We start from the raw sequence: 72,089 nt of genomic DNA, 5'->3' as shown, positions 1-72,089 counted from the left end.
GCAAAACACTTCAAATTTATGGAAGATAATACAGACAATGGTGTATATGGCCAGATCAAATCCAGAGGAGTAAATACGATACCACACAAAATAATTAGAAATAAGAATATACGTGTGTGTATATATATAATGTAACAATAAAATTTATGAAATGAAGCACTATCAGAGCCGGACTAGTAATATTCAGTAAGGGCGGAACAAGCCCAAGGCAAGGGTAGAGGCAGTCCCAATCTTATTTTTTGTTTAGTATATGTATATGGCCTGCAGAGCCCAATTCTCCCTCCCGCAACACGCATAGTCTACAGCAGCAGGGCATCACGTACTGACCACTTGGGCATTTAACCGGGTAGTCGGGGTTCGGGCATCTAACCAGTCTGCAATCTACTGGGCACGGTTTCTGATCCACCTCGAGTATCATCCCTGATTGATTTTCAATTTGATAATTAGACATACGAACAGAAATTGCAAAATTGTACTAACTTTAAAAATCAGTAAACATATACAAGTAATAATAATAAGTATAATGGAATAAGTGCAAGGTGATTGGGAAGTCATATTTTGGCGTAAATCATTAGTATAATAAAGTCATATTTGTCTTTTGATGGAATAATAATAAGTAATAAGTATAGGAAAGTAGACTTACTGCTGGAAGAAGAGATTGGCATGGCAATCAAGACAAATAAGAAGAAGAAGCAAAAGAACATACTGATCTTGGCCATGATTTCAGTTGGTAGAACTTCTTCTTGTTTGATACTATGGCGGACCTTTACTTTTTGGTATGATGAATTAAGATAATGATGATCAACTACTAAAACTAACCTTTACTTATAGGCCTGATAAAACAAATACTGTAGGAAACACGAATACTAAATTGATTAAATAAGAAGAGAATCAAGATTATACTAGTTAGCATTACGTGTAATATGATATTTATGCTGTATAATATCACGACCTCCCTCCCTTCCTCAGCGAGGTAAGAGGAAACAAAATCTTGAAGAGATCCGCCAGGACCGCCACAGTTAAGCCTGTCATGTGCTTATGATCCTATTATTTATTTATTTTTATTTTTGGAAGGTCCTTCCATCTAATCTAATTATATGGTATATGGTATTTTCATTACACTAAAGCCAAATTGTTTTTTTTTTCCTACAAAAGCACTTTATAACATACTTTTTAGGAAAACAGTATTTAGTAAAAAATATTTAAAGTGCTTTTTCTCCAAACGCACTTCTATTAGATTTTAAAAGCAGTAAAAGCAGAAGCTGTGGAGCCACTTAATTTTAATTAATTAATTGATTCTATATTTTAACCTTATTATTATATTAAAAAGACAAAATCTATCCTTAAATATTTATTTATGTACAATTATTTCACTAATCAAATTTTATTAATTTTTGTCATAAAATAATAATTACAACAACAATAATAATAATAGTGCTTAAAGGTAAAAATTAAAATAAAATTAAAATAGTATTATTTTTATATATAAAGATAGAGTCTTTTATGTAGAAGGCAAGCGAGCAACAAGCTGCGTAGCAAGCCCTTTTTGGATAGCAAAACCTATCCTTTTAAAAACAAACTCCCTCGAGCCGGGAGTCATGACATTACTGTGCATGACTTTCTGAATTCTCTTGAGAAGTCCAACCGCCTCTGGAGCCAAATAACCGAAAGTGTCAAAAGCAAAGGGGATAAAAGCATGTTCATTATCAATACACGCTTTCTCATGCTTTGCTATCTTACCTGAGGCATCTCTTAGCGCTGCCTGTCCAACTGTAAAAGCGCCATGCCCAATACCCACTAGTGGAGAAACACCCGTGAGGTCAACACATGCATGTTTGCCATTATCCCATCCAAAAATAAGAACGTCAGCCGGCCTAAGTGTAGATCTCCCTTCAAGTGGGTTAGTCAAGAAGTTGACTTGCGCCTCTTTCTTTGTCGAAATACTAGCTCTCCACAATACGTCATACAACGTATCCCTCACATGATCATGTATATATTTAAAACCAGGATATACCTTGCAGTGGACTGCATGTTCCCGAACGAGTCCAAACATCCTGTAATGCAAGCAGGACACTGTGTATCATAGGGGTACAGAGGAATCATTAACCTGTATTTAAGGATGGACCGGTATTCTACAGGTGACATCTTCTTCCCAAGGCCCTCAATCAGAATAGCAAGAAGAAAATCCCGATCATGCGCTGCTTGAAGGCAACCAAAGACCACTTTCTGTCTATTCGAAAGCTCGTAAACTCTATCATGGTCTTTAACTACTTTACCAAAAAGAGCACTCGCCAGATTGCTTTGTGCTTTTGGGGGGAGGGGGGGCGATCTAATACTGGCAAAGCTGCTAAAGTCATAGTCAGGAAGAGTTACTTGTAATGCCTGCAAATCCTTATAAAAGTTGTCATCCATGCATTCAACCCCACTGTCCCTTAAAATGTGATCTTGTAGGCCCCAGGATTGCACACGTGATGCTATAAAAGCACATTGCGACGCCTCCTTAGCAGTGTTAACCCAAGGCCTCCATATCTAATAGGCAGGGTAGATAACCTCAATTGGAGCTCCCCAAAAAAAGAACCTCCACTCACCACAATACCCTCCACCACCTCTCTCAATCCTCTATCAAAGATATCTACCGCAGCTGTAGTATATTCTGGGTAGCAAATACGAAGTCCAAAGAGCAGCTTGGAGATGTCCATACAAGCACATAATAGTAACAATTCACACTGAGGATCACGAAGCTTGGATAAAACTTGCATTAAATCCATTGTCTTTTCTGCCCTGCGGATAGTAAGTTCTTGCACAAACCCAATATCGAGGCTGATCGTACCACCCAATAACTTGATCCCCTTATCCGGCCTTGAAATTCCAGTAGGAAACATCCCATCTCTCCGGTCATCACCAGAGGGCCAGAAAATTTCTGTTTTCCGAGATATAAGTCCCAACTCAGGCCCATCTGTCTGAACTACTGCAAGTGCCTTAGTCACTTCTGCAGTGTCACCAATAATAGTGCCATCATCAAGATACCAAGCCTGCAAGGATAGCGTACACTGTTTATTTATCTTTGTAATAAGATGATGAATCACCAAAGCAAAAAACAAAGGCTCTAGAGGGTCACCCTGTTGCACTCCTGTAGACGAATAAATATAATCATCCCCCACATACAGTCTCGCAGGTTGGACATACAAGTATTCGACCCATGGCGATATAGATGGACATAAATTACGCACCTCAAAAAGCATGGTTGTTCGGTCAACTAGATTAAAGGCATTTGTGAAGTCAACTGTCAACATAGTCAAGCTAGCATCTGCATGATTTTTACTAACATACATGTTTACAACGTGTAGGATTGCCTCATCACCCACCCCAAACTGAAAATCTTGTAAATAAGATGCCATGTCCTGACCTACCCCCTTCATGGCTACTTTGGACACCAGAAGACGCAAAATTGTACTAACGGCAATAGGACGAATACTATTGTCAGGTTTAAGGAGAGGTGTTAAGGGCGCTGAAGCAATAAACTCTGCCATATTAAGTGGGCATCTGCCACTCAACCACAAATTTACTACCCGTGTTATCTCCATAATCAAATCAACAGCGACCGTGGAACCATCTTCACAAAAGGCATCCAATAAATGTTTTGCCCGAAGACCATCCTTTCCGTATGAAGTCCCCTTAGGGAACGACTTAATACAACTTAAAATTGTCCCTCCGCCAGCTAGTAAAGGTGTCTCACGCAGTGGGAAAGTTGGTTTCTGTGGAGGAGGCATGAGCGGGGGTTTATCTTCAAGCGCCTTCCTTGTCTCTTCGTTATATGGCGCTACCCCCGAAGAGCTGATGGCTTTGATCGCGGCAGTGTAATGCCCATCCGCAACCTTGCGCAAACAGGTAGAGACATTGGAGCTTAGCCTGTTATCTTCCTCCGTGTCGTCCACACCCTTAAACCCCACAATTCGCTTTACCTGCAAAACCTCCCTGACCAGTTGTTGTGCTCCTCCAGGTTCACTCCAGATTGCTAGTGTGCGAAGAATCTGTTTCTGTTTCAGCGCCTTACGATTCCCAGACTTGATCTCTTTCCTCTCCTTAGGAATGAACACTTGCAGCGTACAGCGGGGCAACAACAACAACCAAACCCAATTTCTAGTCAAATTAGGTTCTGCAACAACATTCAAAAGAGATGCCTTCAGGGCATGAGAAAACGTCAGCTTACACCCTCTTGGTATGCTCTTCACAGTGCGAATTGGAGCTCGAAAAACTGCGTCAACGGTCACAACATCAAGCTCGACATCACTGTCCAGCTGAACTGGAATTGAAACAGGCCGAGGTACCCCCACAATCTTAAAAAGAAGAAGATTTTATTTAAAAAAGAAAAGAAAAGTTTTTATCTTTATTTAAATAATATTCAAAATAAAAAATATTTTATTATTAATACATGTAATTTAAAAAGAATTTTTAAACCATGTCTATTTTTGTCATTAGGCACATCATAAACACTTCAACATGATAATTTACCAAACAGAATCTACAGTTTGTTGATTCCACAACACTTAACATATTATAGTTTACCAAACGTCTGACTACTTTATTTTTAAAACACAGCACGGCAACGCAAAGCACAGCGCGGCAACGCAAAGCACAACAAAACACAACAGAAAAGCACTTTTGTGAAACTCACAACAATACCAAACTACGCTTAAAATGAGTGTATTTTCAACAAAGTGTACCAAGATGGGGATAACCCTACCTATTCCCATCCTCCAAATGGCAGCAGCTACTTGTTGATGCCAGGAACCAGCTCACACATGGCTGCCACTAGTCTCAAATACGGAACCCAACAATTTAATGGTGGGTTTGGATGCAGAATTTTAAAAATGGAATTTATGGGTTCAGTGGATTTGGTGGAATTACGTTTACCTCGCTACATTTGGTTGCCCAAAATCCCTGGAATTACATTTCCAACTGGATTCACTTATCCAGCAAATCCTCCATATGGAATCCGACCCCTCCCCCCTAAGATTTGCTGGGAAACTTATCAGGGGATATATGGACCCACTTTTTTTTACTCCAAAACCCATATATATACAATTTTAAGATTCTTAGGGAAATGCCAAACAATACATGGACTTCAACACAAGAAAATTTGAATCCTAACAATCTCAACTGAGTTACCAAACATATGAGGTATTTACATGAATCCCATAATTTGTAATCTCGTGGGATTACAAATTCCTGGAAATTGTGAATTTTGCGACCAAACCCACCATAAGCCCATTCCCGCGGGTAATCATCCTTCAGGGTTTGGAAATTTTGCAAATCCAGGCGGATATGCTATTAATGCCCAGGGCCCAATTGCGGTTGGTAGTGGACTTGAGGATTCAGCAGGCACAAGTACAAAGATGGAAGCCTTGGAAGCATTTATATTCCAAATCCCCAGGTATTTTTTCTGTTCTTTCAATGCTATTAGTTCTTGTTATGACCTTCACTACTCAGCTTGCATTAGCTTAGTTATCTGTTGGACTGAACACGGATCAGCTATTTTGGGGAGTGGCATTGTAGTTTAACCTAGAATGGGACACGAGAGTCATAGAATTCACGTGTCCCTACTGTCAATTGTCCTTGTTTTTTTTTTTGTGGAAGTCGATCAAACCAATGGTATATTTGGAAAAGGGATTATAAGTCCTGGGGTTCATAAGTTTTCAGAGATCTTTTTCTGGTAAGCTCATTCAGGAAGGAGGGGTTGTGTGCGAGCCTGTTTTTATCATAGCCTTGCTTGAAATTATTGGAGTTAGAGTTTTTAACTCACTAGCATTATTGGTTGACATAAAGATGGTGGAACCACTGTGCATGCTTATATATTAAGAGAAAGGAAACTTGTATGAATCCTTTCCTAATCCTATTGTGCTAAATATTATAGGCGGAGACTTCTGAAATTTGGATTCAGACTCCAAGGGAGATTCCAGGAATGCAGTCAAATCCCTACTTTAACATGCAAGGGCAAGCACCACATGGATACATGCAGTTACACACAGGACATGCTTCTTACAAAGGCGCAACACCACAAGCTGCACATGTGCAATTTCCTGGATTGTATCATCCGGCACAACAACCTACCCCGATGGGAAACACCCATCACATGGTTTCTGGGATGCGGAGTAATGTTGGTGTGCCTGAAGCTGCTCCTGGAGGTCAAGTTGGTACATACCAACAGTCTCAAATGAGCCATCTCAATTGGGCAGGTAACTTCTAGGGTGAACAAAATGGCAACCTCTTATCCTCCCCTCCGTATTAGTAAAGGAAAAAAAAAGTTAGCATATAAAAAGATGTAGCTATGGGTTTTTATTAGTTCTTTGTGAAATGAAAAACAACTCTGGTAATGTTTTTTCTTTTTATTCAAAGCAGCAATGAAAAATCTTTTACTAATCCATTTTCAGTTGCATTACTCTTACAAACCATTCACAACCGGCAGAGAAAATTGTAAATGTCATGACATATGAACTGCCAATGTGCAAATTCATGTTGTTGCTAACTATGACGTCGTCCTGATTCGATTATTTAGTCCTCGACCTCCTCGTTTTTCCTTTGCAGCCGGAAAGATGTTGTCCCTTTGCGGCCGGCAAGCATAAATGTCTGCAAGCTTTTTGTTAGGAAATAAGTGGATTTTCTGTTTTGTCCTTTTCCACATTGAGTGGCACCACACCACTTCCAGGATTCTGTCACAGGCTGTTTCTGTTATTTATTACATTTGTAACGGTTATCCTGTTGTAAATAGGCCGTTATTAATAATTGTGATTGTTGTTTGTAACGGTTTTATCTGTTAGAATATCCAGATACAGACGCATCATTACAATAATTAATAGCCACAATTGAGCTAATTTTTATGATCTCGACACGTGTCATATTTGTCACATTTATCTTAAAGGTTTATCTGTTATCTATATATACAACAATTCATAATGTGACACGTGTTTTAATAACCATATATAGAGCAACGGTTATAACTGTTACCAATCCTTGCAACGATTTTTCGTCGACACGTGTCATCCTGTTGTCACGGCTTTTGTACTCTCATTTGTAAGATGACACACGTTGTTTTTACCTTAACAATTGTTGTCACAGTATCCCAGTGACAATTCTTTCAGTTACGATAAAAGAAATGGGTAGCCCAGATCATTCTCATGGACCTGGACTTCCGGTTTACAGGCCTATAATACAACTAAAACTAAACCTGGAACCCAGGCCTGCAATTTCTTATTTTTCAATCTGCAGTTCATGCATTCTCAAAAGAAGATTCATAAATTCATGCATTCTACAAAGAAGGTTCATACATTCATTACGAACACATACAACAGAATCATTCTATTCATTATGAAATTAAACCCAAAAAAATTCAAACCTAACACTCTGAGCTGCGACAAAGCTCCTCAAAGTAATGCATCTCCTTGATGACGCGTAATCTGTTCAGCATGTGCCTTACCATCAAGCCTTTTTCCTTCTTATGTAAACCCAATCTGAAGAAAAATTGGTATTCAACAATCAATGACTGACAGGATGACCGATTCAATCATTCAAGAAACTAAGGAGTTGAAAAAAGAGAGCAAGGTAGGAGTTGAAAAAATAATTGGATTAAGAAAGATAGAGAACACTACAAGAAAATGAAGGGAAAAGGTCAAGTAGACATACCTAAAGAGCACAACCAAAATCAAGAGCAAGAACAGAGGAACCTAGTTTTGTGTTTGGCTGCACCAAAAGAGAGTGAGAAGTTAAAAAAATCTGAACCAGACCACCACACCCTAATTTTTTTCAAGTTAGAATGAGTTTTCTGATCTCTTCATACCTTTTCGGCTCCAATAAATAATTACTTCCAAGTACATCATACACAAATTCCATTAGCAAATGCCGCACTTAAATTGAAAAAAACGAAATGAGAATCACCTGAAATGTGGAAGGCTTTGCATTTTTGTAGCAAATGCAGCAATTAGTTGACCTTCATCACCATGTTATGGTACTAAGTCAAATGGTAGGAGAAAGCAGAGTACTTGCCTGCATCTGCAGGTGCCATAACCATCAACAATTTTGTAATCAGACATCAAGGCCTAAAATACTTCAGCAGACATAACTCATGAGTTATCAAACACAAAACTGTACGAACAAAACTAAGTTGATTACACATAACTACTGTGTGCCTAACATGCTGAATACATTTCAGATACTAAAGGGGGTACACAACATTTCAGATTCTGAATACATGACTAAAACTCTGGAATGTAGTAGAAGACCATAATCATAATAGTATCAAAATAAAACTGATTACTAACATTAAATGTTTCACAAGCCGTGACCAAACACCAGCTTAAATTGTGGAAAGCCATACACTAATGCCGCCACCGAGGTTTTGAATTTGTAGCATCTAATGCCGCCACCAAGGTGGTGAATCTGTACCAGACGAATACCAGATATTAGCACCAAATATATGAATCAAGCTATACTGGCTGCATAAGCCTCTTTCCTCGGAAGGCATAAATAAGAGAACTGAGTTTCCAATTACACGAGGAAGGCATAAATAAGAGAACTGAGTTTTCAATTACACAAACATTAAGCATAAATAAGAATTTATGAACATCAAATCAATGGCCCAACCAACCCTAGATTGTTTCTTCCCAACTAGTGGTACTTTTGTCAAGAAAATTTAAGCCAATTTGAAAAAAAAATCCACAGGAGTACCAAAGCTAGTAATCTTTGTTGCTGGAACGTGTAGGTGTAAGCTAACGGATATAGAACATAAAATAGGGATGCTAGAAAAGAGAGAAGATGATAGAAATTTCCTAACAGGTATCCTACTAAACAACCTCTACCTTTTATCTAGATATAACATCAAAAGGTAACAACTAAAACATTCAATAGGGTGTCAAGCCACCCTTTGCAAGGGTGGGGTACGATATATATGTGAGATGGAACCTAACCTTCCCCTAAAAAAATGATTAAAAAAAAAAGTCAGCGACCTGTTGTTCACTATTTTATTGATTGTTGAACTTAACAAAACTAGTTAGGGTAATTTATACTTACAGCCACATGCACCCTTTGTTCTAGCATCAATATTTGCTCCATTCTCAAGCAATTCATCAATGACCTTATGATACCCTCCCTTTGCAGCAAGGTGTAGCAGAGTCATACCTTGTGATCTTAACCCCAGGAAAGAATATTGACATCCATCACCTCACTCAAAAGTCGCTTCACCTATTAAAAGAGACAACAAAAGAATAAGTAGAGCTAATAAGAGAAAATAGTGCATAAGAGGAAGCTGGTTACTTAGTTAAGAATATTAGTACAAATAAGTAAGTGAAGATTAGAAGCAATGAAACATCAAGGCCTAAATGTTTAGTTTATGACAACTCTCATCCACCCTACTTGGGGTACTCTCATGATGTTCTATAATAGCATCAAAAAAAATCATGACACCACTCCACACATAAATTCACAAGCTGTAACTGTGGAAACACACTACTTTCCAGATTTCTAACATCACTATTTAACAAATAACATGCCGCAAAGTATAACAGCACCGCAGAGGTCACACAAACCACAAGTTAAATATTAACAAGAGCAAATATGTTTCTTCAATATCAATTTCTATTGCCCTTTTATCATAATGGCAATAAAAATTCAGAACAAAAAAAATAAGACTTGAAACCAAAGTTTTAAGTCAGGAACACTATCATGGTTGAACTCTCAACTGAGTATACCTGTAAATTTATGCAAAGCTTTTTCTATCATAGAAACATAAGTTACAGAGGGAGTAAGACCATATGCTTTGACCAAGCAAGTATTGAACAAAAGCACCAATAAGTAGGGGGGGAAATTGCTGGTGCAAAATAGAGAAACAAAGGCAAAAGCGAACAAGAACATGACTTCCATTTATAAGAACAACACAAGAATTATAGTAAACCCTATGCTACCAAAGTTGAAAATCTGAACCTAAATCAAAACCCCATGCTATCACAGTAAACCTTAACTATCACTGTCATAAATAAATAAGATTTAAACCCAAAATTTGACTGTGAAAACTTCATCAAAATTAAGACAAAAACAAAAAATTGCAACTCAGGAATCACCATCACAGTTGCAGAGCCCAAAATCAACATACTAATTCTCAGACCCTAATTTGAATAAGAAAAACAAACCCCTAATTCCAAACTATTAAAAACTATGAAAGAAAAATTGAAAACCCTAAATTTGACACAACAAATTAGCAAGAAATGAAGAATAAACCCTAATTCGAAAGCATCAACTCATAATACAACAAAATCGAAATCCCAATATACAGATCTGAGATTAGTATTACTTTGTGGTGAAAGAACAAAGGATAGTTGGACCTAGGCTAATTTTCGCCTGTGTGAATAGAGAGATAAAAGTCAGAAAGCTGATAAACTACTTCCATTAATAAACCTTATGCTACAAAAGCGAAATCTGAATCAAAATCGAAATCCCATGCTTTTACAGTAAACTCTAAACTTACCAAAAGACTTCAATCGAAATCCCATGCTTTTACAGTAAACTCTAAATATCATACAAACCCCCAATTCCCAACCATTTGAAAGGAAAACTGTTAACCCTAAATTTGACAGAACTGGCAATAAACCCTAATCTTAACTCATGAAATCTATAACCTTCCATTCACAAAATAAGAGTCAAACAAAATCAATAAAAGATAAAAAAAATCAGTGATGAAAAATCTGAAAATAAAGACTAAGAAAAATTAGAGAAATGGGTTTTGTTATCGGTCTTGATTTCGAGACTAACAATACTCATGGATTTAAACTTTGAAAGCAGATTTAGGTAACAATCAGATCATAGATAAACTCTCTCAGCAGATGCACAACATGGATAAAACAGAAATAGAAGAAGATGTAAGATAGAAATATGACAGAATGACATGAATTAGGGTTTCACGTTCTTGCAGCGAGTGTGAGAGGCGCAGGAGAAAGAGAAAAAAAGATGGGGATTAGGTTAAGTGATTTTCTCTCTCTTCTAGAGTTATATAGGAAAACCTAATAGTTACCTCGACTAACTATTCAACGAGATATAGGGACACGATTTTTCGTGTGTGTGCTTCCCACGTTTACTTTTACTAGGTTATAGTGTGGTAGAGCCAGAAAACCATTACTTATGGATTTTTGTTAAACGGGGACAAAATGTGATCCGAGGAGAGCAGAATTTATAGTCGACTCATTAACAAGGTATGGTTTTGTATATTTTTTCAACTCGGTCTAAGTTTCCCTTATTTTTTATCTTCTTCGTTGATATTCATAAATCAATTAATTTCTTAATTAACTAATTATAAAATCCTAGAAGTTGGTTTCACTAGTCCTAAATTAATTAATTTCTTAGATATATATCTGAAATTAAAGTAGAAAAAATAAAAAATATATTTAAAGAATAAATTGATTGGTTAACTTGGCCTTTGTGTTCGAAATTTTTTTTCTCGTGAAATCCTCTGTGAGTTATCCAAAAATTATGTGAAATTAAAACACAAACATTAGTAGCGTAATATTATGGCAAAAATTGGAATCAAAACAATTTATGGGGATCGTTAATTAAACCTCTCCAGCTTAGTTGGATGTTTCAGTTACAACCGAAAGGAATTGATAAGTGAGTATACAAAAACAAAGCTAGAGCAAGAGTATCATGAGGTTCAGTGCAACACTAATTAATCGTAATCTGAATTTACAGTTACAGTTACAAGATTGAGTGGGGTGATGAGTATCGATTCTTTCCATTTCCTATCAAGAGAGTTCAGACTTCAGATTGCTACGGATGAGGCAAGGTAGATGATCATTCACGAAACAAGGAGCATTATAGACCGAGTAACAAAAGTATATAAAGTCGGACCTAGTTAGTGAGTCGCCTACGAGTTTTTCTCTCCTCGGATCACATATTGCTCCCTCTCTAACAAAAATCTTACTTATGACACCAATTTAATTAGTTTATAGATATCTGATAGTTAATCAGCTTCTTGCCATGTGTCAAAAACAAAATTTCAACATCTGAGGTTCAAAGATTTATAGAGTTAAACCTGAGTGTCTGGTTCGGATGAACTGAAGATGAAATATATTAGTTTCCAACCAAGCAAAAATTAACCATAAATAAGAATTTACGAAAATCAAATCAATGACTCAACCAAACCCTAGATTGTTTCTTCCCAACAAGCAGTACTTGTGTCCAGACAGTATAAGCCAATTTGAAAACAAATCTTACAACATATAAGATTTATACAAAATCTCGTGTTGCTTCTGGATTTGTAAAAACGCCTATTGAAGGTCCTTGTATATATGATATAGCGAACTGAAAGAAATACCCTCCACTGTGGTGTAAATTGGAGGGATGCCAATCTAAAACTGATTTTATCCTAGCTCTCTTCAGTAGATCACTTGGGTACCTTAGATGCCAATGAGATGATAAGACAAGGTAGCGAAAAATAGCTTTAGTTGGGAATATATACAACATGATTAAAAAAATATATCATAATTGAACATCCCAGGTTCGAAGATCACTAGACTTAGACCTGAGCCTCTAATTCGAATGAACTGGAGACGATATATATCATATTTGAATATCCCAAGTTCAAAGATCACTAGAGTTAGACCTGAGTGTCTCATTCGGATGAACTGCAGACGAAATATATCATATTTGAACATCATAGGTTCGAAGGTTACTAGAGTTAGACTTGAGTCTCTAATTCGGATGAACTGGAGACGAAATATATCATATTTGAACATCCTAGGTTCGAAGATCACTAGAGTTAGACCTGAGTCTCTAATTAGGATGAACTGGAGACGAAATATATCATATTTGAACATCCCAGATTCGAAGATCACTAGAGTTAGACCTGATTTTCTGATTTGGATGAACTGAAGAGGAAATATATCAGAATTGAACATTCCGAGTTCAAAAATTACTAGAGTTAGACCTGAGTTTCTGATTCGGATGAACTGAAGATGAAATATATCAGAATTGAACATGCCAGGTTCGAAGATTACTAGAGTTAGACCTGAGTTTCTGATTCAGATGAACTGAAGACGAAATATATTAGGATTGAACATCCCGAGTTCAAAGATTACCAGAGTTAGACCTGAGTTTCTGATTCGGATGAACTGAAGATGAAATATATCAGAATTGAACATCCCAGGTTCGAAGATTACTAGAGTTAGACCTGAGTGTCTGGTTCGGATGAACTGAAGACGAAATATATCAGAATTGACCAACACAGGTTCAAAAACTACTAGAGTTAGACTTGAATTTCTCGTTTGGATGAACTGAAGACGAAATATATCAGAATTGATCAACATAGGTTCAAATACTACTAGAGTTAGACTTGAGTTTCTCGTTCGGATGAACTGAAGACGAAATATATCAGAATTGATCAACACATGTTCAAAAACTACTATATAGTTAGACTTGAGTTTCTCGTTCGGATGAACTGAAGACGAGATATATCAGAATTGATCAACACAAGGTCAAAAACTACTAGAGTTAGACTTGAGTTTCTCGTTCAGATAAACTGAAGAGGAAATATATCAGAATTGATCAACACAGGTTCAAAAACTACTAGAGTTAGACTTGAGTTTGTCGTTCGGATGAACTGAAGACGAAATATATCAGAATTGATCAACACATGTTCAAATACTACTAGAGTTAGACTTGAGTTTCTCGTTCGAATGAACTGAAGACAAAGTATATCAGAATTGATCAAAATAGGTTCAAAAACTACTAGAGTTAGACTTGAGTTTCTCGTTCGGATGAACTGAAGATGAAATATATTAGAATTGAACATCTCAGGTTCGAAGATTACTTGAGTTAGACATGAGTTTCTGATTTGGATGAACTGAAGATGAAATATATCAGATTTGAACATCACAGGTTCAAAGATTACTAGAGTTAGACATGAGTTTCTCGTTTGGATGAACCGAAGACGAAATATATCAGATTCAAACATCACAGGTTCAAAGATTGCTAGAGTTAAGCCTGAGTTTCTCGTTCGGATGAACTAAAGATGAAATATATCAGATTCGAACATCACAAGTTCAAAGATTGCTAGAGTTAGACCCGAGTTTCTTGTTCGGATAAACTGAAGACGAAATATATCAGATTCGTTAGTGCAATAAATATCATGGAGATAGTGAAAACGACCATACTACCCTTATCGGAAATAAGTGAAATAAATATTACAGATTGTGAAAATGACCATATTACCGTTACTAGAAATAAGTGCAATAAATGTCGCACAAACAATGAAAATGACCATATTACCCTTACTAGGAATTAGTGCAATAAATATCATGGGGATAGTGAAAATGACCATACTACCCTTATCAGAAATAAGTGAAATAAATATTACAGATTATGAAAATGACCATATTACCCTTACTAGAAATAAGTGCAATAAATATCACACAGACAGTGAAAATGACCATATTACCCTTTACTAGGAATTAGTGCAATAAATATCATGGAGACAGTTAAAATGACCATACTACCGTTATCGGAAATAAGTAAAGTAAATATTAAAGATTGTGAAAATGACCATATTACCCTTACTAGAAATAAGTCAATAAATATTACAGAGACAGTGAAAATGACCAAAATACCCTTATCAAAAATAAGTAAAGTAAATATTATAGACTGTGAAAATGACTATTTTACCCTTACTGGAAGTAAGTACAATAAATATTATAGAGACTGTCAAATTGACCAAACTACCCTTATTGGAAATAAGTGCAATAAATATCACATAGACGGTTAAAATGACTATACTACCCTTACAGGAAATTAGTGAAATAAATATTATGGAGACTGTGAAAATGACCAGACTACCCTTATCAAAAATAAATAAAGTAAATATTACAGACTGTGAAAATGACTATTTTACCCTTATTGGAAGTAAGTGCAATAAATATTATGGAGACTGTCAAAATGACCAGACTATCCTTATCGGAAATAAGTAAAGTGAATATTACAGACAGTGAAAATGACCATATTACCCTTACTGGAAATAAGTGCAATAAATATTATGGAGACTATCAAAATGATCAGACCACCCTTTTCGGATATGAGTAAAGTAAATATTACAGTCTGCTAAAATGACCATTTTACCCTTAGGGGAAATAAGAGCAATAAATGTTATGGAGACTGTCATAATGACCAAATTACCCTTATTGGAAATAAGTACAACAAATATCACACAGACGGTGAAAATCACCATACTATCCTTACTAGAAATTAGTGCAATAAATATTATGGAGACTGAGAACCTTGGTCCCGATTCAGAAAATAATTGACAGTGAACTAAGCATCAAGGCTTCAGTGTGTTGTGGTTTTATTGTCCTGTTTGTTCGAGTGGCTGAGATACCCTTGACGGTGGTGATGTATTCTCAAAATTATTTTAGAGCAGTCTACCTGTTCTCTAACTTCTCTTAGATTCGCATCAGAAAACTCAATAAATCCACCAACAAATATTCACTCCTCCAAATGGATCGAGAAATCCCACTCAAAATCTCTTTATAGCGAAGGCATTCGTGGATTTTTTATTTCTTCAATTTGTGGCGGCCAGGTGGTGACGGCGATATAAGTAGATTTTATGTCCCGAGGGGGTGTAGTGGTGGGGACGATATATTCTTAAGATCATAAGATGAGAAATGAAGTATTTGGGTGTAGATATCCATGTAATTTTTTTAACAAATAGGGATATAATTGTAAATGGCTAAATGTTTAAATGGTTAATTTTATTAATATTTAACTTAACAGAGTCAAAGACAGTCAACGTTATTTTCAGGTACCAAAGCTTAAGTTGGACAAATATTAGACCAAACACTAATTTTGGACAAAATGTAAGTACCAAAATCAATTAACCCAAGTAAATATTACAGTCTGTGAAAATGATCATTTTACCCATAGGGAAAAATAAGTGCAATAAATGTTATGGAGAGTGTGAAAATGACCAGACTACACTTATCGGAATTAAGTAAAGTAAATATCACTGACAGTGAAAATGACCAAATTACCCTTACTAAAAATTAATGCAATAAATACATGGTGACAAATAAAATGACCAGACTACCCTTATCGGAAATAAGTTAAGTAAATATTATAGAATGTGAAAATGACCATATTACCCTTATCACAGTCTCCATCACATTTATTAACCTTATTTCCAGTAAGGGTAAAATGGTCATTTTCACAGACTATAATATTTACTTGACTTATTTTTAATAACGGTAGTCTGGTAATTTTCACACCATCAATAATATTTATTGCACTAATTCCAGTAAGGGTAATATGATCATTTTCACAGTCTGTAATATTTACTTTACTTATTTCCAATAAGGGTAGTCTGGTCATTTTCACAGTCTCCATAATATTTATTGCATATGTTTCCAAAAAGGGTAAAGTGGTCAATATTTACTTTACTTATTTTTGGTAAGAGTAGTTTGGTAATTTTCATAGTATCCATGATATTTATTGCACTTACTTCCAGTAAGGGTAATATGGTCATTTTCAGGTTTGTAATTTTACTTTATTTATTTTTTATAAGGGTAGTTTGGTCATTTTCATAGTCTCCATGACATTTATTGCATTTAGTTCCAGTAAGGGTAATATGATCATTTTCACAGTCTGTAATATTTACTTTACTTATTTCTGATAAGGATAGTCTGGTCATTTTCATAGTCTCCAAAATAATTATTCCACTTACTTCCAGTAAGGGTAAAATAGTTATTTTCATAGTATTTAATATTTACTTACTTATTCTGATAAGGGTAGTTTGGTCATTTTCATAGTCTCCATGATATTCGTTGAACTTATTTCCAGTAAGGGTAATATGGTCATTTTCAGTATGTAATATTTACTTTACTTATTTTTGATAAGGGTAGTTTGGTCATTTTCATACTCTCCATGATATTTATTGCATTTATTCCCAGTAAGGGTAATATGGTCATTTTCATAGTCTGTAATATTTACTTTACTTATTTCTGATAACGGTAGTCTGGTCACTTTCATAGTCTTCAGCATATTTATTACACTTATTTCCAGTAAGGGTAAAATAGTCATTTTCATAGTATGTAATAGTTACTTTACTTATTTCTGATAAGGGTAGTTTGGTCATTTTCATAGTCTCCATGATATTTATTGCACTTATTTCTTGTAAGGATAACATAGTCATTTTCATAGTCTCCATGATATTTATTGCACTTATTTCTAGTAAGTGTAAGATGGTCATTTTCACAGTAAGGGTAATATGGTCGTTTTCAAAATGTGTAATATTTCCTTTATTTATTTTCCGATAAGGGTAGTTTAGTCATTTTCACAGTCTCCATAATATTTATTGCCCTTATTTCTAGTAAGGGTAAAATGGTCATTTTCACAGTTTATAATATTTTCTTTACTCATTTCTTATAAGGGTTGTATGGTTATTTTCACAATCTGTAATATATACTTTATTTATTTCCGATAAGGGTAGTCTGGTCATTTTCACAGTTTCCGTAATATTTATTGCACTAATTTCCATTAAGGGTAATATGGTCATTTTCAGAGTCTGTAATATTTACTTCACTTATTTCTGATAAGGGTAGTCTGGTCATTTTCACAGTTTGCATAATATTTTGTTGCACTTTTTTCCATTGAGGGTAATACGGTCATTTTAACAGTTTGTAATATTTACTTTACTTATTTCTGATAAGAGTAGTCTGGTCAGATTCACAATCTTCGGAATTTTTATTGCACTTATTCCGATAAGGGTAGTCTGGTAATTTTCACCGTCTTCTGAAGAAGCATATATGTCAAAGTCAAATTTTTATAAAGTCATGAATTGTTGACTTGGTATTGATCTGTTTTCTAATATTAAGAAAATTAAAAAGAAAAAGAAAAAGAAAAATGTATTTTGATTTATAGAAATGAAATATAATTGTTGGTTTGTACAAATGTGGGAAAATTTGTGACAAGTAAAATTCAAAGTGTTATAATTTTGGGATTGTTTTAGATGTGGTGAAATATTTGGGTGGAATCATCACTTTGGATTATAATTGTGATTGTCTATAAAATTGTCAACAAATATTATTGTGACTTTCTCAAAGCTGTTCCTATTGACGGACTAAACCAGCATATTGGGCCTCGCCAATTTAATGTTGTTCTTTGCTACAAGTTGGGTATACTCCTTTTCGCAGAAGGTAGCATTTGCCCCTTTTGTTATAAGAAAATGGACCGCTTTGGTGACCATGCTCTACATTGTGCACATGAAATCGGCCTCAAGTACCGACATGATCTTGTCCTAGCTTGGATACCTGCTAGGAAGGAAGTTTCTTTGAGCTTTATTTCTCCTACAGGGAAGACTTTGCGACCGACAGATTTATTAATATATGGTTGGGATATAACGGTCGCGACGTGCTTCGATGTCACCGGTGTTTCCCCTTTTATTAGTGATGAGACTCGTACTCTTTGCCCAATGCAGTGGACAATGCCGTGACCCGTAAATGCAACAAATATTTAGACGTTGTGTCTCACATGGCTATGGCTTTGGAGCTCTCGCTTTTTCTACTTTTGGGAATTAAGTGAAGATTTTGTTAATCTTTTTAAAAGGCTTCATAATTACTTTTCTAGGCATGAAGCTAACGCCAAAAAAGGAAACTTCTTCTTCCATAGATTAGGTATTGTGATTCAAAAGGGTATTGGAGCGCAGCCTGTAGCGAGGCTCCCCGCCAATTTCTTATAAAACTCTTTTCTTCAATTATTTTTACTATTATTAACTAAATGAAGAAAGGCGACAATTTGGATCAATTTTTTTTTTTAATATTCCTAATTATTATCAAGAATACAAAATTTAATATCAGTTATAACTGTTGCAGGACTTATCACAAGTGTATCTGTGACTGAAAAATAAACTGTGACAGGCTGCACTGTCACAAAATCCTGGTTTTGGTGTAGTGTGGATTTCCTAATCTAGGCGGTATAGAGTTTAGGAAAGAGTTTAGTTTCCTAATAGGAGACTAATACTTCGTGGTTAAGTTTGTGTTTTCTATATATAGGACTAGAATTGTAGGTTTCTAGACATCCAATCTAGAAGAGTGGTAAATCCTTATGCTTAGGATTTTAGTCTCTTTGTTAGGGAGGATCGAATGCTACGGTGAAGGTCAATATCGGTGTTGGAGAAAAACTTGTAGAGAGAGGTTTTTGGTGTTGTAGTGTGTCGGGTTTTGGGCTTTGCCCTAAACCAAGTTTCTAGTGTTTTTATGCTTCTCCTCTGTTACAAGCAACTGTGAAGATTGTGTAGAAGAGAAGACATGAGGCTGGTTTGAGGAATGGTTAGAGAGTTGATTTCTATGGTTTCTTAGATGGTGCTCTCGTGTATGTCCGGTTAACTCTTTGGTCTTTTCTTGGGTTGCGGAAAGAGCATGTAGTGGTCTTTGATTCAATGGAAGTTTTTCTAGTGGTGTTGGCCGTGCATGTAGCCTGTAAAGGTGAACCACATATATCTTGTGTTGTGATTGTGTGTGTGCTTTATTATCTTCTGTCTCTCTTGTTATTTCTCCATATTTGGTTCAAATCACCAATTTCCCTTTATGATCCTGATTTCCATTGCGTTCGGTATTGAAATATTGTGTTGATGTATCAACCACCAAGATTATCGTGCAGTTCACATACGAGAAGACTAAGTATCGTTCAGATCAAGATAGACTAAGTCGAGTAATACGTGTAATCTAACTACCGTAGACTCCAGTTAAGATAAGTAAAGAAGAGTCAAAGCTTCCAAGATTTGTGGATATGTTGTAGTTGGTCATAGTTTATCTCTTACCACTCACTCTATAAATAAGAGTACCTTATGTAACTGTAATCCATCCCAGAATAATCAAACATCTGGAGATCAATAATAATTTTTTTTTCGGGAGTTGTCCGTGGACGTAGGCGTTAGTGCCGTACCACGTTAAGATCTTGTATTCTTATTGTCTTTGATTTCGTCTCCTCTAATCGATGATCCGTCTCAATACCCATAATTTATTATTCGAGTGGCAATTTTCCCAACACTTTTATTCTTAAATTCTCAATCTCGCTGCTTGCATTTGGTTTATTGGTTCCCTCTTTTATACTTTTTTCTAACATTGATATTTTATTATTGTATCTCTCTACCTGTGTATCCTAAAAATACAGGTTAAGACAATTTAGAAGAGGAAGGAGAAAATGTTATACTAAACTAAAAGAGATTTTATTTTCATTCTGACCGTTCGATGTGGCCATCGTTCCACCCCAAATTGCCGGCATTTATTCTTGATTACCGTACTGGATATTGCTGCTTGGACCATCGTAATGTGGAACCATCTGGTCAGGTCGTTTAGCGTTAATGCCTTAACCTTTCGCTTCTGCAACATTACAAGATCAGTAAATTTAGAACACCCAAAGCAGTTGGCAATGTTACGTGCATGTGTGAGTTCATACACCCAAAACTGCTACCTGTGTCGCGCGATCAGGCTTAGGCCTAGGAGTTGTAGCGTCATTGTCATTCGTATCAGCTGGAGTTCGATTTTCCTCCTCTTCTCGAGGATGATGTGCCTCTGTATTATCTATCAACAAAAAAAATATCACATCCTGTAAAATGCATTATATATTTCAGAAGTACAAATAAATTCAAGTTACTAAACATTTCACAATGTACCTGGGGGAGGGTTGGGTTCATCTGGTTGGACGTTATTGAACGAGTTGAGTCCATAGCATAATGCATCATAGTAAACCCATTATGGATCTTGCACTAAAACATATCCTTCTTGAGTACGGTTCTGACAGTACTGAACTATGAACTGATTCACACTGTTCATGCTTTGCATTGTGAAACTGCAGAACCAAATGTAATAAAATCAATGTCAGGACGCCGTGGGAGACTATCCATCACACACAAATGCCTGGTATTCAGGTGAAAACTTACTCGACCATTTGATAGTTCACAATAGGAGGTTCATTGATAGTATTAGTCTGTATCTCATGAATAACATGGCATATAACACCAATTCTTCCATGAATCTCAAGCTTCATACTATTCGCGCCTACAGGATACAGTCAAACAACCAAATCAGAAACGTTATACACTTGGAAGTAAAAAAATATATTCATGGAATCACACAACATTCAAAGATATTTCACTGAGCATACCATTTTGGTGGATGATTTCTCGTAGAACTTGACAGTAACTACAATTGAACGGAGTCTGGGCAGGACGCCAAACCGTAAATGGAGCAACAAAATTCGTCTCAACTTCATCACCCATATCACCAATGTACCCAGAAGTTCCATCCTCAACCCGGCATTGACACATCCCCCATTGTTGTTAATCAAAATTCAAGTCTACCAAAGAACCCTTCTCCATCTCTCTTTTTATGCGATTATCGATTTTGCGAGACGATTGGTGGCAAAAATTTGTGCACACACCAATGGCCGCCGGTACAGTCGAGAGAGAGGAAGAAGCCACAAAAACCCTGTAATCCTCAATCACCAAAGTTTGGTACTTGAGATGGGAATTCAACAATTTAAGAAGAAAATCAAATGCAAAATGTAGGAGTCAAATATCGCACATTTACTATGTATGCGAGATAAAGGTCAACCAATATAAGCGAGGACCATCGCACATAACAAAATTGAGATGACGTATTTGATGATGTCAGCATAATCACGAGTAAAGTGTGATGAATTGTGCGAAGTTAAGAAAACGTACATGAGCGATTGTAACACACAGTGATTCCGAAAATAGGGGATCTATTAGCTGTCATCCACTTTGTAATATCCTATATAAAGGGAAGGGTTATCATGTAATGAGGGGATCTTTAGAGTTTGTTAGACAAGAAATTAGGAGAGAAAAAGTTTATTTGGAGAGCAAGTTAAGTCTTTGTATTATCTTGTATCCAACTTGAGATCTTAATGAATAAACGAATGATTTTCACCATGATTTCTTAGAGTATTGTTTAGATTCTTGTATGGATGTGGTTGTAGGATTTCCTGCAACTACATTTTGGCGCTAGAAACAGCTTGGAGTGATATGCCCTGTTAGTGAATTCGTTTAGAAATCAAGTTTCCAGAATTTTAGATCTAACATTTTTCTTTAAACAATTGAGATCTTCATCATTAGAACCTTTCAATTCTCTTTAAAGTAGTATTTAATTTGTTATTACAAAAAAGTGGTGATGGTACGAATCAGATCTACTGTTGAACAAGCGGCGACAGCCAGAAGGAGTACAAGAATTGCTGAGAGAATAAGAGGTGAAATTCCTGAACAACCAAAGGAAGGAGAAACAGAAAATTAAAGAAATGTAATTCCAATTGGAACTCAGCGTGCACAACAGCAGAACAATAATATTGATTACGATAGAGTGAGTATTCATACTGCACGTACGAATTCTACCGAAGAAGAGGTACAAAGAACTGGAGATGCAGGAAGGATTGAAGGAAATGAAGAGAATATGACAATTGCAGAACTTAAGACAAATATTGATTGTAGAACGGAGGAGAGAGGAGGAAGAGCGTGCGAACTTGATACGTCAGAAGAGAAGAGAATCTCAGATTTCAAGAACATAGATCAAGAAGTGCTACGCGATCAAGGTCAAGGACAAGTAGAAGTTCATCAAGACAAAGTCAATCTATTCGAAGAGATGTTAGGCGGGAGCAACCTTTGGGTAATATCGATGAGAACTTACAAGTAAATGATAATCTACAAGATCAACACGATGAAAGACGCATAAAATATGACCGATACGAGCAACCGCAATAATATCATCGCCGACAAGAAGGTCAAGGGAACAAAAGACGTCAAAATACAGGCGAACGTCATCCCACACACTATGAATCAGATAATGATGAAGAAAATGATCCAGAACAAGGGAGAATTATATTGCATGGTAGAGAAATATTGAGAGATCAATATGCTCGCGAAGAAGAGGAAGAAAGAAATAATACCATTCGTGAACGTACGAGAGATGAAAGAGAAAGGCGTAGGAGAAGAAGAGAAGAAGCTGAAGAAAGAGAGATACAAGAGGCCATGCGTCAGAATAATCATGGGAATAGATTGAGGAAAACGAGATTAGAAATACCTATGCAACATGATTTAGATCAAACTATGAGTGAAGAAATTATTCAAGAAATGGCAAAGCTAAGAGAAATGATGACTACGCCAAGAAATGGTGGAAGAAGACAGTTAGAGGAAGCAGTAGAGGAGGCTGGACAAATGCCCTTTGCAAGGCAAATTCAAATTGCAATAATACCGCCAAAGTGCAATTTACCAGTTTTCACTAGTATATTTGATGGAAGCACATGTGCAGTACAACACATAAAAGCTTACCGTCGGCCTCTATTGCAATGGGAAAAAAATGATGCAGTGTTGTGTAAATATTTTCCTACCAGCTTGACAGGGGAGGCTCTGCAATGGTTTGAAGGGTTGAAAGTTGGGACCATAAGATCATTTCATCATCTACAGAACGTCTTTTTGGGAAAAAATATCAGCAATAATATGTCAAGACCGGGAATTGAGACAACATTTGGGATTCGCAGAAGGATCAATGAAAGTTTGCGTCATCTAACCACGCGCTGGAGAACCATGTGTAGTGAAATGGAAAGACTAGTAGATGAACGAAATCTTATACTAGCCTTTGTGAATGCTCTTTTTCCTACGGACTTATTATATACACAGATCTTCAAGATAAAAGACACTTTAACAATGTCAGAGTTGCGCGAATTTCAAGAAGAATATATAGCGCTTGAGGAAAAGCAGAGAGATATGGAGTCTTACCCAGTTGCGATACCTAATACGAATAAAGGGAATGCAAGTTTACTCCCAAGGATGACAAATGCTGTTGTGAGCACCTCTCAGGGAAATCAAGGAAAGAACATTATAGAGGTGGAACAAAAGATGGTAGCCATGAGTAGTGCAGATCAAGAAGAATTCGAAAGGGAGTACAGAGAACGACAATTCCAAAATCGCGGAGGAAATAATAAGATTCAAAGAATGGACAATCCTCCAGAAGGCTATGGAAATCAATAACCATATTATAATACTCCCTCCGTTCCACTTTAGATGATGTTCTTGGAGTTTTCACGCAGATTAAGAAATGGAGAGAGATATGAAAAGTTTCCATCTATACCCTTGAGAAAAGTCTTCAAACATTAATTGCTATTAGTTACATTTAACAAATAATAGTTCCAAGACAAAATATAAGGGTGTTATTGGTAGTTTTGTGGAAAAGTATGAAAACTTTCAAGTATTGTGGAACAAAGAAAAAACCCTAAAACATTATCTAAAATGGAATGGAGGGAGTAGAAGACAAGGAACTGGAAAGGTGGTATGGGAACAGATAAACTTGCCAAAGTTAAATACTACAGTAGACAAAATCTAGGAAGTTGTTATATTAATGGAAGAAATTCTTGAACCACATAATGTAGGAGATGAGCCACCACCGGAGAAAAAGAGCAAAGAATTCTGTGTATATCATCGCTTTCATGGTCACTCAACAAGTAATTGTAGAAATGTGAGTAAAATCATACTGTGAATGATTGAACAAGGAAAGATGGACCACTTCTTAGTACAACAGCCACAGAATTTACCACCACCACCACCAGGACGAAATACATATGGTGTGGAGAAAGGAAAGAATATATATGTAATCGAAGTAGGTGCGAAGGCGAAGAACTTATATTGTAATTCGATTATATATTCATTCAAAAATATAGAAGACTTCCATGACAATATCCTAAGTTGAGTGCATGCGAGAGATAACGATGGAAGAGAAATATTAAACCTTGCGAAGATATCACCATTAAAGGATTGGCAAAAATAGACCATTTCGTTTAATGCGGAAGAAACACCAGGAGGAGGAGAATCACACGAACTTCCACTAGTGGTGAAGTTAGGGATTAATCCGAAAGCAAAAGTAGAGGATGATGAAGAAGATGAAGCGAATACTTGGGCTATACATAAAATACTTATAGATCCTGAGAGTTCTGTCGATATCCTCTTTTATCATACATATAAGACTATGGGTGGAAGAGATGACGAATTAATTCCTTCGACTTATAAAATTTATGGCTTCAACAACACTGTGAATAAGCCAAAAGGGGAAGTGAGAATGCGAATTCCTCTACAGAGTCTTCCAACAGAAATCGTATTCTGTGTTGTTGACGTTGAGTCACCTTATAATGCTTTAATTGGGAGGCCATGGCTACATAGTATCTTGGATGTGGCTTCTACATTCCACCAATGCATAAAGTTTCATTTAACTCAAGGTCTTGGCATAATAAGAGGAGATACAAATGAAGGTAGAAACTGTCAGGAAATTGATATTAACAAGTGCGAAGAGCGAGAATGCAAACAAAGAAATTGGAAAAAGCATGTTAAATATGGTCAAAAAGTTGAAAGACTAATGGTGGATATAGTGTCTAAAATTGGAAAAACAGATAAGCAGGATACTGGAGCAGAATCTTCTACGAATAATAATACCAAACGAGCTAGAAAGATTACTTCTAAAGAAGAAGAACAAATGCAGAGGAAGAAGTTGTGTTCTCAGGAAAAAAGTGAATTATGTGATGATTCTCGCGCAGAGGAGATCGAAAAAATCATGCGAAATAATGTTCTGAAGAGCATCTGCGAACTTAAAGAGATGCAAAAGATGAAGGAAGCAAGCGAGTAGTATGAAAGGCGCAAATGTTTTTCTTCATGAGTAAGAAATTAATAAGAATTCTATGTACTAGAGTTATATAACTCAAGAATAAGAATGGAATGAAAAATTCTATTTTCATATGATGATATCATATCAAGAAAAGGAAAATGTAAGTCCTTATAATAAGACCTTAATAGAAGGCAACAAAAATAAAAACTCTAACTAGGGAGGCTAGGCATCCGAATGTGGCGTGCAACCTAGTTCTCATACATGCAAGAGGAAAAAAGTAAGACCTATCGTACATCACAGTCGGGGGAAACCTGGTAAGCATGACTCAAGGGAAAGCTACATCGACCCTGGAACTTGAGTCATGGAAATTTGGGGTGAGAAAAAAAAAAGCCCATCCAGGAGAGACACCTAAATCGAAAGATTGGGGTAATAAGATCATTCCTGAGGAGTGCAGAAACTCGATCAGGGAGCCGAGGTACACGATTGAGTCAAGAGTGCCCAGGGCGTCTGGAGCGTACCTTGCCACTCTTGACAAGTCCTGACTATGATGCACTCGGTTCGAAGAAACCCCACTTAGGGTGCAGTCTCGTAACCATAAACCTTATCGGTGGAGGGATAAGAGGCTGCGAAATCAACTGGTTATTGTATTAACGAATGGGAGGAGCCAACCTTAACCCGGTAGAGGTAAGCTTCCTTGAAGGGGCAACCAGGGGGAATATAAGAACGACACCCTCCATTAGGGAGATGAATTGTGTCAAAGACGTAAATGTCATGAGGCTTTTTACTCATGGGAGTATTAAGGCTTGTCATATTTACGCACATAAGAAACCTGAAGAGGTAATAATACAAGAAAAAGATAAGGCGAGATCAATGGGTCGATACACTACAGTGTAAAGACTTCCTGCGATTTCGTGGCACAAGAGCAAAGAAAATTTTGAGCAAAATAAGACCTTTAGTTAGGAAGGAAAAATAAAACCTCATGAGAAAAATAAGATAAAAGTTAACTTTGTTTTGCAGGAGTTGACAGAAAAATAAGTGTATTGCGAATTTGTTCGCATGATTGAGGCAGAGAGCGACATTATGTTCATCAGCCTATCAATATGTGTCAACTAACAAAGGCAAGAATGGGAATGCAAACATAAAAAGAGTGTTATTTTTCCCATTTGATGGTCTCATGCATATGCGAGAAAGAATGACATTTTTCTATTTGCGAATACAAATGTAAATCAAAGGGAACTTATATTAAAGGAGAAAAACTAATATAGCAAAAATTAATACTTAAGAGATGTACTTTGAAGAAGAAATTCCAAAAGACATGAAGATATACAAGAAGCAGATAAAGAATTTACAACAAGAGAAAAATGATTAATTTTTGCCTGAATGATCTTTTTCATTTCGCTCGGTCTCAGAATCACTTACTTCTTTTTCATATTCTTCTTCACTATCAGAAATATCAGGAATAAATTCGTTGGGAGGAACGTCTGCGAATGTATACTTTGAGAGAGGAATATCATTATCAACACATACTTTCTTAACAGCTGCATCACGAGAACGGGTGGCATCCTTGCCATTATTCGAAACAGTAAGGATGTAATTCTTCTTTAACTTCTGATACTTGGAGTTGCGAGAAGATAACTCCATTGAAGATTTTTCGGCTTCCTCAAGACGTTTCTTCTCTTCAGCAACTAATTGTGTCTTTAATTCTTCAATTTTTTCAAGATAATTTTTCTCTTTCTCTGCGAAATATAAATAAGAAGGTTAGAGTTAAAAAAGATATCATCCTCAAGAAATGACAAGTATGAAAGAGCAATAAATGACCTTCATGATTGGAAATAATGTCTTTAACCAGTGCAGAATGTTCAGATTGAAGGCTCGCGTGTACGGCTAAACCCTTCCTAGCATCATTCAGAGTTCTAGCAACCCAACTAAATTCAGCTTCACTTTCTATGAGAAGTTGAGAACGGATTAAATTTCTTTCCTCAACAAGTTCGTTTTTTTCTCTCAAAGAAAAGTCACGTTCAACTTGAATTTTAAGGACAGTTTCTTGGAATTTCTCTAATGCTTTCGCACCCTTAAAAGCAATCTCATCTTTTTCACTAATGAGTTTGTTCTTCTTTGCTTCCAAAACCTGAATTGTTTCTTTATTCTCATGAAGACGACGTCTGAAGTTATTAAGTGTAGTCAAATAGGGGTCTATGATCCATTATAAGAGAAGTATACTTTAATCTTAATTCCTCCATATTAATATTCTCAAATCCTCTGGTAGGATAATTTTTTAAAGAAGAATTTAGGTGTTCTAAAAGGATTTCCTCGTCAGGAAAGTTAAATGCCTCATCAGAAAGATTATAAATGTCTGCGAATATAAAAAAGTAAGAAGTGCGAATTATCACATAAAGCAAGGAGAGTGGGAGTGTTAAAAATCGCATACCAATAATTTCATCATTCCTTTCTTGGACCTTGAGAATCAATTCGGAGTTAGTAGAGTTTTCAGCTTTAAGTTTGATATTTTCTTCCCTTAGCTTGAGAAGTTTCCTTTGGTAATCTGAGGAAACCGCATAGGATAAGCGAGATACCTGCAAGAATATAAGGAAAGCATTGTGTAATGAAATGAAAGAATAGAAATAAAATTAAAGAAAATGCGAAGATGTGAATATTACCAAGGAACCAATTGCATATAGGAAACTTGGATCTATTACAGAAGCAGCTCCGTGAAGAGATGGATCATCTAAAATGGGAGCATCGCAGACTTTTGAGACCATTCCAAAAGTGCGTTGTAGATCATCATTATTAAGAGCCGACATTGTATCATAGAAAAGGGCGGATAAATCTTTCAATGAAGAGGAGATTGATGGATCTTCAGAAACAAGAATATCATCATCACTGGATTCAGGACTTGAAGAAGGGTAGAATTCTTTACGCTTCTTGGAAAGATCCGAGGAAGACGTTTTAGACGAAGATTTAGACACGGGTTTTTTGGGTAGATTCTTAACCTTACCCATATTCTTAACACCCGAAGTTCCAACCTGCGCGAATAATCAAGATAAGAAACAGATGCAACAATATTGTTGGAATTAGAGAAATAATGTATCTTACTTCATTATTCTGCGAAGATGAGACATCGTGTGATGTTTTGACTCTCTTAGCCACCTGGAAATGAAAGAGAAGGGAAATAAGAAACAAAGAAAATAAAGTTGTGCGAAATGAAGAATACTTATGCGAAGATGTCATACCACCTTTTTGTTCTCATCTTCGGACAGAGAAAACCTCCAAGGTTGGTAAGTAGAAAGTTTCTCAGGAAGGGTAAGAATAGAATCGTCAGCATCTTTGCCGGACACATAAGGGCCTTCTAAAATAACAGGACAATTAAGCCAGCATGTATCATCAGACCTGCGAGCAGTGCTGTTGGATTTGTCGTTCCAATCAACATCTCGCATAATCTTCTGGTCCTCAGAAATACCATCTTTCCTTCTTAAGAGAATGGCTCATTTAGTTGATTCTTTTTTCATAATCGCAAAATAGTAGTGTTTGAAGAAATTATCAAGAGTATAATCAGCAGGGTCGATGGCTTTATCACGAAAAAATTCATTTCGCACCTCATAGGAATAAGAAGTTCCTAATCCTGCTGCGCGACGAGCATATTCCAAAGCTATTCTAATAGAATCACCGCTTAGTTTTCCTAATGAAACAATGATTTTTTTATCAGTCCATTGTTCGGAATTAATCAACTCAAGGTTGAGTTTGGATGAATAATCAGATTCAGGAGCCTCTTGCGCTGAATTCTCCTTTTTAATCTGATGAATTTTGTTTCCATCTTTTTACCAGCTGGATCCATTATAAGAATGGGAATGACAGGTATATAAGTAATTTTTTTTTATATTTTGATCAAGACCAAATCAATAAAATTAAGATTAAGCTACAAGAAAAAAAAGGGAAAACGCGGAGAATGATAAAGGAAATAGGGAAGAGGTAATGGGCTGTGAGAAAGATAGTGATACGAAAAGAGAAAATTGCTCTAATAGATGAAAAGAAAGAAAAAGTAAAAAGGAGAAAGAAGAAGATGAATGAAGATATATAGGAAAAATTTACTCTCGTTTTCCAAGATTTATCTCATCTAATGCGAAGAATGAACAGATAGAAAGAAGAGGTTATAAGGACGTGTCAGATAACGAGTGGTCAAGAAGACACGCGTAAATTAGGAAAGATCAAATTCTGGAGGTGTGTCGGCAAGACAGAATATGAAAAGATGAGCATGTGCGATATCATAGAACGGAGATTTCTCATATCGCTCACTTTATGAAGAGAACGACATGAGAAGAGGCAAAATGTAGGAGTGAAATATCACACATCCATTATGTATGCGAGATAAAGGTAATCTAATATAAGCGAGGACCATCGCACATAACAAAATTGAGATGACGTATTTGATGATGTCAGCACAGTCACGAGTAAAGTGTGATGAATTGTGCGAAGTGTAAAGTATGCGAAGTTAATCAAACGTACATGAGCGACTGTAAGACACAGTGATTTCGAAAATAGGGAATCTATTAACTGTCATCCACTTTGTAATATCCTATATAAAGGGAAGTTATCATGTAATGAGGGGATCTTTAGAGTTTGTTAGACAATAAATTAAGAGAGAAAGAGTTTATTTGGAGAGCAAGTTAAGTCTTTGTATTATCTTGTATCCAATTTGAGATCTTAATGAATAAACAAATGATTTTCACCATGATTTTTTAGAGTATTGTTTAGATTCTTGTATGGACGTGGTAGTAGGATTTCCTGCAACTACACAAATAGAATATTTTGTGCAGAAAAATATGTAAATTAAGATTTGTGCAAGAACAATAACAAAAAGAGAAGTGCGGGAATTGGCAGTTAATTACGGTTGGATCAATTGCGGTTATTTTCCAACTAGGAATTACTGGTTAATCCTGTTTACTAGAACCCGCTTAATGTGTAGTCCATCATTAGATATCTTTTAAGCGGTAGTCCGATTTTATGTTTTTGGACCAAAAGAATTAACCCCCAGTCCAAACACGTGTGAGAGTTACGAAGCGTTTTTTCCTAAATGCCTAAAGTGCCCTTGTACGATGATAACATTCTGGATCTAGTTCCTTCTTTCAGTTTCTTCTCCGACGAAGAGCTTTTCCATGGCGATTGATGGAGAAAAGCCAAGGAAATCTAATTCTATGGAAACCAAAATCAGTGACGATGATAATTGTTAATGTTTGTTTTCCTCATCTTTAATTTTATATTTTTAGGGTTTAATTGGCGGCTCCTCGTCGATTTCTTATTGATTGATTTTCCTGATTTTTCTTTTCATGACGCGAGAACTAGGTTTTTCATCATTTTTATAATCTGATAGTAACAAACATATGAAATGTGAAGAATATGAGTCCGTAGACAACTAATTAGCCATGGATTAGTAAGGGATTTAGAATTGGGTAAAATTGTTCAGGTACTATTATTAATTGTTGATTTGATTGAATATTCGGAATTTAGTTCGTTATAAATTGGGTTGAACTGATTTTGGTTTAAGATCTTTAAGTTTTATAGATGTTTATGTTGTTTTTGTAACATTTTTAGTGTCAATACGTGTGAAATCAAGTTGTTACACCATGCATGTGTAAAATGCAGAAGTTTCTCAAGGTATATACTATATGATGTTACTGAATTATTTTTTTCTTTATTTGTATGTTGAACCTACTCTGTGTATGAAGTGATTTTTTGCTAATTATGCGAGTTGAGACCAATGGTTAAGTAAGATATATCGTTATGTACTAGGCTTTGATTCAGTACATATTAATATGTCCTAGGTTTTGTACTTCATTTATCATTCAATGGTTGTTGTGGTTATAAGATTTAACTGTTTGTCGAGCAAGTAACATGGATACATACATTGTCCTAACTTTGCAACCTCGGGAAAGGAAAAGCATTGTTACTGCAGGTACCTTCGAAGCGATCTATTATTATGTGGTGTTTTTTTTTATTTGACGTAATTCTGGATTCTGTGTGAGAAAGTAAAACATCTAAATGAAGTTGCACTATGTACTTTGAGGCAGTAATATGACGCGTATATAAATATGAATAGGAATTCAACACATTTTTCTTTCATGATTTATCTTATATAAAACACTCCATAGTAAATTTATAATTCACCAATCTGATGAAAAATGGTATTCAGGTTGGATTCACTTTTCCTATTTGGAGGCCATGAGTAACATTTACATTTGACGATGCAGGGAAATGATCTAACTCGGTACATATTAATATGTCCTAGGGTTTCACTCAGTACATATTTATATGTACTAGCTCTAACATGTAGACTTGTGCTAGAGTTTGCAATTCTTTTTACTTCATTTATCATTCAATGGTTGTTGTGATTATACATATGCTGAGCAGGTAACAGGGATATGTGATTGTTGTTTCCCTGAATTTGCAAACTCGGGAAAAGAAAAACAGTGTTACTGCTGGTACCTTCTCAGCATTCAATTATTTTGTGCTCTTTTTTTCATGTGACATAATTCTGGATTCTGTGTGAGAATGTAAAACATCTAAACGAAGATGAACTATGTACTTTGATGCAGTAATATTAAGGGAATATAGATAAATATGGATAGGAAATTTATATGCCCCTTGCAGTGTTCCCCTGGAACCGGTGTTTGACTGAGAAATTGTGCCAGAAGTTGTTTACAATGTGATGAAGGACCAGGAACATTGTGGGGAGATTACATATTAACATGTACTAATTCATTCGTGTCTGTCTATGTGAATTCTTAATGCATTTTTTCGGATCCTGATGTTTATTTGCTAGATTAATAAGCAAACATTTGTTTACATGATGAGATGTATATCACTTTGGATTTTAATTTGTAATTTTTTTGAGTCGGCTTGGATTTTAATTTGTTACTTTTTGTGTCTGTTTTAATAATTGGCAGCTATGTTGGATGAATTGCAAGAGCATGTTGAATTCATTGACATGGAAAATGGTAAGTTGATACCTTATTAATTTGGGATTTTTTTTATTATATAATGTAATTAGTTTGTATGTGTGTCACACATTTGCATACAATTGGTGGTTTAGTCCCCCTTTTTGAATACCTGAAGAATTCGAGTGCAGGCATCCGAGCAAAGGCTGCCAAGGTTGTAAGTATTATAGTTCAAAATAATCCTAAGAGTCAGCAACTTCCAATTGCCGCAAACAGTCTAGAACATCTCAATATGTACTAGGTTTTCACTTAATACATATCAATATGTACTAGGTTTTTACTCAGTACATATCAAAATGTACTAATTCATTTATGTCTATTTCTTAATGTGTTTTTATTCTAATCTTGATGTTGTTTGCAGGCGTGTGCTAGATTCTTTGGGTGTTCTTTATTTTTAGCGTTCTCTAGTCCTTAATGGTTAAGTCATTGACTCTTGATAGTTTTTATTACGTCTTTGACAGATGACAGTTTTGCGGAAGGGGATGTATGAAATATAACAAGCTATGTTGATGTTTGAGAAGAAGCTTAAATTCAAAAAACAAACAACAACAACAGTTATGGCCGCTGGAGATGCAGCTACAAGTCATTGAGGTTGTAGACATCAAGGATGAGAGAGAGATTGGAGGAAATATCTCATCAACTTGATGATTTGTTGAGCTATGTTTTTTTGGCAGAATTTTCTTTGCCGCCAGGTTTTACATTACAACAAGATATGTAATGCCACTATTTAAGGCTTCATACTTTTTAAAGCCACTTTACTTTTCAATGCCACCATACATTACAAAAAAAAAAATTGAGTTTGTGCATCAGGTTTTACAGTAGATGATGTACTGCCTATATTCAAGGTTTCCAATATTTTTTTGTTAACCTTTTCCTAGCCCTGCCTTTGTAGTAGGATTTATGAGTCCTGTACTTTGGAAGATTATTGTATATACTTTGTTTATCAAAATAAAAAGATTTTATTGGGAAATATGAGTTGAACTCACAGTATACAAATGATATGCTATGGAAAAACTACAGTATATAAATGATGTATCCGGAGAAACCACAATATATAAAACAATGTACTCAGGAGGGGAACTTGCATTAAGTAAACTTTGTACACTGAAACAAAAGGAGAAGTTGAAACAAGCAGAGTTATGCCTTGCTGTAATACAATAAGTGACGATCAACGCCTACAATTCCGAACTTTACAGTCTTTTTAGCACCCGTTTTCTATGCAACACATTCATAATCTCAAGCTTCTGCTTACTTGATAAATTCTAGATATTTATACACCGCAACATGTGCACATCGCTGCAATTAATAAGTTTTTCCATAAAAGCTTAATGTTAAAACCAATTTTTGCAACAAATATTTATTGAAAGGGAAATAAAATCACATAGTTTTTCACGATATAAGAAAATATGTACTGGCAGTTGACACTGTCAAAAACCACCAAGTTTATCACAGTACAACCAGATATGTACTGCATTTTTTACCAGTATAATCGAATATGTACTGCGACAATTGACATTGTCAAAAACTACCCCGTTTTTCAAGCATTACACATCAATATTTCTTATCAGAAACATGCTGGTTTTACATGTTATTTTCCTCTTGCAAGGTAGAACATGTTGATATGACCTAATACAAGTGCAAGTTTTCTACAATACTAGTCAAGATAAGGAGAAAAGAAATAAGGCTAGTTCTGCAGTACAAAAGAAATAAGGTTCACTGGTTTCACATGATACATATCAGTAACTAATGCTTTTACACAGTACATATCCGTATCTATTACAGTACATATTAATATGGTATATCAATTAATAACCTAATACATGTCAATATGTACTGTAGTATCATATTCAAGCATAAACTAGGGTTAAGGGTCTATGCGATATATAATTATATGTACTGCATCAACGAATCGCTTTTGGATAAAGTACATATTGATATATAATGATGCTTGTGGGGAGCATAAAAGAGATTTTAATACAACAAAGCATATTGATATGCACTGATGCTTACGGATAACTAAAAAAGAGTTTTACATAGTACAATAGAACGTATTGATATGTACAGATGCATACACACAACAACAAGGAAAACAATACATATTCATATGTACAAAGTAACACAGTACAACATTACATATTTATATGTATTAATGCTTATAGAGAGCATAAAGAGGGTTTCACATAATACAACAACACATATTCATATGTACAAAGTAACACAGTACAACAATACATATTGATATGTATTGATGCTTATAGAGAGCGTAAAGAGGGTTTACATAATACAAAAATATATGTTCATATGTACTGCATCGTACACGCAACAATAATCCAATTATTCAACATTACATATAAATAAGTACTACCAATATGTAATATGTACTATTAGATCATGCACATAACACTAATCTAACTATCGAACATTACATCTTGATATGTATTGTTCCTTTTAGAAGCGAAATTAGAAGTGAATTTTAGATTTGTACCTTCTTTTGGTAAAAATGCTTTCTTCCATTTTGTTGATGAAGGAGTAACAATGTTTTCTCTGTATTTGTTGTTGATGGTGGAGGAGTAACAATGTTTCTCTTCCTTTTTGTTGTTGGTGAAGGAGTAACAAGAAAACGAATAACAAAATCAGATCCAAAACGAATTTCCATCAAAAAAATAGGAAAATCTTGTTTGATTTCACCGAATCTAGGGTTTTCCCATTGATTTTCTTCTGCTTTGATGATGAATTATTTGGGTTTTGTGACCTAGATTTTCAGATAAAACTCAAAATCGTGCCCTAGATTTTAAGTTTTTACTAAAATAAAGAAGATGAAATTGAAATCAGGAAAAATAAAGAAACTGGAACTCAAAATCGTACTATAGATCTTCAGATTTGAGTGAATACAAAAGAAGATAAAACTGATTTCTGCCGCTGGACTGTAGAAGATGATTAAAGTTTTACACGGACTCTTCTCATGGGTAGCTTTGTAATTTTACGTTTTTTGAAACTTTATTGGACCAGCCAGCAAATGTTTTATCCCGCTGGACTACAGATTAACCCGGATCGGGTTTTCTGGACTAAACAGGAAATTCCTCATTTTCCAAACGTTGCAATCAAACTTTCGGTCATTACTTGGGTCGGGTCCCGCTAACAGAGTAAAACCCGTTTCAGAACCCGAAACATTAAATATTCTTGGATTCTCAGAATCATAATTCAGTTCCTTTAGTTGACTCATTTTAAATTTCAGTTCTTCTCTTCTAAAAAAAGTTCCACTGATTCTTTCAGAACCCCTTTGTTCACAGCAATTCAAAGTATTGATTTCATCAGTAATTTTACTCAAAGAATCAAATTTCATTAATGGGTTATATGCTGAACAATCCCGGGTTCCTCCAAGTCTTCAATTGCCTATCTCCCCTGTAACCAAGGTAATCTTATTTGCTTTCATAATTTATTTATATGGGTTGTTTATATGGGGCAGTTGAATTTAACAAAAAGATGTAATCTTTGTTAAAGTTCTGTCAAATTACCCTGATTTCGATTCATTTGTATTATCAAATTACTTGTAAATGTTTTTCAGTTCAAGATTGCTCTTTGTCAATTATCAGTCACCGCTGATAGGAAGCGAAGCATTGCGCATGCTTGTAAAGCGATCGAGGAAGCTGTGGAGAAAGGGGCTCAATTTGTTGTCTTGCCTGTAAGTTGTCAATTCCATATGTCCTCTGAAATGGATGAATTTGATGAGTACTACTAATGTGTGTAAGCTGATTGAATTATGTCTCGACTGAATAAACACGAGTCTAATTGTTGGGGTGTATGCTTGGGTTGTAGGAAATATGGAATAGTCCATATGCAAATGATAGCTTTCCGGTGTATGCTGAGGATATTGATGCTGGTAGTGATGCGTCTCCTTCAACGGCGATGTTGTCTGAAGTTGCTCGCAATCTCAAGGTCACAATAGTTGGTGGTTCTATACCAGAACGATGTGGCGATAAGTTGTATAGTACGTGTTTTGTGTTTGGGAAAGACGGAAAGTTGCTGGCTAAGCACAGAAAGGTATGTACGCTTAAAAAGTTTTGACTGCTAATGGGAAAAGATAGCCTTTTGAAGGTGTAACTGTTTAGGAAGAACTTACTTTCCCCGATGTTTGATCATATGCTATATGATTCAGGTACATCTATTTGATATTGATATTCCTGGGAAGATTACTTTCATGGAATCTAAAACTCTGACTGCTGGGGAGAATCCTACTATTGTCGATACAGGTAGGTCATATGGCCCTTGCTTGGGATGTTATTGGTTGCTCTCTGGATGCCCATAGTCTTGAATTTACGTTTTTTAAAGTTGAATCTGTAGTTACAGACAAAACACATATTTTGCGTAACCTAACTACTGAGAATTTGCTTGCTACCACTTCATCGCTTCCATGCCTTTAACGTTGGTTGGGAATGAACAGGAATCTACCGGTCCATTCATCTCTTCCACGTCGAGCGCTTATTCATTTGTCAGAATATGACTATCAATTGTTTTTTTTGCAGATGTTGGACGTATTGGTATAGGTATTTGCTATGATATTAGGTTCCAAGAACTAACAATGCTGTATGCAGCAAGAGGTTTGTTCGTTTTCGCTCTTTAACTTTTTGAATTAACTGATTATGCTTCTACAAGTTACTTTTGTTGTGCTTACTTTTTATGTTCAGTTTTATATATTTTGCTTGGTTTATTAGTATTGGCATACTAATCATCGGATATAACACTATGAGATCAGGTGCACATTTGATATGCTATCCTGGGGCATTCAATATGACAACAGGGCCCTTACAATGGGAGTTATTGCAAAGGGCAAGGTAATGACATATTTTTAGTACTCTTTACAATCATCATCGTTAAATTTAATGTTCACTGAATGAAAAAGATGATAGATAACGAAACAGTTGGAGGAATATCAAGTGCTTAAGCCTAATTGCCTATTGAATTGAGCACATGCTTAATACAGACCTGTATATGCAATAAATCATAGGATTTGTTTCAAGTGTTTGATAAAACAATATCTCGGCCTTTAAGTCTTGCAATCTGGGGTTAAGTAATGGCGCGTTCTTCACTGCTTTCTCTGTGACCCAATTTGGGTTGTGGAGAACCAATAGACAAATTTAGCCACATCATTGCTGCATATTATCGCTTTTCTCTGATATTACTTGAATATGTCCTCACTGGGAATGATCTACTGTGTCCATCTTTCACAGAGCTGTAGATAATCAGTTATATGTAGCGACTTGTTCTCCTGCCCGAGATGCTGGTGCAGGTTACGTTGCTTGGGGTCATTCTACCCTTGTTGGTCCTGTAAGTGCAAAGCCCATATGAAGCATATTTTTCTCCAAGCTATATTTTTGTTTTGTAAATGAAAAGACGATTGAAAGTGTTGAAATCAATGAACTTTGCAGTTTGGAGAAGTCCTTGCTACGACTGAACATGATGAAGCTATAATCATAGGAGAGATCGACTATTCACTGATTGAGCTCAGAAGGTAACGATCCTATGGTCAGTTTTTATTTTCTTTCTTAAGATTTCTCAAATTACTGATGTATTGATGTGGCGAAAAATTGCAGAACGAACCTTCCATTAGAGAAGCAAAGGAGGGGGGATTTGTACCAATTGGTTGATGTACAGAGGCAGAATCATCAGTAAACTCTAAGAATTTCTTGAAACCAATGTGAATGTGTTAAGATGAATTGGGCATGGTAACAACACCATCTCTGGACTGTTCAACACTAGCCTCTTCCTACAAACATTCAAAAACAATTTTTTCACAAATAATTGGTTTTCCTGAACCTTGTGTTGTCGCATAATTATAAAAGTATTCTGAGGTTTTGAATAAACTGTCTGAGCCGGTTGCCTTTTTTCTTTTTTTTGATCGGTAAAGAATTTGATGCTAACGAGTTTCGAACTCAGGTCATGTACATTAGTTATCGATCACAAAAGTAGAATTTGCACACGCTCGTGATATCGCAAAATTTTATTATGATTTGGATGCATTAGTTACATGATCCAAGCAACATAAACAGAAAAGAAAACACAAGCACATTTACTCAAAACATACATAGCGCCTTATATTCCCGAAGAAAAGGAATATTCAGTTATGTATTTGTCAAGCACAACAGCAAGAGCATACGATGCTGCCGCATATTATTGCGCCATGAGCAAAAGGACACAGGAAGTCCTTCAGTAGAGTTGGACATGAATCCTCCAAGGCAAGATATTGCATGTTTTGCCAACAAAGTTCCGTTGAGGCATTTCTTTTTTACATAGTGTTGCACATTCGTGGCAAATTCCGGTAGTTTTTGCATCCTCAATTCTTCCCGGAAACTTGTGTCCAATGATTGATCGAGCATACGCGTATAACAGGACGATTCTCCTTATTTAAAGTACTTCCAAGTAACAAGGATATCAAAAGAAGTCCACTTCATAGAATGATTCTTACAGCGAATAATCATATTAAAATGCAAATTTTCCATAAATATGCATACATTTTTAAGAGATTATCACGAGTACTTAGTCCGTTATGGATTTGTCAAACACAGTAGGATGCCGCGGCATACATATGGCAATGGCAGTACAACCAGTACTGAGTATACAAAAGCCATTTATCTCAGCACAGGATTTGGCTGTGGTCCCATGTGGTGTAAAATTGTTGCTCTAACAGAAAATTTCCTTCAAGACATTCCTACACACATTCCGCTGGATCTATAGTATCGCAAGCTTTAGGGTGCCACGGGTGCTCTTAACAATTCCCCCCATTTTGGTGGCAAGTTTTAACCAAGGTTGGCTAATGTGGTGTCTGCATCTTTTCATTGTGTCCTATATTTAAGGATATACACTAAATTTTGGTGACAGTGCAGGAACAACCAGAAAATACTGAATAATGTCGATTTAATATTATGAATGGCACCTCAACGATTAGGTTTCTTAATGGTCAAAACGAGATGGTCACGATTATGAACAAACCACCACGATTATCTATAATCATAAATAGAAAAGTGTTCGGAGAAATTTATTTTAAAAATGATTTTATCAAAATCATTTATCAATTTACAATTATCTATAATCATAAATAGATAATCCTACATTTTACCAAACAAAGCCAATATTTTGTCCAACTGGGGACATTTTTTTGTTAGTTAAAATGCTTGCACTGTGCTCAATTTATTTGGGTCTTAGGGATTTGTTTTTGGTATTGTATAACGTTTGTCATTGCTTTCCTTTTTAGTTTTGGGGTTTTTGTATTCTGTTTGCTTCGTGTATGCTTTTTCAATATAAATCTTATCTTTGTCAAGGAAAAAAAAATGAAAACATAATTATTATTTCACGAGGATGCTTAAAAAATATGCACTTGCATGTTACTCGTTTTGATTGTAAAAATGGTTACAAGATTGTACTGCACGTTGGATTCCTAGATGGGAGGCCAAGATGCACCGTGTAATACGATTTGGTCTATAATCTATTCTATTATATAAAACCAACTCCCCTTAACAACAGTAAATGAAGGTGCAAATTATTGTTTCCAACTTTACCTCTGCTTCTATGAAAATATGTCAACATTTAGATAATTAAGTGAGAGTATAATGGTAATTGAAACTACAAAAAGAAAATCTGGAAATTAATCTGATCTGCCATTTTGTTCGATACAACGAAACTGAATTCAACCCCTAGTTAGTAAGTTCGCGAATGATTCGCGAATGATTCGCGAATTTTTCCGTATCACGAATTTTACCGTCTTATTCGCGTACGTTTGCAACTCCGAACCCAAGTCGCGTATTATGTGGCATTCCCGGATTATTCGCGAACCGTTCACGAATTTTACGTATTCCGAATGATACGTCCGTTTAATTCGCCATAAATTCTTTAGCTTTTACTTTTCAAAGACTCCACTTTTTGGGCTTTACTGCCTTCCGAGCATACACGACCGAATATTAGACGTGTTATAATTTTTATGAAACAAAAACGACTGAAGAGATTTGAAGGTGAAGGTGAGAGAGATCTCAAACTCACTAACCAAGCATCTAAACCACCATACGACGTCCTCTTGGATAACTAATGTTGTATATATTATTGATATCATCATATTAAGTTTATTTTTTCTTTAAATAACTCAAACATATGCATAAAAATTGGTCTATGACCTTATAAATACAAATTATTTGTTATATATAGATACCGAATTTTCAGAGCCGAACTCACATTTATAAATCGAATTATACACGTACGTATGCCGTTCCGAATTACTGACGAATCACGTCCTGTTGACCGAATTTTGGACCGAATCTGGATTTTACAAAACCGTATAATACTCGTACGTTTGCCGTTCCGTACGTTTGCCGAATCCCGAATTGCTAACTAGGATTCAACCATTCCATGAGTGATTTAGTCCTCTCTCTCCTAAAAAAAAGGGGAAACAAACTCTAGAACTTCTTCCTCTTCTTGTTCAGGTATTTGGTGTCTATGGACACATTTCTTGGCTGTTAGGACGATTTTCTCTTCGCTCTAATAGCGATTCTCTCAGATCTCCATGGTGTTTCTTGACTTGTTATTCTCAATTCATCAAGAACATCAATGATTCTGCTCGGATTCGCTTTGGATTCGTCTTCAATGAGAGGGATCTAGGACATCCGGATTCGTTTGGATCTACAAGATTTTGGGAAAATTACTCCGTTTTAATTGGAGCAGCTCTTATCGAAGAAGATAATTATTTCAAATGGTCGGAGTTGATTCCGGTTCACACCATTGGCACAAAAATTGGATATCTTTGCGGTGCGTGACTCTTTCTCTTCGCGATGTATTTGCAATTGGTGTCATCATTTGTATTTGGGTTTTGATTATCTTGTATTTTGGTGTTTTTGATAATCTTGTAAGCAATCATATAATCACTATTTTGGTTTGAATGAATTGAATTGTGATTTTCAAAAAAAAAAAAAAAAAAACCATTCCATGATAAAGATAGATATCAACATTTGGTAACATGCAAACGAATTCCCCCATTCCATAATAAATATTCAGGTTCTAACAAATGTTAAAAGAAATCAATATCAATCCACCATACAGCAATTTCATTTTTACAATCATTTTTCTTCTTTGTTTCTGCAGTACCCCCTCCTCTTAATTACTCCTTCAATTGTTTCTTTAATTCAAAGCTTCAATTGGTTTAACCATACATCAAACCAAGAAATAGTGGAACCATAAGTATAAAATAAAAAAGATAACGATGATGGCCCTAGATTTTGCTTTTCACACCAAAGTTCAAGAGTGAGAGAGAGAACAAGCAAAGATTTTGGGGAACGCATGACCGCAAAGAGAAGATTAGGAGAAGTAAAACTTGATAGTGTGATTCGGTATATTATAGTATGACTTAATGAAGCTACTCCCACTTGCTAGATCATTTCCTAGCCATTGATCTAAGCACGTGCGTTTGCACGTGCCCATCATTCTTGTTTTAAAATAATTAAGAGATTCTATTCGAAATTTTTCTGAATTGTTAGAGAGTTTTTGAATTTACAGTATATAGTTATATAGAATTTTAAAAGATTTCTTTTTGAAATGTAAAAACAAGTAAAAATATTTTCTTGAACTTTTAAAAATGTTTAAAAAGATTTTTTCTGAATTCTCAAAAAACTAAAAAGATTCTTTGGGCAAAAGAAACTCTAAATTTTTCTGCAACATAGCTTTGGAATCTAAATCTGTTCCAAATTTCCAATTACTGTTGAACCTTGTGCAGTCTAACTTTAGTGATGGAGGATTACAAATGCACCTTAGGGTCTCATTGTGATCAACAACTAGAACTTTTACCACCAGTAACCTATTTTTATTTTCTTTTCGTCGAATTTAAATCTGACTTGCTAATACTCTCAGGATACATCATAAAACAAAACATCTGTATTGCTATTTGCAACGTTGAGACCGATCGGTTAGACTCATTAATTTATGTAAGAAACAAAGAATACGAAACACTAAGAGGCCAGGAGCCTGACATGCGCAACATGCCAAAGCCTAAAAAGAAAATGTGACACTACTTTTTCATGTTGGAAGAGGCTTGAGCTTCTTTGCGATACCCGCAAGGTACTGACCGTGGTGAAATGCCTGTTGCATCTCTAGTTCCGTTGTTAGACGAGTACCATCTCCTGCGTAAGTTCCAGATCCATATGGAGATCCACCCTTTACTTCATTCATTTCATACATACCATCTCCGAACGTGTACCCTAGTGGGACAAACAACATGCCGTGATGTGCCAATACTGTCATGGCTGTAAATCTGCAATAATTGTATAGTGCTTGAGAAAAGACTACTCGTAATCTTTTAGAATGGCATCTATTTTCTCTGATAGCAAGCAAAAAACGGCCTCCTGCTGACATTCAGACAAGATATGCTTGGACAACATCCCACGCCCATTGCAAGAAATAAGTCTGACGGAGCAAATGAATTGAAACAATTAATGCAGAGGGAAAGAGATCTCACGCAGTATTCTCCTGGCCTCCTCCGTGAAAACCTGTGCTCCAAAACATACCAGCAGGTTTTCCGGCGAGTGATTGAGTTTCCCAAAGTTCATACGTTGAGTCAAAGAAAGCCTTGCATTGGGCTGGCATCATACCGAAACGTGAAGGGAATCCAAATAAAAATCCATCAGCCTCTTTAAGTTGTTCAGGACTAATCACAGGAACGTCGTCCTCTTTACAAGGTGCTTTCATTTTCTCCAGTATCTTCTCAGAAAGTGTCTCAGGTACCTATTTTACCCCATCCATTCATACCCAAATTGGGTCAATACATTCAACAGAATTACTCATGATCAATAAATAGAGATTGCTATAATCTTTCACTAGCATCTTTCTATAAGAACAGAATAATGTTTTAGTGCAAGCTAGTTACCTGCCAAAGGGTTGCTTCCACACCTTCAACACTATTGGCTCCCCGATGCACTTCCCGTGCCATCGTAACAACGTGCCCGTACAAGGAGTAGTAGCTAAACAGAAAGGAAGATTAATTAGCAACAAATAACTAAACTTAATCCAAGAAAGGAAAAACTACTGTTACAAACTTCAGTTGGAGAAATAATAACTTACACTATGTAGATCTTGGTGGTGAACATTATTACAATCTGGATATGTACAGTGAGGGTGGGGGACTGCCTTTATACTTAAGGAGTGGAAGAATCGGAATCAACCCATTCACCGGTTCCGATTCTCCCACTCACTATTTTTGTAAAGTCCCCAAATATGTCGATCGTTTTTTTTCTTTAAAAGGATGGCAAGATTGAAATTGCACTTTGCCCCATGGAATCAGCAGGTGCAATTTTTTGAAGTGAACGAAAAGATTTTTGTCGAAAAACTAAAAAGATTTCTTTTGGATTGTAGAGTTTCTCAACGTGATTAAAACTAAAACTAAAAATCAGAATAGTGATTGTCAAGTATATTAATAGTCTGGTTAGTGGTGCAAACTATAATATAATGCAATCCTTGTATTATAATCCTATGAATGACGATAACTCAATGGTGACAAAGGATGATCTTGGTGATGATAAGAAATTCATGTCAATTACTATAGACATTGCAATTTCAATGATGATGGCGAGCCCTACTATTATTTCTAGTGTAGGTTTAACTCTTCATAACTTTTCAGGTACCTCAAGAGAATCTTGGAGAGTACATGCTAAATGTAGAACTAGAGAAGAGCTTGAACTAAAGGCACCAGAAACTGCTTTTCAGTGGGCATCACAATGGAACGGTCGCAACATCATTTTCCAAACTGATTCCGAGCCTATACTCAAGTTGTTGGTGGGAATGTATGCGAAAGCTAGAGAATATAGATTTAAGATTAGTGAAGATTTTGGCTATAATGTTAACAATTGCATAAACTTTAAAGTTCAAGGATTCGTAATGACAAATAGATTTGATATATCTGAAGCAGCCCACATTTCTGCTTATTGTAATAGATTTGGTATCACCAAATATTTGACAGGGGAAAATCTTAGAACCCTTTTAAACAATTTAGTCTTCCAATTCTGGAATGCAAATGTAATCAACCCCCTCCTCTACTACAACGAGGCAGGTGAGGCCTTATGGAATGAATGAGGTTTAACCCTCCTTTTCGCAAAAAAAAATTACACCTTCTATTTCAATCTGAATGAAAATTTAGGTGTATTCAAGGAAAACAAACACTTTTCAAAAAAAAGAAAAGGAAAAGAAATGAGACTATGTAATTTCAAAATCTGTTTTTATAGATACCTTCTAAATTGTTTAAGTCTTTAGTTTTTAATCCTCCTTAGTCTGAGGCCTATAAATTTCTTCACCCACCTGGATTAAGTGGATAAGGGGTAAAAGTACTAAGTTATCCATATTGTTTTTCTTTTTTTTTGAAAAATAAGGTTATTAAAATGAAAAATAAGTTATCCTTATTGTTATTTTATCCATCTAGATTTCTATTTCAAAAAATAAAATAAAATCTAGATTTCAAACTCACTCAAATTTTTTCCAAACTAAAAGCCATTCAAATCATTTTCCTCGCAAACTAAAATTAAAACCTAACTTCATCTAACTATATTGGTCGATTTTAAAAAAAATTCCATCGTCCTTTTCTTTTTTTAGAAAAAATTGAAACTAAACATCGTACATGGAAACACATTGCTTCTTAATTATACTTGCAATTGGTCTACCCATTTAAAATTGAAAAAACAAACAATTTTGGGTTTTTGTATTTTACGATAATCAATTGATGTCCATGACCACGTCAACCGGTTGTCCTGGATGTGTTTTCTGGGCGAAGAGATTGAAGTTAATACCCATATAAAGCGATTATGGTATGGAAGAGATAACCGTTTTTCTGTGTGTTTTTTGTTGTTGCTAGAATCAGATTATGAATGTTCACATAAACTGACCATATAGCCTTTGTGAAAAACCCGGGGTACAACAACCACACCCCATATTTCTCTTAGCAATTTGTATGGACTAACTCCAATATACTTTCAAGAGAATCAACTAGACAGTCATACTCAATCTTAAGAAAAGTATATCAAAGAGTTATATTTCAATTTGTCTATTCAATCAACAATCAAACAAGTAGGAATTTGCGAGCCCGATTGAATATGAGAAATAACTTGGACGGTATCAAAAACAAATATCCAAGTGTCAATCAATTTAATCAACAACCAAAGGTTGGATTCACAATTGATTGAACTTACGCACAACCTGTGATATTTCTATTATATAACAAAATATAATGCGGAAAAGAAATAACACACACACGAGAAATTTTGTTAACGACGAAACCGCAAACGCAGAAAAACCTCTGGACCTAGTCTAGATTTGAACACCACACTGTATTAAGCAGCTACAGACACTAGCATACTCCGAGTTAACTTCGGACTTGAATGTAGTTAAGCCCTAACCAATCTCATACTGATAAAGGTACAGTTGCGCTCCTTACGTCTCTGAATCCCAGTAGGACTCTACGCACTTGATTCCCTTAGCTGATCTCACCCACAATAAGAGTTTCTACGACCCAAAGCGAAGACTTGATAAACCAATCTGTCTCACACAGAAAAGTCTATTGTATAAATAAATATATCTCCCACAGATAAACCTATGAGTTTTGTTCCGTCTTTTGATAAATCAAGGTGAACATGAACTAATTGATATACCAGACTTATATTACCGAAGATAGTACTCAATCACGATAGAAAACAACAAAATCAGAACACACAACTACAGATAAAATAGTTGGGTATGGCTTCACAATCCCAATGAAGTCTTCAAGTTGTTAACCTATAGGGTTTCGTGAAAAACCTAAGGTTAAAGGAGAATCAACTCTAGCCGCAACTAGTATCACATAGGAGGTGTGGGGATTAGGTTTCCCAGTTGCTAGAGTTCTCCTTTATATAGTCTCCAAATCAGGGTTTGCAATCAATGTTACCTTGGTAACAAAGCATTCAATATTCACCGTTGGATGAAAACCTGATTAGACTCAAGCTAATATCTTTCAACCGTTAGATCGAGCTTAGCTTGTTATACACAAATGAAAAGTGACTTCATTTAGATACGAGTAACCGTACCTAAACGTATACACCTTGTTGGCTCAACAATAGTTAACCGAAGTTATCCATATGAACACTTTCATATCAACCATATTCATCTTAACCATAACTAGTTCAAATGACTCAAATGAAACTAGTTCTAGAGTTGTTCAATTGTTTATATTCTCATAGAAGTATATAAGACACAATTGAAAAAAAATCGATTTTGATTCACTCGAATCAAGTCATGAACATTATAGCCACGATTTTCAAAAGATTGCGTTCCATATTATATAAATGTATTAGTTCATGAACAAACCGATTTTAGAACATTATCCACTCAGGTATGCAAACGGGTACGCATACCTTAGTGGCCGGAATATGTTTGGGTTCGCCAGTATACGAACAGGTACGCGTACCTCCAAACTCAGAAGAAATTCCCGGACCTGAACCTCACGCCGGTACGCATACCGGTATGTGTACAAGTTTCTCGGACTTTCACTAAACCAACCAGTATGCATACGGATATGCATACCATGGTTCCCGGATATGGATTACATATATGCAAGTACACATACTATGCTTATATCCAATTGTTATAAACTCTCATTTCAACCATTGAAACATTGTTTGAAGACGTGAATAGCTGTCTCACACAAACTATTAGCTTCAAAGTAATTTTCAAGTGATCGAATGATCAATACGAAGCATTCTGAGTCTACATCAAATGATTGTCTCACACAAATCATGCAAGATGTTACTAGGTGATTTTCACATGATCATCTTTTGACTTTCATCAAGAATATAAGATGAACTTGGTTAAAGCAAAAGCTTACCAACACATATTTCGAGAAACATGTAAGCGAGTTAAACTCAGCTCGAAATATCAAATGTGCATAATTGAAGTCTATATAGATGTATAACTTTTGTTTCAAATAGGAGATAGAGTAGATATACTTTTGAGTGATAGATGAGTTCAAGTATCCACATACCTTTTGTTGATGAAGTTCCACAAGCTCCCCTTAGTAGTTCTTCGTCTTGAATCGATGAACGTCGTGAAGTCTAATGCTCAACTACACTTTTTATCCTAATCCGAGACTTAGCTATAAGTATACTAGAAATCAAGACTTATAGTTTTGGCAACTAAACTTGACAAACAAGCTTGAGATAGCAACACTTGTGAGTTCGACCGAGCAGTGCTCTAACAGTTTGATTTCTTATAAAGACCTATTCTGGTTAACCCATTTTTTCTAGTTAATATTTGATCATAGGATGAGTATGAAATCAGACTCATTAGTGATGTACACTCAACTTCATTTCGAGTATAAATTTATGCTGAAAAAAGTTTTGTGCTCGAATTGGAAATAAGTATGAGTATGATTTTACACCCAATTTGAAAACGGGTAAAATTTTATACGCGAACTGAAAATGAGTTTATTCTCAAATGGAATATGATTCCATACTCGATTTGGAAATTAGTATGAAATCATAATCAGTCGAGTATAAATTTAAATTATGTTTGATGTTTTTCAACATCAATAGCTTTTGGGTCGATGTAAAGGTTCATATCGATCGATTTTGGGTTAATTTTCTTTTTAACTTTTTTCTGTTTGTTTTTGAAGCTACAATCGGCCTATGTAGCGATTAGTATCAACCAATTCTCAATTTTCTTTACGAATGATGAACATCAACCAGAATCAACCTGCTAGTGCATGAACATCAACCGATTCTTGGTTGATTGTTTTAAGAGAAAAATCAAAAAAAAAATTCATGTTTGGTGATTATTAACATTGGTTGATTTCTGAGTTAATGACCATTTCCTTTCTTATTCTTTATATTTCATCGTTTTCAAATGGAAAAATATTCATCGATTAATTTTTTATTTATTATCGATTAATTGTTCCAACTCTATCTAATACTTTGTTTTGTTATAAAATAGCAACTTCAAATCAGATAAGGTAAGATACAGAGAAGAGGGTCGTGTGTAGACTACCTCCTAGATACATAATCAACATACACCTATTTACAAAGATCACGTGCTATACTATTAGCAATTCTAGGAAAAGACTGAAAAACAATATCTTTGAACTCAAAACAACTTTACTTTACTCTATTTACTTATATCTTCATATGACCTAGTATATTATCGAGGGGACCATTGATAACATCAGCAACTCCTTTGGCACCTCCTTCGGCAATGAATTGTTGAGAATTTAAATCCCTGCCCAAACTAATACCCTTGAAATATGCCGTAACTTCATATTTCAAAGGGGAAATTTCATTAAAACAGGTTGTTTCGCAAGCCACAAACTTACCTTCATCATCTAAAGTAACTGCTGCTGTTGCACCACGGTTACAATCAAATGAAACATCCACATTTATTTTGATGTAATTTCTTGGAGGCCTTTCCCTCACTACGTATGAAACTGCATCAACTCTATAATTTCATTTTTTTTTTTTTGGAGGAAAAGGTTAATTGTATTAGAAAGTATCTAATACAGACAAAAAAGAAAAGAAAAAAAAACGAGCCACATTGCAGAGCTACAAAGAAAAACAAAGCTCTAAAGAGCCAACAAAGTGAACACCTCCCACTGGCTAACAAGCATCTAATCATTTCTTCTTTGCCGACATCCGGTGATCTCTGCCACGCTTGTCATTGTTTGGTTCGTCGTTCCATCCTAACTTTCCAAGCTCCCTATCCTTCCAAGATTTCATATATATATTTTTTTATCATTTAGCCCACGTAATATGCTTGTCTCTTTTCCGCTAGTATCTTCTAACAAACCATAAATTTTTCAGTAACTGTAAGGGGTTTTACCTGAGCATCAGAGTGTTCAAGAACCTTCATTTTCCTAGCATCCATCTCATCCTCCTTATCTTTAAAATTATTTTCTTCATCAAAGAGTGATCCAAAAATTGTATCTTCGTCACATTGACATTTTCAACCATAACTAAGACAATGTGAACGTCTTAAGATGAATTGGGCACGGAAATAACACACCATCTATGGACCGTTTAGCTCTAGTATTTTTCTTACAAACTTTCAAAAACATTTTATCTTGCACCTTGTGTAATTGCATAATGATACAAGTATTACAAGATGGCATAATTCAGAACCGTGCCATTTCCTGTCAAATCACGTCACACCGGTACAAATTAATGGCTTTGGGATGGCGATCTTTTTTGATCATGTAGATCAAGATTAAAGTTAAATTTAATACAGCCATACTCAAACCAGTGACTTCAAGAATAGTTTTTCTTTTCTTAGTGAATGGCCAGAAACGGGACACGGAGGATTGACCAATATATGGGCCTTTACTGGATTTGGACGGAATGGGCTGAAAGCCAATAGGTGCGTCCGTACCCTAATCCAAGAATTTATTTTCTTTCTGCTTCGTATAACTTGTTAGGATTCAGGAAAGCATTATTTAAGCTACGAAAACTGTTTCCAATCGTACTGGTTAGATGATGGTGGGTTCTTTTACTTGTTCGTGTTCATCACAAAAGCGATTGAAGTCGTCTACGTGTAATGATTACACGTAAATATATCCCAGAAGATGTTATGATGGATATATTTGTTCGTCTTCCGGTAAAGTTGGTACTGAAGTTCAGGTGCCTTTCAAAGTTTTGGCGTTCTATACTTTGTAGCCGGAATAGGTTAGAGTTGCATCATATATATATATATAAATCCGACTCGTCTGATTGAAATCACCTGACTCATGTAGATTTGGCTTAATATGTTTGTTTTAGAGTCACATCTATATGGTCGGAATAGTAATGCTGGTAGAGATGCGTCTCCTTCAGCAGCAATGTTATCCGAAGTGGCTCGCAATCTTAAGGTTACAATAGTTAGTGATTCGAAACTTTTGATAAAAAATTAATTAAGGCTAACTAATCTTTAGTTTTTTATTTAAAATTTCTAAACTATAAAGTAATTGGTTTCAACCTACAATTTTTACTTCAAAAATGTATAGATACAAAACAACAAACAAGCAATCATCATGCTGAACAAATCAATCAATCAATTCAAAAATATTTTAGCTCTTGACTGTTTTTAATGATTAAGATTTATCTCACAATCCAACCCAGTTATAAACTGATTAATAATCAATCAGGTACTGGTTATTATATGTTGTTTCCCATATAAGATCTAATGGTGAGCTCTGATACCAACATTGTAGCGCCCCTAAGCTAGCAGCTAACTAATCCAAGAGATTAACTATAAAATGAGGCACTAACGATCTAAAACATCTAAAACATCTGTTTAAAACACTAAGAAAGAAGTTATAAACAAAGATTAACCCGAATCTAAACCCTCTCCGAAATAAATACAAGAACAATAAATACAAGAACTCCTCTCAAGTGCTACATATTCGGTAGTGAGTTGGTTTACAAAATAGGATATAAACACAAAATAAACATAGTGGAAGCTAACCAACTAACGAAACCAACTCCTCGAAGCTTTCATCGCCACGTACGCATCTTGATCTGTCTCTGAAACTGAAAGTGGGAATTGAGCGAGCACATCATCCCGAAGGGTGCCCAGTAGAAATAACAACTAATTTTCGAGTAATCACTATAATGATTTAAAAACAATCCAAGTTTTGCTACAAACGATAAAACGCAGAAAAACAAATTAAGCATATTAAAATAATAAGTTGTACAGAAATATAAACTTCTACCAACCAATAAACCGGCACACATTCACAACATAGATTAAAAAATACCAACAAAACATTCAAAATTATAACCAAACGTAAGCTATGAAGAGAAAGATTAAAAGATACCAACAAAACATAATCCATGTCCCTTATATCTTTTTGCTTATCCCTTGTTTTCACTACATAAAAAATTTAAGACAGGAATAGGTAAGTCTCGAGAAACATGTTTCTGCGATTTCATAACTGCCAACAGGTTTGTTACGGAGTAACAATACCAAAACATACAGATGGGGAAGATTATCAACACCGAGACGAAAGAAAATAAGAAATCAAACCTTAGTTTTGACTTCTGATGGAGGAAGATAGCCTAACGGAGGAAGGAGCAAAATAAGAAATCAACCCCATCAATGATAGTGCTGTTGAAGAAACTCTTTAGAACCTACACTAGAAAATGAACTTTGTTCATTATTTATAGTTGAATTTTTGAATCATTCAAACAGTTACGGTTTGCAAGTTAAGATGCTGCACAGGAGAGACATTCATCAGATATGATACCTTCATGAGTTTGAACCCTTAGATTGACCAGATTGGTACTGTAACTTATCTTCCAGCATCGACGCTTCCATAACCACCCTCTTCTCCATCAGATCACCTCATAGGCGCCTCGTATTTCCCCTGTGTATATACATCTTGTGTTTCAGGACACATGCAACATGCATAAATTGGAGAACTAAAATTTGCGGAAAAAGAGAAAAAACATAAAGCTTGTGAGCACAATCTCTTTGAGCAGGCACATCTTGCTCAGCCAATATATACGAGAATTCTGTTTCCATTTGTTCATGCTCTACTCGCATCAGGACATACAATACTAGTGGTTCCACTAAGCATATTAAATCAAGGCATAATATGTTCATAAACTGAAGACAATGCTATACCAACATATATTTGCACATTTGAGCTGATGATAAAGATATGACCAAGTAAAACTACATTTAAGGAAAGATTAAGTTAGGATTGTAAGTAGAACATAAAACTTATCTGGATAAACCACTCACGACCAGATGTATCAAAATAACAGTAAAAGCTGCTGTAAATTATCAGTCAGTTAATCTTAAATGGTGCAATGAACACCAATCATATTTACCTCAATTTTGGTCAGAAGATGTGTTGTGTGGCTGAAAAGTGCTGCAATCAAGCTTCAGAGATAGTTTGCACAAGAAGGGTCAGAACCAAATATCTGCCATCCAAAAAACACAATTAGACAAGTGATAATAGACAATTAGACACTTTGAATGTTTACAGTTCATAAATACAGACATTTATCACTTCACTTGACACTTGACAGATATGAGAAACATGGCTGGTGATGTTGTTGTGATGGAGTAGTACCTGAAGATGTTTCCCAATCGATCAACATGAATAGTAAGTTCCCGTGCAAGTGCTTTTTGCAGTTGTCTGGGACCTTAATTGAGGTGATGTTGTTGTGATGGACAACAAAAATCCAGTTTCAAATTGACCTAGTCGCTAAAATCCACCCACATATTATTATTTTAGACAATATTATCATGTTCAGAACCTTCTACTTCATTCTTTCTCCTATTTAGACCTACATTTTGGTCCTATTATCTCACACCTACCTGAGTATGAGTGCAGTGATACAAACTATGCGTCAGACACTTGCATGATATTCTGTAGAAGTAGTTGTCACAACCAATTTAAATGGGCATATCACAAGATAAACCAAGAGCTATCAGCTATTATGACGAAGCTGAGGTTGTCTCAAAATCGGGTCCACTGACAATGTCGAGAAAAAGGGAGACAGCATACCTGCACAAACAGTGGCCATGGATGTTGAACCGTCAGAATCTTTGACGTCTGTGTCCACATGGATAATGTAGGGGAAAGACACTTCTTTAGGTAGCAGAATCACCAGAGCTCTCTCTATAAGAGGACCTACAAACATGTGAGAAGATGAAGATGAAAATGATAGGTAAATATGAAACTCACTAATTTTTTTTGTTTTTTATGTTCAAACAGCACTAAAGCAGCGAAATAAATGAATTGGAAACTACACTCTTTAATTACAGACTATCTATGACATCCTGATGCTCGATTTTAAACCACAAATACACACACCCTTTTCAGAGAAGGGAAAAAATATTTGACAGCCAACATATATACTAGTCTCGTTGATGTCAACATGGATGTAACCTGATTGAAATGTTACTAAGAGCCAGTGTATTCGAAGGCAATGAGAAAGCTAACACAGAAAAGGTTGAAGTAAGAGCGTTGGATAAATTTGTTGTCGTTCTTCTCATTCTCTACAAAGGAATGTTATGGGACACACACCAACGACACCACTGAATAGCTGAAATCTCCAACAAGAGTATGCACTTACAAACAACTAGATTTGAAAGAGAGAAGAACGTTCACCATCACAGATGTGCCTAAAGGCCAAAGCTGCAGCTGCTGCAGAATCTTCAGAGGCACTCATGCCACTCAAGAGAATCTCTATCACTGAAGGAAAAATTGGGAACCCAGAAGCAGTTTTGAAGATGCCCCGATTTTCAAGCACACTAATAAGGGTGCAAAACGGAAAACAAGTCAACTTCCAGACAACAGGCAACAGAATAAAAACAATTTTTTTTCAATTTACTAAGTAAGTGACCAAAATTTTATAGTGTTGTCTACATTTTTCATTCGCAACATAATCAACATATCATAGAATAATATGACAACCAGTGTTATAGATTTTCTATCAAAAGTAAGGAACATGTAGCCTGGCAAAGCTAGAACTTACCAAATCATTTGAACGCCTCTGCATTGTGGCTTTCTCCTCTTTCCTGGCAAAGCTAGAACCACCCATATGAAAGTCAAAACACAAAAACCATCTCTATGAACTCAAACTTTCACATAACATGACTAGTTTACCATCTCCTTACCCTTCTCTTGCTCAATGTTCCTCTTCTTTTGAATATCAAGTGTAATCCGATCTGCTTCTTCTTAGTAATATACAAAATTACACACCTAATAGCCAGTGAAGAAAATCTCACTGATTATACATTTTGAGATTTCTGGATGTAATAAATCCTTCCATTATTATGAATCAACAGCTTCCTATCAGGATTGCAGATTGAGAAATAAATCGAATTTCAGTGATAAAATTTGGCGAACTTTTTTTCAATTGTTTTTCGAAATTTATCTCAAAATGAAGATTGATAGGAGATGATAACAAATATAGACTAAATCGAATCATCCATTTGATAGATTTCTAAGATCCTAAACTCAAATAGAATCAGAAATTGGATTGCAAACAAAAACCTAAGTTTTTCATAATCGCGAGTATAAATATAAAAGTAAAAGGAAACTTATCTTGTTTTCATTTTGATTCATTCCGAGATTAAGTCTCCAATTCATCTTTGACGATGAATTCCTCTTCGGAAACAGAGATCAAACTGATCAATTTTAGGTTGGAGGCAGGTTGTTGTTGTTCGAGATTCATTTTTCCCCAAATTTTATCGCCACTGCCAACAGTCTATGTCTCTATCACGAGATGTTGATTCGAAATCATAAGAACAGATTCAAGTCCCTAACAGAGAAGATCGATCTGATGGAGGAAGATAGATTGGTGAAGGAAGAGGGATTGAAAAGAAATTTATGGCTAAGTAAACATGAAGCGGGATTGAATTAGTGTGCCCCGTCAAAAATAAAAGCTAAACAGTGGTCCGGGTACTTTATAAATTTTTGATATCAAATATGAAATGATAGTGTTTTCCTGTCAAATTTCTCGTAGTGAAAGTTTTGGCGTTCTATACTCTGTAGCCCGGAATTCAGTACCAGGTGGATCAAATTTAATGGTTTTGCAGAATGCATATTGTTTTACAACCTTGAACAGCCAATTGAGGACGAAGCTGATACGATTCTACCACTTGATCCCAACTCAAATATGTGTTGTAATCATAGTGGGTTTCTTTTTGATTTTCTTTCCCCACCGTTATACCTTTTGGCTTGAAGAGATGGTATAATCCTTTGTTTAAAAAAACCTAATACGACGTTTTATGTCTGTAATCCATTAACTAATGAGTTGGATGAACTTGTTCCGCCGACAGCGCCTTGTACTTCTTTGGGCCACTTCGTAACTGGTTTAATTTGTGAAGAAAACCACCGAAGAAAGATTCTTTATTAACATGCTAGTGGTCATATATGGATGTTGCTATTCTGAATTTTCCTTCACCATTAAAATCTTTCTTTCAAGTTTGGGTGCATGGAAAACTGAAGTTATGTCATGTCCTGAACGTCTGATTTTGTCGCACGCTTTATTGGACGTGTACACATGCTCTACCACAGCAATGACCCAACAACAGCCGGAGAAAGCCGTCAGTAACCACCAGAACAAGTCTCCAGGAAGGTCCGCTTCCTATGCAGTCATAGTTTGTTGTATTTAGTTGAATCTTCCCTGTATATTCGTGATAAGTTGAGATATTCCCTGTATTTGTATCCATATATATATCTAATGCAAAGAAAGTGTCGACACTATTGTGTGACAATTCCACATAGAAATCTCATAAGTTTAAGATGGTATCCTTGTAGATCCTAGGAACCCTACTCTTCAGTCTTCTGCTTCATCTCTGTCATAGTTTGTTTCCTTCATAGTTTGCTTCATCTCTGTCATAGTTTGTTTCCTTCTTATTTCACTATGTCTACCTCAGATCACTCGTCCCCAATCTCACCAGTTCACAACTCCAATCCTACAGAAAATAATAAAACCCAAACCCCTTCTTCAGGGAATCCTAGAACCCTAAACCCTTACATAATTCATCCAAGTGATAATCCTGCAACAGTGTTATCTTCTCCTCTTTTGCAAGGGGATAATTATGGTTCCTGGGTTAGGGGAATCACAAAATCTCTGAATGCTAAGGGCAAGCTCGGTTTCGTTGATGGATCTCTTCCTCCTCCAAAGGATGAGTTGCAGTTTCAATGCTGGAAAAGGTGTGACGATCTTGTAGGCAGTTGGCTTCTCAACTCGTGCCAACCAGACATCAGGGCTAGCTGTTTATATGCCCCCAATTCCCATGCTATCTGGAAGGATTTGCAGGTGAGATTCTGTGTTTCCAATGCTCCAATTCTTTTTCGTTTAAAGTCCTCTATTGCTTCCATCAGACAGGAGTCTATGCCTGTGTCTCTCTATTATACGAAGATCAAAACACTCTGGGATCAGTATGATTCCCTGGTAGCTTCTATAGAGGCCTGTATTTGTGGTGCTGGCAAGCACATGATTGAACGGCTTGAAAGGGAACGTGCCATGGAGTTTCTACAGGGTTTGCATGACAGGTTTTCCAACCTTCGCAGTCAGATCTTAACCATGGACCCTTTCCTTACTGCACTCCGTATTTTCAATCTGGTTCAGCAGGAGGAAGAACAACAACACATCACTTTTGTTTCTCTTCCAACAGTTGATGCTGCTGCACTCAATTCGAATCGTCATTTTCCATCCAGTTCTCGTCCTTCAGCCAACCAAAACAAGCGACAACGTCCATTCTGTGACTATTGCAACAAGCTTGGTCATGTCAGAGACAAGTGTTATCGACTCCATGGTTTTCCTCCCAGCGCCGGTAACTCTCTGCCTCAACCTACCAGCAATATGCACATCACAGCAGCGACTGCAGTTGCACCAGCTGATACGTCTGTCATTCAGCATGCTCTGCCAACGCTGTCAGCTGACCAATATTCACGTCTTCTAGCCTTGATTACTCCTGCACCAGAGTCTGCACAGATTGATACTCGTGCCAACTTTGCAGGTATCACTTTATCCACGTCTCTAGTTGATCCCTGGTTTGTAGACAGTGGTGCCACACACCACATCTGTAATTCATTGCACTATTTTAAATCATATATGCATGTTCAGTCATTGATTCAAATGCAATTACCGGATGGATCATTCTCTGTTGTTAAGCATATTGGCGAAGTTGTTTTCTCGCCCACACTTACGTTGTCGAATGTGCATCATATTCCTAATTTCAAGTTCAATCTTATTTCTGTGAGTCAGTTGACTCGCCAAACTAATTCTGTCGCTTATTTCTTCGACAATGTCTGCTTCTTTCAGGACCGGGTAACGAGAACAATGATTGGTCAGGCTGATTTCATCTCCGGCCTGTATCATCCCAAGTCAATCCTCATCAGTCCTTTAATCGAGTTTTGTGTAATAAAGCATCTGCCGATGTTTGGCATTGCAGGCTAGGCCATCCTAGCTTAGAACGTTTCAAATTTCTTTGTCGTAATTTTGATTATATTAAATCTAGTTCTACTCACTTCTGTGATGTATGTCCATTGGCTAAACAAAGCCGTTTATCCTTTAATAAAGTTGCGTTGTCTTCGAAACGCTGTTTTGAACTTGTTCATTGTGATATTTGGGGTCCTTTTGTGACACCTTCTCTCACAGGTGCTAAATATTTTCTCACTATAGTTGATGATTTTTCACGTTGTACATGGATTTATCTCATGCACACCAAAATTGAAACTTTTAAATTTCTCAAATACTTCTTTAATTTTGTTATCACTCAATATTCTAACAAAATTGATCACATATCCGCTGGCACTTCCGTTCCATTTCTTTCATCCTTGCAAAGATTGCAGTCTGATAATGGCTCAGAATTTTTATCCAGAGAAATGCAAACATGGTTTCATGACCATGGTATTCATCATCAACGGAGTTGTGTTTCCACTCCTCAACAGAATGGTGTTGTTGAACGTAAACATCGTCATCTTCTTAGCGTGGCTCGTGCTCTACGTTTTCAATCACATTTTCCTATCACTTACTGGGGAGAATGTTTACTCACGGCATGTTATCTCATTAATAAAATGCCTACTCCTGTTTTACGACATAAAACTCCACATGAAGTTCTCCTTGGTACTGTTCCTAATTACCGTCATGTACGTGTTTTTGGTTGTTTGTGTTTTGCTCGAAACACAAAAGTAAATTCTAAATTTGATTCACGAGCTAAACCTGGTGTATTTTTGGGATATCCCTATAATCACAAAGGTTACATTATTTTAGATCTCCTCACAAAGACAACTTTTGTGTCCAGAGATGTTGTTTTTCATGAGCATTTGTTTCCCTTCAAAGATGCTCAATTGACTACAGACAATGTAATTTCACCTTCTATATATTCTGATGATGTTTTCTATGAGGAATTCATACCTGTTGTTCCATCAAATCATGTGACAGATACGTCTTCTCCTAGTCTTTCACCTTTTTTGCAAGAAGATGATTCTAATTCGTCCACACACACTTCGAATGATTCTTCTTCTCCTGTGAATGACTCTCATTCTACGTTCAGTTCTCCGGACGTTCCTCCTGACACAGTTGTTTCTCCTAATCCTATTTCTGCCACCGAGAATGTTTTACGCAGATCCCTCAGAGAACACCATCGTCCTTCTCACTTGAAAGATTACATTTGCCCTGTTAACAAAGGTTCTTCCAACTCTCTCTATCCTCTTACCTATTATATTTCTTTTGATAAATTCAATCCGCAACATCATATTTTTCTCTCTTCGGTTATTGCTAATGATGTACCACGATCATTTACGGAGGCCATTAAATCTCACCGTGGCGTGATGCCATAATTAAAAAACATACTGCTCTCCAAGATAATGATACTTTTACTATAACTACTCTTCCCCCTGGAAAATCTGCCATTGGCTGTAAATGGGTGTTTAAGCTTAAATATAAACCGAATGGTGACATTGAACGTCATAAATCCCGGCTGGTTGCCAAAGGATACACACAACAGGAAGGTATTGACTATCATGATACTTTTGCTCCTGTTGCTAAATTAGTCATTGTTCGTGTTTTATTGTCTATTGTTGCCATTTTTAATTGGCCTCTTCATCAACTTGATGTTAATAATGCGTTTTTACAAGGGGATCTCCATGAAGATATCTACATGAAAATTCCTCCTGGTTTTCAGAAAAAGGGTGATACTCGTGTTTATAAACTCAATAAATCTTTGTATGGTCTAAAGCAGGCATCTCGTCAATGGTTTTCTAAGTTTTCTTCTGCCTTACTTGAGGAAGGTTTTCAACAATCTCGTGCTGATTACTCTCTTTTTCTTTATCATAAAGGTGCAATCTCTATTTATGTTTTGGTTTATGTCGACGATATCATCATTACAGGTAATAATGACTTGGCTATTAACCAACTCAAACATAAACTTGAAGCCAAATTCTCGCTCAAAAATCTTGTGCGTTTGCAATATTTTCTGGGAATTGAAGTTTCTCTTTCTCCAAAAGGTATTTTTCTTGGACAACGTAAATATATTCTTGACATTGTCCAAGATGCAGGTTTTTTGGGTGCTAAACCTACTGCTTCTCCTATGGAGCAACACCTTAAATTATTACCGGATTCAGGACATCCTATACCTGATCCAAGTGTCTATCGACGATTAATTGGTCGTCTACTATATCTTCAGGTGACTCGCCCTGATATCACTTATTCTGTGAATTATTTAAGTCAATTTCTGCAACATCCTTGTTCTGGTCATTTGGATGCTGCTTATCGTGTGGTTCGTTATCTCAAAGGTACTGTTAGTCATGAAATTTTTCTCTCTGCAACTAGCTCTCTTTCCCTAGCTGGTTATACTGATTCAGATTGGGCAGGTTGCCCAATTACTCGTCGTTCTACGGCAGGATATTTCACAATGCTGGGTGCTAGTCCCATTTCTTGGAAATCCAAGAAACAACCCACTATTTCTCTTTCTTCTGCTGAGGCAGAATATCGAGCTCTCGCCAGGGTAACTTCTGAGTTACAATGGATACACTATTTATTCACTGATCTTCGTGTTAGTATTCCGAAACCAATCCCAGTCTATTGTGACAATCAGGCTGCTGTTCACATTTCTGAAAATCCGGTATTTCACGAACGAACTAAACATATCGAAATCGATTGTTATTTTGTTCGTGAAAAAGTGATCTCCGGTCTCATCAAACCCACTCACATTCCCTCTGCAGCCCAATTGGCTGACCTTTTCACCAAACCACTTGGTGTGGATCACTTTCGCCATCTTGTCAGCAAGTTGGGCGTTCGGCACCATCTTCCTCCCGCTCCAACTTGAGGGGGGGTATTGGACGTGTACACATGCTCTACCACAGCAATGGCCCAACAACAGCCAGAGAAAGCCGTCAGTAACCACCAGAACAAGTCTCCAGGAAGGTCCGCTTCCTATGCAGTCATAGCTTGTTGTATTTAGTTGAATCTTCCTTGTATATTCGTGATAAGTTGAGATATTCCCTGTATTTGTATCCATATATATATCTAATGCAAAGAAAGTGTCGACACTATTGTGTGACAATTCCACATAGAAATCTCATAAGTTTAAGATGCTTTGTCAAGCAATGTAGTTAGCCGTAATGGAGTCCTGTACTGGATGGAAGCAAAAGGACGTAAAATCATAAGTGTTGATCTTAAAAATATTGATGAGCCTCCGGTTCGGTCATGCAAGTTGATAAACTTGCCCATGGAGGGAATAGTTAAGCCAACCAAAGCGCATCAGCATCTTGGAGAATCAGAAGGGTTTATCTTTGCTATAGTGGAGAATTGAGTGTTTGGTTACTTGAAGACAATTATTTTCCAACTTGGCGCTTGACACACAAGGTGATGACGAAAGATATGCAATTAGGCTCATCTAAATGCCGGATTGCAATTGATCTAGCATTCATGTCCATATTGAAACACCATAAGATTGATTTCAAGCCATTAGCTTTCAACCCGGTAGATGGAAACATTCTCAAATTGGCTTATTTCTCTGTTGCTCGTAACCAAAGGATTATTTTTACGTAAAACATTAAAGCTAAAACCATTGTAGAGCTTGCTAGGAGTGATGATACGTCTACAAGAGAAGTGAAATCTTTTGTGCTGGTGCCATCCCTAGCACGTTGATTGTCGCTTGACTTGGTATGTTCAGTTTTGTACTTCTTGCATTGTTTCTTTAATTCTGTTGAGGAAAACATTCTACATAACTATTATTACTTGGTCCTTTTTATTTTATTTTAGAGTTTTGTTTTACGTTTTCCTTAATCGTCCGATATTTATTTATAGGAAATCACAAATTTTGAAACCAAATTTTGGGTTTATGACCTTGGTTCCTTGGCCAATTTGACACTAGATTTTGTATCAAAATGTACATAAAATAAAATATCTCACTTATGAATTGGTATGCCTCGAGCAAATTTGTACCCTTGTTAATTTTTGGGATAAGACACTATAATTTTATGGAAGCTGGATTTTTGGCAGAACTTGATCACCAATTTAGTAGTTATCCACAGAGCTGCTGCCGACTTCTCAATTATATTATCATTATGCAATAATACTAATTTTATCATTTTGCAATAATACTTTCCGGTGGATGTTAGTGGACTTTAATAAGTAGGGTTGCACTCTTCATTATGCCCTTCTTTTTCTCCCTTCTTAAATAGGGTTTCAAATTTCAAAAACTCCATAGTTTCCTCGCCCCTCTCTCTTCCAAACTCCAGTGCATACATTTTATTTTTCCCTTCGAAAGAGCAAGAGTGCTTAGAAAATGGGTACAAAAAATGTTAAGGTTTTCATTTGGCTAGGTCTCGTTGTTGCCCTCCTTCTAATGTCTTCTCAGGTTTTCACTGTTAAGGGTCTGACTGAGAAGAAACGTGAGTTTTAAATTATTATTTTTAACGCTATTACTGTCCGTTCGTTTTGTACAGTTTCAGTATGTTATTTAGAAAACTTTAATTTGATTTTGTTCTGAGATTGTTTGATCTTTTAATTGTTTTCTTATGCTATATTTTTGTTTCCGTCGGTTTGTTGTTCTACCACAGAGGTGGAGGCAAATGAGAAAAATGGAGTGGAAAACCTTAAATATGAGGCATCTCTAGCAGTAGCAGGAGGCGCCCAATGCGGTTCACGTGGTTGTTGTAGATTCAGGTCGGTCAGCACTTGCTTAAGATGTTGCTCAAACTAGAGCCTCAAATTGTTTGTTGAAATACTACTGCAACTACTGGTTCCATACTTCCACTCCCAAATAATCCTATGCCTAAGAAATGGCTATGGATAAATATTGTTGCGATTTGTAATGATTTTTGGAAAAAAATCAGCGCCAATGATTAAGTATCATTATCTGAAGTGTTTATTATGTATTTAGTTTATTATTTACCCCTGCATCTGCATCCGTATATACTCCATCCGTTTTCAGAAAAGAGATCCTTTTACTTTTTCAATTTGGCCTATTTTTTCATCCGTATCCACGGTGCAAAATATGATTTGATATTGATATTGTGTTTATATAAGAAATTATAAATATGATTGGATATTATATTTATAAAAATATGACTTAATATTGATATTGTATTTATATAGGAAATTTAAAAGATATGATATGGTATTTTGTTTGTACAGAAACTAATTATTTGACATGAAATTTATCTATAAAAATCCACAGTGCTCAAAGGAAATAACTCGTAATTATAAAAAACAAGCCTCTAACCCGGTGCATATGCCAAATTGAAGAATAGACCAAATTGAAAAAGTGAAAGTATCTATTTTACAGAAACAGAGGGAGTATATACGGCTTTCTTAAAATACACAAGATGAATCTAAGACATAATGGTAAAAACACTAAATCATTTCATTAAAAGATAGAAAAAATACAATTTGGATGAATGATAACCCTAACTTAGGACAAAATACAACTTTCTCTCTCCTAAAATTCTTATCTCAGCTCTCAAAAAGATTTCTCTCTCTTACAATGGCTTCTGGTCCCTTTTATAGGGGTTACATAGCGGAGGACAGCTAATAAAGCTCATATTTTCGGATCTATAACGCCCTTGATTATAGTTGCCGCGCTCTCATTTTAATCAACACGCTGATCTTCACACTTTTGGTGCGACTTTGTGATGTCATCCAATCCGTCATCAGAGATATAGTGAATGCGTTATATTCGTCTGCTAGCAGATGATATCTTCGTCTTACTATCAGGTGTGCGATATTTTGCACCCATATTTTACCTCGTCTCGCATCCTTCTTTTCGAAGGAAAGGAGGATAAGAGAAGTCTTATTTTGCCGCATTGACCCATCTTTTTGTATTCCTTCAATTGACCGACATTTCTCAGGAATCTCTGCGTGACCGTCTACACGTGTTGACTCTTCTTCTTTTGAATGACATGTTTCCCCATCTAACCGATTGTTTCTTTCTCAATATTCACTTATTAATAACTATGGTGGAGAGAGAGATTTCTTTTCTTTTATCTTTTTCTCTTCTATTCCAATTCTATTCATCTTCGTCTTTATCTCAGTGATCTGTTCTTCATCCTTTCAAAACCTTCATCGTCTTCTCAGAACTTTCTTTCTGTATCGATTTGTTTTAAATTCATGGATCCACACATCAGGTTTGGTATCTTTTCCTTTGGTTTTATTAATTTTTTTTTATCTTGATCTTCAACCTTCTCTACAACTGTTGTTGTTCTTTTGCTGCTGTTCTTACCTCCATATTCCCATACTATATTTGTTTCAGCAAAGATTCTCAATCTGTCAAGTTGATCATTAAGGTAACAAAACCTAATTCCTCTGTAAATTCAGAAGGCAATGATTCTCTCAAAAGGAAACCTTCGCACGACAAGAGAGCAAGAAATAATTCTTTTAAATTTTTTTTGCTTTTGAGAAAAAACAATATTGTTGCCTCTGTTTCTTATTTGTCTTTTTGGTCTGAAGGATTCCGAAGACGTAGTTAATCGCGATAACAAGAGAGTTAAAAAGTCTCATCCTACTTTTAAGATTGATACTTCCGTAGATATGCCCGTGATTCCTTTTAAATTTCCTCCCCGTGATTTGCCTCGTGATTCTGTCGAGCTCCAAAAGGATTCTCCTAATTAGGATGTCCATACCTCTTTAAAGAACGCTACCGCCTTGTCCACTGATGATACTACCACGCATTCAAAAGATCCCGCTTCTTCATTTTCTGAGGATGTTATCTCCCCTGTAAAGGATATCACCGCCTCTTCTAAGGAGATCATTTCTTTCTCTCCAATGGACATTACTATCTCTATTCCCTCACTTTTGAAAGATGTCACTGCATCTCCAAAGAATATCACTGCTTCATCTTCTATTGACGTTGTTACTCTTAGTTTTGTTAATGAAGATGTTCTCCAAGGGGATGAATCTGGAACCAAATTGTTGCTGGAAATCATAAATGCCGCCCACTCTTCTAGTGATAATCCTTTGCATTCTCGGGTTTGTGACGCTCCTACTAAGCTGTTATGCGAATCTTCTCTGGATAAGTCTTCCAGGAATGAAATTTTCTCTCAATTGGACCCGTGCGTTAATCTCGCATTTGAACGTATGATATGTATTCTTTCATTGATGTGATTTTATTTTTACTTGTGCTCTCTCATCGCGCTTTCTCATTTCATATTTCCCTTTTCCTCAGGAATCCCATCGTCGCCTGGTTCAGATTGAAGGTTTTTCTGAATATAGCAATATCATCCAAGAGCTTTCCCAGCAGGTTGCCAAGCTAAAGGGTGATCTTCTAGCTGAATCCATCACGTTTGAAAATCTTCGCTCCAAGAATCAAGAACACAGAGGTATGTTCTTCCTTCAACTGTAATTTTTTAAATCTCGCTTCACTTGCATTTATTTTTTAAATTACTCTCATAGACATATATCAGAAGCGCATCATGGAAAGATTTAACTACCAACATTCCGCTGAAGACGCATCTTCAGTTAATAAGAGATTGCAGAATCAATTAAGTCAATTATCTAGTAACTACTCGTATCTACTGGACCAAATTGATAATTTAAAGAGCGAAAATTTCTATTATGCAATCAATATGAATTTCTGGGTTCCCAAGTATCCAATATTTCAGGATTATTACATAGTGCTGATTTAAGAAATCGAACTCTGTCAGATGAAAACTGAACCTTTTATGAAGATAAGCGATTTTTTGTAAATGAGCAGGCGATGTTTTAACGTCATTATCTTTCCCTTCAAAAGAGTTGTACTAGCTAGGAGGAATCTCTTTGCACTTTAAAGAATAAATATGACGAAGATGTAAAGAGGTTAAGTTTGGAGAACGAGAAAATTATTCAGAGAAAAATAAACGTTACCGTGAATATGAATCAACTTCGTGAGCACCATAAATAATTGAGGGGCTCTTATGATAATTTAGTAAAGGAAAGAGATTCCCTTTCACGAGATGAGAAAAGGATCCGGTCCCGCCTTCAAGGTTTAGTTGGTGATGACTTTGACAAGTGTATGGAGAATATTAAGAATACTGGCCTTTACTTATCCCACCATCTTATTTCTAAAAGGGAAGGTAGTCACATTAGGCTGACTGCCTCAGCTTTCACTTTACTTTGAGTTTTCTCACTTGTCTTTTTATATTTTCTTCTCTTGCTCTAATTTTTAATATTTCTCCTTTGCAGCATCTGATAAATCACATCAACTTATCATCAAGATATTGAAGTACGATCTCGTAAAGGCGCGAAAAGAACGCGGTGATTTCTCTGTGCATCTTTCTTCTACTAGGGATATATCTACAAGGAGGGGTACATATCTTGAAAGGCTGATGGAGGTTGCAGTGGTATCACCAAGAAAAGCGCTGCACGCGATCTTTTCATTAAGGCTAAAGCTTTTGCCGATTAAATTTGTCGTGCTTATGAAAATCCTTTATTATATTTGGAGCCGCCTGAAGTTCCTGCTGATGAAGAGCTTCCTGAACCCGATTCCAATGATTATAGTGAAAGTGATGGTGATGAAGAATCTCCTCTTGATGAAGATCAGTCAAAAGAGAGTGAAGCTGGTGGTGGATCTTCTAAAGATGTTACTCATGATACCGAAATCCAGGATGTGCCTCAGAATGATCCTTAAGCCTTTTCTTTGAACGCGATTTTTTCTTCATCTTCTTGTGTAACTGGGCGCTCCCAAGCTTGGGGGGCATGCACTCTTTTTACCTGTCCCTGGTGACAAACTAAGAAAACACACTTCTCTTTCATCTATTTTAAATTTATTACTTTTTATTATTTTCATTTCTTATTTTCTGAAAAGGCGAATAACACCTCTCTTATCTATTTTATTCCCATACTTGCCTCTGTTCTTCGTCTTTGAAGAAACTGCAATTATGAACTTTTTCTAATTATGCGATAATTACGCGTTTTGATGAAATTTTAAATGACACCTGTCTCTGCTTTATGTTTCCGCGTCCATTTTTGTCTTGCACGTTATTTATGTATGCTTTTCCTTTAAAATAATCAAGTTAACATTATTGGTCTGATGGTTTTTTGTGGAGGTGTTACTGTGCCTCCCTAAGTAAAGGTCTTAATCATCCTCCCCCTGTTAATATGACTTATCTTTGTCCCAGAGTATTATTTATTTGGGCGACAAAATCGCAGGCGGTTATTACTTTTTCAATTGCTAACCCATTGATTTTGTCTTATCATCTTTTCGTATTATTGCCTCTGCAGGATATATTGTCACGTCAATACGACAAGTCTAAGTACTCCCGTGAGTAATAGTCCTGTGATATTGACGTCTTTGACACAATTCAGTTCTCTAATGGAGGGTACCGTACTTATCTTCCCCCTGATTTCCCTTTCAAGGAAGCTCACCCCTACCGGGTTAAGGTGGGCTCTTACTAACCAGTGATACCAACAATCAGTTATTTTCGTGGTCTCTTATCCCTACGCTGATATGGCTTGTGGTTACGAGACCACACCCTAAATGGGGTGTCTTTAGGACCGAGTGTATCAAAGTCAGGACTTGCCAAGAATGGTTGGGAATGCTCCAGACGCCCCAGGCACGCTTGACTCAACCGTGTACTGCGACGCCCTGATATTTTTTCTACACTCCTTAGGAGAGAGCTTATTACCCTAGGTTGTTAACCCAGGAGTCTCTGCTGGATATGATTTTATTTTGCCCCATCTTCCATGACTCGAGTTACAAGGATGGCATGGCCTTCCCCCGAGCCATGCATTACTAGGTTTTCCCCAATTATGACGCGCGTTTGGGCTTATTTGTCTTGCCTCTTGCATTTCTGCGAACTAGGGTGCACGCCACAATCGGATGCCTAGACTCCCTAATCAGAGCTTTTAACTTTTATTGCATCCTATCAAGGTCTTATTGTTGCCTCTTTCTTCTACTTGTGAATTTTCTTATGAATCAAACATTTCTTTAATTTTCATTCATATTAATTTTGATACATTTTTGACGCTTTTAGTCTTCATAAGATTCGCATACTAAGCACTTGCTTATGTTATATTATAATTTCCTCCTTGTTTATGGATAATACTTCTTCAGGAATATTCGATTCCATGGATGACCAAGTCTCCGTCCTGCATCCTTTCCTTCACTATCCATCAATTTCGTACGCTCCAGTTCCTACAAATCTCTTTATAATATAAGGACCGTCCCACGTTTTCTCCATTTTTCCATATGAACCCTTCTGATAAGGCGGCATTTCTCGCAATACTTAATATCCTGGATAAAACTCTCTTTCTTTGACACGTTTATTATATTCACGAGCCAACCAGTTATGGTAGTTTTCCATATGTTGTAGGGAAACCTCTCCGTTTTATTCCAAGTCATCAAGCTTTGCCAAGATCAAATTTGTGTTCATATTCTTTTCCCATGCTTCTTTCTTTGTTGTGGGTATGATAACTTTAGTTGGTAACACCGCCTCCACTCCATATGTTAAACAGAATGGTGACATTCACGCTGCTTCTCTTTTTGTTGTTCGATATGCCCACAAAGCATTATGAACCTATTCGCATCATCCTTTGTTGTGTCCTTCCAGTTTCTTCTTCAATATATCTGCTAATGTTTTATTTGTTGCCTCTGCCTGCCCGTTACTTTGCGGGTACATAGGCGTTGACTTCCCACTTTGGATTTTAAAAATGTTAAATAACATCTCTATATTTTCGCCTTGGAACTGTTTTCCATTATCAGAGACTATTTGTGCTGGTATTCCAAATCTGTAGATGATATTCTCAAATATGAAAGTGAATATATCACGATCTCGAATGTGCTGTGTTGCTTTTGCTTCCGCCCACTTTGTGAAGTAGTCGGTAGCCACAATTAGGTATCTCCTTTGTCCTGATCCAGGCACGAATGGTCCTATAATATCCAATACCCATTTTCCAAATGGACATACACTTGTTGATGAATTTAGAGCCATTATTGGTGCATGTATTCTTTTTCCGTGACTTTGGCATTCTTCACAATGCCTAGACACTTCTTTTTCGTCTTCATGCATATATGGCCAATAGTATCCTTGCATCTTAGTTTTGTAAGCCAATGATCTTCCTCTGCTATGATTCCCTACATCTCCATAATGGATGGATTTTAATATCTCCATTCCTTCATCTCGTGTTAAGCATCAGAGTGATGCTCCATGGAAAGATTTTATGTATAATATCCAATCTCTTAATTTGCAATTTGTCGCCCTGCTCTTAATCTTGTGAGCCTCTAATATTTTTCTTGGTACTTCTCCTTTTTCCCAGATAATCATGAAGTTGTGTTCTCCAATCCTCTCCTTTTTCGGCTTGACCTTCTCTTTGATTTTCCACCAGTATTATGTGCGTCTTCTGCATCTTTATTGACTGATGGAAAAGAGAGCGTATCTACCTTTATATACCGTGCATTAGGATCCACTAACATAGAGAAAATAAATGCCAATGCGTCCGCGAATTGATAATCTTTTCTGCAAATATGTCTCCAATCTAGACCTTGTATTTGACGTATTACCAGTTCTGAGTCACTAGTTACCCTTGCATCCTCTAACTTTATTTCAATTGCTAGCCTTAACGCATGCACTACTTCTTCATACTCTGTCTCGTTATTTGTATATACAAACTCCAATCTCGAGTACGCCATTCTTGATCCTTTTGGGGAAATGAATATTATTCCGATTCCGTTTCCTTATCCATTTGATGATCCATCTACTAAGATTTCCCATCTTTTTGGGTTACGCTCTTTTAACAAATATTTTAGGTTTCCTTGCTCTTCATCTATGTCTATCATTTCTTTTACATCTTCATCTTATTCTAATGGAAATTCTGCCAAGAAATCCGCGATAACTTATAATTTTGGTGAAGATAATGTTTCATACTTGAGTCCAAATTGTTCAACTTGTGCATTCCATATTTCTACTCTTCCTGCTCTTTTTGAGCTCTTCATTACTGATTCGATTGGGAACTTTGTTAGGACTTTTATCTTGTGGGCTTGAAAATACGTTCGAAGTTTTTATGTTGCATAAACCAGTACTAGGATGAGATTTTCAATCTTGGTTTAGTTCCTCTCTGCTGAACTGTAAGTCTTGCTTATATAATATATTGGTTTTTCCACTCCTTCATCTAGGCGGATCAATACATCACTCAATGCATGCGGTGCTGATGCGATATATATTAATAATTCTTCTCATGGTTAAGCTTTCAGCAAGATAGATAAGTTTGTTAAATAATTCTTAATGCTTTGTAGTGCATGCTCACATTCTGCCGTCCATTCGATATTGTTCCCCTTCTTCAAGATATTAAAAAAGTATTTGCACTTGTCAGAAGAACGCAAAATAAACGGCTCTAGTGAGGCCAGTAGCCCGCCCGTTCAATTTTTGTACGTCTTTCACTGTTGCGGGCGATGGCATGTATCGACCTGCTTGCACTTTTTCCGGATATACTTGTATTCCTTCTTTTGATACAGTGTAACCCAAGAATTTTCCTGATGCCACTCCGAAGGTGCACTTTGACAGGTTTATCTTCATCTTAAATTGCCGCATATATTCAAATATTTCTTTCATGTTGTCAACATGGTCTCACGCCTTTTTTGCTTTTTACTAGCATGTCATCTACATAGACCTCTAGTGTTGTATGCACCCATTTTGAAAACATCTTCTACACTATTCTTTGATATGTTTCACCTGCATTTTTCAAACCAAATGGCATTCTTGTATAGCAATACAGTCCTCTTGGCCCAAAGAAATTCGTGTGTTCCTGATCTTCTTGTGCTAAAGAAATTTTGTTATAGCCTGAATATCCGTCCATTAATGATAATCTTTCGTTTCCTGCCGCCTTTTTTACCATCTGGGGTATATCTGGAAGCGGAAAGCTGTCCTTTGGGCATGCTTTCTTCAGATCACTAAAGTCGATGCAGATTCGTATCCCTTTGTTCTTCTTTGGTACCACCACCATATTTTCTATCCACACTGGATATTTTGCTGGTATGATTATCCCCGCGTCTAGTATCTTTTGCAATTCTTCCTGTATCTGTGGATGGTATGTGGTTGCTATCTTCCTTATCCTTTGTTTGAATGGCTTCACGCTTTTGTTGATATCTAATTTTTGACATGTAATTGTAGAATATATACCCGGCATTTCGTCCATGCTCCATGCAAATACATCTTTATATTCCCGCAATAGGTTTATCATCTTTTCTTATTCCTCTTTATCCATCTGGGTCCCAATCTTCAATATCTTTGTCTCTTCTTCTGTTCCTATGTTTATATCTTTCATTGGCTCTGCCTCTGTGAAATTCGCTTTTGGTTCGCCTATTGGTGATTTTTCTTTTATTTCATGTATTGGTTCGCCTTCCTTCTCTGGAATTTCACTTGGTATTCCTTTCCCTTCCTTTGGTCTTATCATGTACTCCTTAGGTCTTTCTCCTTTCTTGACTTTTTCGCCTTTCTCCACCTAGATTTTCGCCTCTTTGCTCTTCCTTCATAGTACTTCACATCTATTTGACTGCAAATTTTCGTACTATTTGTATCGTCTTTGATTTCTCCTATTCCACTTGGTATTGGGAAGCATAATCATTGATGTAGAGTCGATGCTACGTCTTTTATTTTATGCACCCATGGTCGTCACGTGAGCATGTTGTAGGGTAATTCTACGTCTACAACACAAAATGTTACCTGTGTTCTTATCTCTCCTAGTAGTATTCACATGATTATTTCCCCCTTAGGTTTTGTAATCTCCCTGTTAAATCCGTGAATGTTGTATGTTGATTGCGTTAGTTCCACGTCATTATATCCCATTCCTTTGAACGCGCGGTAAAATAAGATATCGACTGAACTTCCCGTATCTACCAATGATTTGTCTACCACCCACTTCTTTGATTTGTTCGCGCTTTATTATCCTACTTCTCTTCTCACCGTTAAAGTAACAACCAGGGGATCTGTTCGCCTTAAGTTTTCTTCTGGTATTTCATCTGCCGCGAATTTTATCTGCTGCTTTTGCCATTCCTTCAAAGGAGACACTTTATCCACAATCATGATTTTCCTTCTTTCTAATCTCTTTTACGGATCCTCCTTGTGATCCCTGCATGAAAATCAGCAACACTCGTGATCGATTTTGTTATAGAATTACACTGTATACGCCTGCTCCCTTCCTTTGTTATAATATTTTTGATTTCTCGTTCTGGTGCTGCTTGTTCTGCCTTGGATAACTCCATTTCCATTTGTTGATTATCTTTTTCTACCGATAGTCCTTGTTTTCCTTCTCTCTGTGTTCCGATGATTTTCCTGTAATGATAATAGAATCCAGAAACTATAACAAGATTTCGAAATCAGATCTTAAAAGTTGTTAGAAAGTCTTCGATGATCAAAAATTTCCCAAGACTTATCTTGAATCTGGTTAAACACTTGAAACACCCAAGAATCTTGAAAAAATGTATATTCCATTTAAATGACTTCACAGGCAGGGATCATCCTCTTCTT

General features: G+C 36.2%; 3 protein-coding genes and 2 long non-coding RNA genes across 16 annotated transcripts; 2 read left to right on the top strand and 3 right to left on the bottom strand.

The window, feature by feature from the left end:
• Positions 1-7,244: 7,244 nt before the first annotated feature.
• LOC113347595 lies at positions 7,245-10,988 on the bottom strand. Its single transcript, XR_003359122.1, has 4 exons — positions 9,064-10,988; positions 8,316-8,433; positions 7,681-8,046; positions 7,245-7,508 (listed from the first exon to the last, which is right to left on the bottom strand). It is a non-coding gene; the product is annotated as an uncharacterized LOC113347595 (long non-coding RNA).
• A 20,577-nt stretch (positions 10,989-31,565) lies between these two features.
• On the top strand, positions 31,566-38,529 carry LOC113350964 (omega-amidase, chloroplastic-like). The gene is made up of 11 exons (XM_026595057.1): positions 31,566-31,626; positions 32,618-32,668; positions 35,891-36,081; positions 36,234-36,350; positions 36,485-36,709; positions 36,825-36,918; positions 37,192-37,266; positions 37,422-37,500; positions 37,897-37,993; positions 38,095-38,177; positions 38,260-38,529. The coding sequence occupies exons 1-11, from the start codon at positions 31,566-31,568 to the stop codon at positions 38,336-38,338; spliced, it is 1,152 nt and encodes a 383-aa protein (XP_026450842.1). The 3' UTR covers positions 38,339-38,529.
• Positions 38,530-42,491: 3,962 nt separating this feature from the next.
• Positions 42,492-43,883, bottom strand: LOC113353224 (probable NAD(P)H dehydrogenase (quinone) FQR1-like 3). The gene is made up of 4 exons (XM_026596901.1): positions 43,760-43,883; positions 43,566-43,659; positions 43,158-43,423; positions 42,492-42,953 (listed from the first exon to the last, which is right to left on the bottom strand). Exons 1-4 carry the CDS (start codon positions 43,783-43,785, stop codon positions 42,719-42,721), a joined length of 621 nt encoding a protein of 206 aa, XP_026452686.1. The 5' UTR covers positions 43,786-43,883; the 3' UTR covers positions 42,492-42,718.
• A 7,045-nt stretch (positions 43,884-50,928) lies between these two features.
• LOC113347594 lies at positions 50,929-55,424 on the bottom strand. 11 transcript variants are annotated; one of them, XR_003359116.1, is made up of 10 exons: positions 54,308-55,424; positions 54,166-54,217; positions 53,799-53,941; positions 53,193-53,318; positions 53,003-53,054; positions 52,755-52,889; positions 52,510-52,602; positions 51,921-52,040; positions 51,701-51,804; positions 51,267-51,544 (listed from the first exon to the last, which is right to left on the bottom strand). It is a non-coding gene; the product is annotated as an uncharacterized LOC113347594 (long non-coding RNA). The 11 variants fall into 11 exon arrangements; XR_003359118.1 differs by having other exon boundaries at positions 52,755-52,882; XR_003359119.1 differs by having other exon boundaries at positions 50,929-51,311; positions 51,492-51,544; positions 52,755-53,318.
• An 8,183-nt stretch (positions 55,425-63,607) lies between these two features.
• On the top strand, positions 63,608-66,369 carry LOC113353223. 2 transcript variants are annotated; one of them, XM_026596900.1, is made up of 5 exons: positions 63,608-63,779; positions 63,905-63,938; positions 64,102-64,726; positions 64,817-64,970; positions 65,812-66,369. In XM_026596900.1, exons 3-5 carry the CDS (start codon positions 64,580-64,582, stop codon positions 66,267-66,269), a joined length of 759 nt encoding a protein of 252 aa, XP_026452685.1. In that variant the 5' UTR covers positions 63,608-63,779; positions 63,905-63,938; positions 64,102-64,579; the 3' UTR covers positions 66,270-66,369. The 2 variants fall into 2 exon arrangements, with proteins under 2 accessions (XP_026452685.1, XP_026452684.1); XM_026596899.1 differs by having other exon boundaries at positions 63,608-63,938.
• Positions 66,370-72,089: the final 5,720 nt, after the last annotated feature.

This window comes from Papaver somniferum, chromosome 2 (genome assembly GCF_003573695.1).
Source record: "Papaver somniferum cultivar HN1 chromosome 2, ASM357369v1, whole genome shotgun sequence".
Taxonomy (NCBI): domain Eukaryota; kingdom Viridiplantae; phylum Streptophyta; class Magnoliopsida; order Ranunculales; family Papaveraceae; genus Papaver; species Papaver somniferum.
The sequence above is the reverse complement of the archived record's forward strand: the minus strand, read 5'-3'. Positions and strand labels throughout refer to the sequence as shown.

Bases quoted from the DNA above. Each gene is read 5' to 3' on its own strand.
- LOC113350964 (XM_026595057.1), top strand. From the start codon at position 31,566: ATGGATACATACATTGTCCTAACTTTGCAACCTCGGGAAAGGAAAAGC. The intron at 32,669-35,890 runs GTAAGTTGATAC...TTAGTTGACTCA, and splicing joins ATTCATTGACATGGAAAATG to TTTTAAATTTCAGTTCTTCT. The intron at 36,710-36,824 runs GTATGTACGCTT...TATATGATTCAG, and splicing joins TGCTGGCTAAGCACAGAAAG to GTACATCTATTTGATATTGA.
- LOC113353224 (XM_026596901.1), bottom strand. From the start codon at position 43,785: ATGTTCACCACCAAGATCTACATAGT. The intron at 43,660-43,759 runs GTAAGTTATTAT...CTTTCTGTTTAG, and splicing joins ACCACCAAGATCTACATAGT to CTACTACTCCTTGTACGGGC. The intron at 43,424-43,565 runs GTAACTAGCTTG...GGGGTAAAATAG, and splicing joins TGGAAGCAACCCTTTGGCAG to GTACCTGAGACACTTTCTGA.
- LOC113353223 (XM_026596900.1), top strand. From the start codon at position 64,580: ATGCCGCCCACTCTTCTAGTGATAATCCTTTGCATTCTCGGGTTTGTG. The intron at 64,727-64,816 runs GTATGATATGTA...CCTTTTCCTCAG, and splicing joins CGTTAATCTCGCATTTGAAC to GAATCCCATCGTCGCCTGGT. The intron at 64,971-65,811 runs GTATGTTCTTCC...TCTCCTTTGCAG, and splicing joins CAAGAATCAAGAACACAGAG to CATCTGATAAATCACATCAA.